The sequence below is a fragment of the Panicum hallii genome, chromosome 5 (genome assembly GCF_002211085.1).
Source record: "Panicum hallii strain FIL2 chromosome 5, PHallii_v3.1, whole genome shotgun sequence".
Lineage (NCBI taxonomy): Eukaryota > Viridiplantae > Streptophyta > Magnoliopsida > Poales > Poaceae > Panicum > Panicum hallii.
In genome coordinates this window covers 24,937,038-24,997,985 of record NC_038046.1, presented here as the reverse complement: position 1 = coordinate 24,997,985, position 60,948 = coordinate 24,937,038, and the positions used below count along the sequence as shown (strand labels likewise).

General features: G+C 48.4%; 1 protein-coding gene and 1 non-coding gene across 2 annotated transcripts; both read left to right on the top strand.

Annotated features, from left to right (window-relative positions):
• The first annotated feature begins 281 nt into the window (after window positions 1-281).
• LOC112896029 (transcription factor MYBS1-like) lies at window positions 282-1,961 on the top strand. Its single transcript, XM_025964062.1, has 2 exons — window positions 282-919; window positions 1,112-1,961. The coding sequence occupies exons 1-2, from the start codon at window positions 492-494 to the stop codon at window positions 1,554-1,556; spliced, it is 873 nt and encodes a 290-aa protein (XP_025819847.1). The 5' UTR covers window positions 282-491; the 3' UTR covers window positions 1,557-1,961.
• A 4,580-nt stretch (window positions 1,962-6,541) lies between these two features.
• LOC112896048 lies at window positions 6,542-6,648 on the top strand. Its single transcript, XR_003229338.1, has one exon. It is a non-coding gene; the product is annotated as a small nucleolar RNA R71 (small nucleolar RNA).
• Window positions 6,649-60,948: the final 54,300 nt, after the last annotated feature.

Here is a 60,948-nt window from a genome sequence, read left to right as displayed (position 1 = left end):
CATAGCAGGTATCTCACAGTAGCATTTTCACAGCAGACATCTGACAGTAGCTTTTTCACAGCTCGTAGCTGAACCAAACGCACCCTAAACACAATAAAGCCAAAGCAGCTTTCTTCAGGATATGGAACAAAGCTGTACTTTTCTTTTGTGCTCCTAAAAAGCATGAGTTTCTCCTCTGTTGTCTGAAAGAACAGAAAAGTATACCTTTCTTTTGGGCCCAAAATTCACAGGATAAAAATGATTTTGACGGCCATCTTTGCCCCTAAACCCAGCCGCAAAACGATTACTAACCACCAGTATATATCCCTACACGCAACACCACCCTTGTGGATAAGGCTCTGTGCGTGCGCTAGTTTTAATTACTAATACTAATCGTACCGCGCCGCCGGCCGCCGCCGCCGCCGCCGCAAACGTGCGCCGCTCCGCCACTACCACCGCAGCCATATCATCGCAGGAGCACGCACGCCACGCGGCGAACCAGACGTCCCACGATGACCACTCTGTCAACGACGACCGCGGCGGCGTGGACCAGGGAGGAGGACAAGGCGTTCGAGAACGCGGTTGCGGCCGCCGCGGCGCCGCCCGCCGATGGGCCGCCTGACGACGGCTGGTTCACGGCGCTCGCTGCGAGCGTGCCGGCGCGGACGGCGGAGGAGGTGCGGCGGCACTACGAGGCGCTGTTGGAGGACGTGGCCTCCATAGAGGCCGGCCGCGTCCCGCTCCCGCGCTACGCCGGGGAGGAGTCCTCCGCCGCCACGCCTGACAGCGCCGCCGGTGCTGCGTCCACGCCGAAGGACGGCGGCGGCGGAGGGGGCCACCGGCGCGAGGAGCGGAAGAGCGTCGTCGACGTGGGGAAGAGCTGCTCCAAGGCGGAGCAGGAGCGGCGCAAGGGCATCCCGTGGACGGAGGAAGAGCACAGGTTCGTAGAGAATCTCTTGGAGTTCTTGAATTCGAAGCTTTCATCTTTTATTTCATCTCTGGATATGGAAGCACAGAGCAGACTCAAAGATTCGCACAGAATGATTCCAATCGTAACTAGCACATGGTGATGCTGGTGACGTTCTTTCGTTCATAGTTGCTAATCTGGAGTGGTAATGATACGGTGGCGCAGGTTATTCTTGCTGGGGCTGGACAAGTTTGGCAAGGGCGACTGGCGGAGCATCTCGCGCAACTTCGTCATCTCGCGGACGCCGACGCAGGTGGCGAGCCACGCGCAGAAGTACTTCATCCGCCTCAACTCCATGAACCGCGACCGGCGCCGCTCCAGCATCCACGACATCACCAGCGTCACCGCGGGCGAGGTCGCGGCGGCCGGCGCCCCGATCACGGGCGGCCCCGCCGCCGCGGGCGCGATGCCGATGGGGCCCGCGGGCATGAAGCACCACCACCCGGGGCCGCCGATGGGCATGTACGGGCACGCGCCCATGGGCCACCCCGTCGCCGGCCACATGGTGGCGCCCGCGGCCGTCGGCACGCCCGTCATGTTCCCGCCGGGTCACTCGCCCTACGTCGTGCCGGTGGGCTACCCGGCGCCACCGGCCAAGATGCACCAATGATCCCTTAGCTGCATGATCTCGATGCGCTTCTTCTTGCTCATGCGTTTGCACATCTGCAAAGCTGCAATTGTTTGCCTTTGTTCTTTCTTGATTTTTGTTGATCTTGTGTAGCTAAAGCAATCCACCCATCCTTCCTGGTCTCCCATTGATGTAACATAGATGACTTGAGTGAGTGCAGGGCAGGCAGGCGAATAATAAGTATCTGCTGACTGTTGCAAGAGCTACTTATAATCACACCCATGGAGGCTCCAGAAACGTGTAATTAACTGCAGCCTTCCAGGGTGCATTGATCTATCATTTGTGCAGAGTTGCAACTGGGGATTGATGGATTCCATTTTGCGGATGTAAATTGGTTGCATATATCTCATTTATGCATAAAGATATTGATCGCCACATTACATTTACTTTTTTCCCCTTCTTGAGCATCCCAAGTTCCCTTCAGCAGACACTGTTTTCAAACAGTGTTGAGTTTGAGATTGAACTTGTGTTGTTTCAGTTTCACTGATGATATGGTTTGACATTCAGTTGAGATGGATTAAATGTTCCTTATCTTTTCTGAAACCTTCTTCTTATCATTCTGGAGTAGAAGGCATACTATGATAAATATATGTGTGTCTGTGTTGAAGTTCACCAAAAATAATGGCAGTGTTCTAACGAGGTAATTCAACTGACCGAATTGAAAAATTTGTGTTTTTTTTTATTGCGAATACATCAGTACATCTAGTTATGAAACCACAATGTGGACCCCATGATCGAGTTGACATGGCAGTTGACGTACTTTCTTGATCATCTTAAGTTCGTCTCAGGGATCATGAGCCAAAGTTTTTTCAGTTGTTTTACAAGGTGGATGCTATGGGAGGGAGGGAAGTGTTCTGGCAGCACTGAGAATTTGGTGTCATACTATAAATTGCGATCTATTACATAGTTGCTTTTGAAGCTGCAGAGCAGGTGATGCTCCGGGATGCAGAGGCCTCCTGAATTAACAACCATGTCTATAGAATTAACGTTGATTATTGTAGCATCCAAAATGAATAAAGGGCAAAATATGTTTTCTATGCAGGAATACGTAAAGTTGATAGCTAAAATTAATTTTTTTATCCGCTGGTCGGATGGACGAACGGACACTGTGGTTGCATAGAGATCATCGAGTACTTTTCATTTATCTATTTATATATTGTGTTTGGAGTAGAGATCAAGAAGTTACACTTTTTTAGTTATTAACGGGTCCACGCTACAATTTCTGTGTGCTACAGTACCCCACGCTACAGTACCCGCCCCTCTCTTTTTCCCAAACCCTAAACCCATAGGGAGAGGAAGAGGAGAAATTAGGGCACGTCGTCGTCGATCCTCGTCGTTTCTCTCCCAAAACCGGTTTGGGTTCCTTTCCTCTTTCAGTTTTCCCCCATCTCGATAGGTTTTCCTCGTTGTTCATGGTGGTGCAACCTTATATGGTGTAGTGTGGCGAGGTTGGATGCAAGGAAGAAGGGGAAACAGAGCGTAATTGCCGTAGGTATCACCGCCTTTGCCTTTGCCCTTGTTGTTCTCAAGGGGAAACCATAGGTGAGACATGCCTTGCTGTAGAACATATTTTCCTTCTAATTTTAGAAGTTTTTAGCACATGAGGGTAGCGGTATTAGTCGCCTTTTGGACTAGGGGTAAGGTTTTGCCTTGGTCGCTATTCTTAGCACGCCAGCAATCTGCGCAGTAGCTGTTCGTGGCAGTTTTTTGTGTTCTTAATGATCTCAAAAAAATATTAAACCTTTCTTGGAGTTGAGGAAGAATTAGAGATCTTTCCATGGCCATAAAGAACACCTCAATCGGATTTAATATGAGGGAGAAATTAAAGTTGGAATCTGACTGTTTTTCAGACACATAATTTTGTGCAGAGTCTGTTAAATTAAAGTTTAGGAAAAGCTAATGACACGATTGGAATTTTCTGTATATGTTAAGAGTTCTACAGAATTTTACAAGCTTTCCAGATTGATAAAGTTCATATTTATCCGAATTTTTGAGCTTCAGTTATGACTGTTTTAGTAGGACTGTTGTGCAGAATCAGTCAGATTGTCAGATTAAGATTTACCTCAAAATTACCCAATGTTGATGATTTTTCCTCTACTTTTGGATAACTAGAAAGTTGTAGGTTCTGTAGGTACTTTTCAAATGGCAAAAGATCGGAATTTTTATCCATCAGGATTAAAGGGTTGTTGATCAGAAAATTGCTGTTACCCATTACCTGTCATTGTGCCATGTCTCGAGGCTTAGATGATCTCCTTGAGACTGAGTAGGTTTGGCATGAGTACTCTGCCCTTGTTACCTTAATCATCTATGGAGCTTCTTAGCTCTTCCTTGTCTTGAGCTGTTGAGAGTTAGAACGGTCGATAGAGCAATACCTACCTTCTTTTTGTTCAACAATCCATATGGAGGTTTTCTTTTGAATTTTGAAAACAAGACCAGGTTCCTCGAATGAATCTCTCGGATCTCTCAAGGGTGTATGAAGCCTTACCTGGGCAATCTTTGCCTCCTCATATCTAGAGCTTTTGTAGAGCTCAAGGTATGGAATGGATGAAGCATACCTACATTTCATATATTGCCAAGATAAAGAGTGGATCCATGGAGAAACAAATTATAAACCAAGATCAAGATATGAACGTGTGTGGATGGATGAGGGTATGATTACTCTTTTTTTTTTGTGTGATCCCTCTCTCCTTTATATATATAATTTTTTTTTGGACATAGCTATCCCGTTATTCTTTTCTCTTTTTTTGGGTGATGCTTCTTAGCACGTCTTTCTTTTTCTTTGGGGTAGCCATATCTCTTTTTTTTAGGGATACTTGGAGAGAGATCACGTAACACATAGAATATTTATTTGGTGGATGAATGGACATGCTAATTCCCGGTGTATGAATTTTGCAATGGGTGCGGAGTGTGCGTGATCTTGATCAAGAGGATATGAAAAGCATCTCACTAGGGTCATAATAATTTGGCAAAGCTCAATGAAATAGCAAGTAGCATTTGTGTAGAGGTTTTTTATTCAAAGTCTATAGCATATGGCTCTGGTAGGACTTGTAGCATCATTGAGGAACATGTCTTTCCTTTTTATTTTGAAAACAAAGACTCCAGATATCATGTCTTAGTAAAGAGGAGATTATAAAGCTCTATCTTCCATATCTATGCTCGCAACAACCAAAATTTGGATGAAGCATGTGCAACCCACGAGAATTTCAGGTTCATGGCAAAGGTTTAAACAGCCAACAAACTCAAACTCAGGGAACACTATGCATAGGACTTAGGCAAAACAGATGAGCAAGAGTATAACAATTATTCATCCTTTCAATATTAGGAAGACTAGAGCATTCATTACCGCACATATGGAAGGGAAAGTTAAGTGGAAGAAAATATTTTTGTTGTTTTTATGGCTTTTATATTTTTATTGAAAGCGGTAAAGATAAAGTTCACTTGGTGGAGAACCTCCCCCAAGCTAGCTCTTGGTTTAAGGTCCGATGAGCAGGACCCTCTCCATACCTGTTTAACTCGAGGTCTAGTCGTCCATACCTGGAGAGGTCGAGGATGATGACATCTTCTTCTTTCAGCACACCTTCTTGTTCTTCTTTGTTGTCATAGGTGGTGTGGGAGATGGATCCGCGAGCGTGAGGCTGTGTATCTCCCAGTCTTCAGACCGTTCCAGCTCTGCCCATACCCCATCCTTCATGATCCCCATGCATCAGGTACATCTGTTCTCTTCTATTTTGAAACCTGAACTTCATGGTTCTCTCCCCAATGCGGAGAATGATTTTTCCTGTTCCAACATCTATCCTAGCCTTGGCATCTCTTAGGGACGGTCGCTCGAGAATGAGCGATATTCCCAAGTCACCCTCCATGTCAAGGACTACAAAGTCCGCGAGGATGAATGAATGCTTGACTCGTACCAGGAGATTCTCCACCATCCCCTCGGGGTATCATACTGTTGAGTCAGCCAACTGCACACACATGAAGGAAGGGGAAAGAGCTGGGTAACATAACTTTTCAGATGTTACCTTGGGCATGATGTTGACGCTTGCCCCAAGGTCGCAAAGGGCTTGCTCGAAGTGGCAGTCAAATATCAAGCAACTGATCATTGGGGTTCCGGGATCCTCCTTTATTGTTACTGCTAGTTTACCCCATAAATTTTTCCTTGGGTGCGTGAGCCTTTCTAAATAATTAGTAGAAGATGCACCATGTGATGTCTTATCCCATCTTGTGGTCACCGCTTTAATGCTCTCCAGGGAGGCTTCAGGTTGCCCCGAGATCTTCCCTGTTTCAGCAGAAGGGACAACAACTGCGAATTGAGCTAGTTGAGTTTCAAGCATTTTGTTGAAGCTCAGCTGGTTCTTGATTGCAGAGAAGATGCCATCTATCTTTGCTTGAATGGTCTCCAAGGATTTGTCGCTGGTAGCAAGCTTCTTTTGTAATGATTCGTTGATTTTTGCTTGGCCTAGGATAAGATCCCTCAACGAAGGTTGGTTTGGATTAAATGAACTTGAATTACCATTACCTCCTTGGTAGTAGGGGCGCAACTGATTCCACCCCTGACCTCCTTGTGGACGAAACCTGTTGTTGTTGTTTTTCATATACATGACGTCTTCATGGATTTCGGGGCAGTCGTTCCCCGTATGTCCGATGCTCCCGCAGACCTTGCACGTCATGCAAGCGTCTAAGGTTTGAAGTGCTTGTGTTGGAGCCTTATCTTGGGGACGTTCTTCTATCTTCTTAAGGAGGAGGTCTAGCTTAGCAGCCAGCAAGTTCGTCTCCTTGACAGTGTGCATGCCCCGCTGGCGTGGTTGTATACGTTCATCATTCCAACCTTGGTTGGACACCATCTTCTCGATTAAAGTTTTGGCCCTATCAATGGTTAGCGAGAAGAAAGCACCACCTGCAGCAGCGTCGATGTTGTCGCGGGCTATTGGAGTCAGCCCATTATAGAATTCTGAAGAATGAGCCAATCGTCCATCCCGTGGTGAGGACATGCTAGGTTGTACTCCTATAGCCGTTCCCATGCTTCAATTATCAACTCATTTGATGCTTGCAGAAATCCAGAAATTATTTCTCGAAGAGCATTGGTTTTGCCCATGGGAAAGAAATTGGCGAGGAATGCCTTGGTATAGTTATCCTAGGTGTCTACTGCACTTCTGTTGGTGTAGAACCACTGCTTTGCCTTCCCCAGAAGGGAAAATGGAACCAGACGGAGTCGGATTGCATCTTGGGTGACTCCCTTGATGACAAAAGTACTGCAGAGTTTCAGGAATTATTGGAGATGTGCGCTGGCATCCTGGTTGGCCTTACCATAGAATAGGATGGCCTGCACCATTGTAATGAGACCCGTCTTGATCTTGAAATTTTCAGCTCCAATGTTAATGGATGGCTCGACTAGGACATTATCAGCAGAAGGAGCAGAGAATTCACGGAGCGTCTTCTGGGCTTGGCGTTGGAAGTTGATGGAGCAATAATGACTATTTCGATGGTCGAGAGTGATAACTGAGGAAGCACGGCACGAGGCTGAACTCTTCTCAAAAGTGAGTTCGGATCCTAAGTGAAATTTTGCGGCAGATTGAAACCAGTCATACACTACCCTGTCTTCACACAAAGGAGAAAACAAAGCGAAGTTAGCCTTTTAAACAATGAACACAAATTAAGAATTTAATCAACAACTTTATCTATTCTTTTAACCAGTGCCTTCCCCGGCAATGACGCCAAAAATGCTTGTTGGCGTTTCGTAGTGTCATCATCAGGACGGTTAATTATTGGTGACGATGCTAGGAAACACCGTGTGGTATTTCTCACGTCATAAATAAATCCGCAAGTGCACGGAATACCATTGTAGTATTTTACCCGTGAGTAATCTCGGGTTTCGTATTTATATTTCTGCAGGGAAGGCTGTGGTTATGGAATAGGTAAGTTGATGATAAATTCTTACTTGGACATTCAATTGTATAAACAGGGGTAAGATAATATATGGATAATGAGGTAGTGTGACGCACAAGTTACTCAAGGTCAAACTCAAGCAAAGACATTAGGCAGGGAGAAAGGAAGAATAAAGCTGCCTTAGGACTTATGTAATTCTATCTAAACATATAGCTCATACTATACACTCATACATACAGATGAATATCCTCAGCTCTTGGCTCCCAGGCACTACCAGGAGAACAGCACAAGACTGGCAGAGGAGCCACCAGTCCATTCGGCTACTTTATGTACCTCCTACCGCAACTACCCGAACGGGGAGGATTATGCTGGACGGACAGGGCTGTCACCACCTGCCGCCTACCTCAACTAACAATGGGATAGAGCTGCATCCGGCAATACTAAATAACCTAGACACCACGTCTACGTTAAAGAGCGATACTCTAGTATCCCGCACGGAGCCCCCACCCTCCGGATGGACAGACATAAAACTAGAGCAAACATACGAATACCAGAACCGTTGTCGTGGCACTAGATTTACTTGTCTAATCATGCAAGGCATAAGGTACAAGTATAAACTAGTCATATCATACATGTCTAACACCACAGAAGAGAGGAAGAGCAAAACCCATACCGAACACTCCTAGGCAACCTCGGGAACCCGAAGAAGAGCTACTTCACCTAAACTCCACTATCCTAAGGACTAAAAAAGAGAGGAACTTGAGAGAGAGCAACTTGAGGTGTGTCTTTATTTGGAGCCCCTCCCCTCATATTTATAGCTGTGACCATAAGGTGCTCTTGCTGTGCAAATAGCTCCTATCACCTAGAACTGACCTTGGGAGCCAATGGGGAGGTGACACATTGAAGAGATAAGTCAGTGGAGCTAGTTCTGGTTCGGCCGAACCAGGTCTGGCTCCAACTAGGCTCGGCTTCATCTGGGCGATTGACATGTGGGCCCCGATCACTCCTGAGCGTGGCTTGGGTCTATCTTAAGTCGGTTGCCTGCTCTTGTGGGCCCTTAGATCCATATGAGGCTGAACAGTGCGTTCTGATTGGTCAATAGTTTTTGCCTTAGATTGAAGGGTGTGTTTTCCCTCCATTACTACTCAATTCCTGCATAGCACTAATTTCCAATGGACATGTGGAAATGGCATTATTCTTAGATAAATATGCTGGTGAGGAAAGCTAGTTCTCCCAATTTTCTGATCAAATTGAATGTCAAAATTGGTCTGCAACGAGGGTCAACAATTCTGACTAGTCGGGCTTCATCAACAACCATCACGGCATCATCAACAACCATCACGGCTTCATGAACAATCATCCACGAATCAAGCTATGTCACTTATACCTTTCCCGACTTGTTCTCCACAAGATCGGCTATTTATCTGTATATACCTTTCCCGACTTGTTCTCCACAAGATCGGCTATTTATCTGTATACATCTCTCGATGGGCATGGAACCCTCCAGAGCTGCACTGCGTCGACTACTTATCTGTGTACATCTCTCGATGGGCAATGAAACCCTCCAGAGCTACACTTCGCCATCTACTTTTTTTTTGCAACGCGCATTCTCTTTGTCGGAACATCGACTACTTATTTCTGCTTGTTGTCCCCTCTTTTTGGTCGCTAATCTGCTCGGATAGTTTTCCGCCTTAATCCGTGAAGCCTCGAGTCTTCGATCTTGACCTAAGCATCATACATAGTATGAGCGAAGGCTAGAACGGGGATCAGGTGTTTAAACGTAATAGGCGGACTACTCAGGAGATTCATATGACCTAAAAAAGAGCTCGACACTGCAAATTTATTTTTACACCGAATAAATTTTGGTATCTTCGCATTACACCAAATAAATTATGGTATCTTCGTATTGTGCTACATAATATGTATATCTACTATTTCAGGTCAAGCTTCATTGACAACTCTATAGGACGCTCAGCATACCTTGACGTGACTCCATTAGCTCCCAGGCTCGAGGGCTGGGCGCCAGTCACTACTCGACGTGGCTCCTTCGGCTCTCCTGGCTCATAAGCTCGGGGGCTGGACACTGCAAAATTACTCCCCGATTTAAGAGGCTTTTAAGGATTTATCTCGGGAAGATAATTGTTTAACCATTAATTTAGAGATTTTGTTCCGAAATAAGGAGTTTTTAAAATTTTTAACCCAGAGATCTTATCTAGCCATTAATTTAGGAATATGATTTTGTTTTGAGAGGCAATTTAGGATAATTTTTGGGGAAGTTATTTGATTAACCATTTTTTTAGAGATTTTATCCCGAAAAAAGGGTTTTTCGAATTTTGAACCAATTGTTTCCTCTTTTTACCATCATTGCAAATATTTAAAATACACTGCAATGTATGCCACATTCATTTGAATTATTTTTTTTTAAAATTTTTAGGATTTGGATTCAAGGCTCCGGGGCTACGGGGTACGTGTCATCAATGGCTTATTTTTTAAATTCTTTGAAAAATAAGGAAAAAATATTCATGACTAATTTGACCCTCAGCTTGATTCTTCGATTCAACTTAAGGCTCGGGGGCTACTGCATATGGGGTACGATTTTCATCGCACCCCATATAAAAGAAGACTTAAAACTACTCAGGGCATGAGCACCTCATAGCCTCGAAGTAGCTACGAAAGTACTCGGAAGATACTTTCAAGATGGAGTTTCACAGGAACTCGAAGACACCTTCTGAAGTACTCGGAAGCCTGCAGAACTCGGCTACGAAGAGCTCGGGGGCTTGTTAGACCCTATGGTAGAACCACCTGAATTAACTCGACTCAAGTGCACTAACCATCATCCTTAAAGATGAACCGGCTACCATTTTCAAACTGATTAATCCAATAGTCTGTTAGGTAGATCCCGATGCAACCACTTAATATTTCGATCGAAACAAAGCATACACATAACTCGCACAAAGGCAAGTCCAGAGATTACAACATTCCATGGATTTTATATTCACAAGTCGGACATCAACTATTACAAGTCGAAATCACCACTCGAGTACTTTTAAGATCAACATAAAACTTTATTCAGAGTTTAACAGCAACGGAAAGAAAACATGGTTATCTAGCATCGATCTGGATACCACGATGAAGCCCATACGTGGCATCACTCGGCAGAGTCATTGTTGGCCGGGGACGGATCCCACTCCACGGTCCAACCAGTCGGCAAAGTACTCAGCCAAGCCAAACCAGCTACCATATCTCCAAAAGACATACTTGAAAATATTGCCACAAGCAAGGCTGAGTATAATAATACTCAGCAAGGCTTACCCAACTAGTGGTATGTAAATACTGACTACTAAGCATGCATGGCTCTAAGGTTCTAGGGTTTTCTTTTTGCTGAAAAGCAACAAAGAGTAAGTCCTTAATTTCATATTTTAGCTTTTATAATTCTAGTTCATTTAACTAGTCTAGGTGATCATCTATCTCTAATCAAACATGGTGGAAAACATTTAATCATCCAACAAGTTTCATCATAGTCTTAGTTCCTCTTGTTACTCTATGTGGCAGAAGTATCAAGCAGTCTCAATTAGCGCGAGAAACAGACGATTTGAATCGAATTTCCTAAGCTTGCAAGGGAAACCTAAACACACGTAACGTGGTTACTCATGGAGTCACACATGCAACTTTCCTCTTTATTTCCGTTTTATGGATCAGTGCCACCGACCTCAAGTACAAGAGGTAAACGAACCACGGATGATGCAGGGCCATGACCCCTCTTGCACTCACCATTGGGCCCATGGGACAGCGTCAAGACGGTGGAACCTGTCCACGCACCGGTTCAATCGGGTACTTAAGCTTACTGATTACCATATTTTCGGCATGTGGTTAGTATTTTCAAATGCTTAACCACCACTACCACACACTGCGGCCTTAGCATTTTTCTCTACTCGGATGAGGCCTCAACCATGAGTGCTTTACCACAGCCCCGCCCGTCGACCTTATAGTTGCAGCATGTGGTAAAACATTCAACTCCTATAGTTCTTGCGAGTTGCAGGAAACCATTTGACTTTTACTGTACCTATTAGTAGAGCAACTACTCGACTTCCTGTTCTAGTAGTCATTACAAAGGTGCCTAGGATCATGCAGCTAGGGTTCCAATCAACTCCTATGGACTTAAATGCATAGGTAAAAAAGAACAACAGTTGCATAACTTAAATACTAGAATCATGCACGGGGCTTGCCTTCTTGTGTAAAACTAGTCGGGGCTTGCTCCGAACGTCGGTTTGGGTCTTCAGCGATTGCTGTTGGATTAACCTAAGCTTCGTGCTACTCACTCTCAGACTTGGGCACCAGATTGTAGATCCTGTCGGTGAGAGTCGAATCTATATGAATGCACATGTATGAATGGTTTTACTGGTACAAGAATGCATTATAAAGTAGTCAAAACTTAACTTAAGTAGTCGAAGCTGTCATCGATTTAGTGTAGTCAAAGTTGTAGTCGTACTAGACCGAGGTGCGACTGAAGCAGTCAGATGTGCAGCGGAGGTAGTCAAAGATACAGTGTAGTTGAACTATAGCCATAGCAGATGATGGTACAGTTCAAGCAGTCGAAGATGTAGACGAAGGAATAGTAGATGTTGTCGAAGCAGTCGGCAATGTAGTCAAAGAAGCCGTATGGTAGTCGATGTAGTCGATGAGGGAGCCATAGTAGTCAGAGTTGTGGCCCTGGCACATAGAAATGCAGATGAAGTAGTCGGTGATGCAGCCATAATAGTCGGATTAGTAGTTCTGGTAGTCGAAAATGCAGTTGGAGATGGAGTAGTCGGAGGTGTTTTGAATGCCACAGTTTTAGGCCACTAAATTTCCTAATCACCACCAACTTTTGTAAGGGTTCAGATAAACAGAACTTGAGTTATGAAATTTTTCATAACCAGCCAACCGTTTGTATCAGGCCTATCAAGTTCCACATCTTCCTGTACTATCTTTTCGAATCATGGGAGAATTGTGAAGCCTTTGCAGATAATAAACCACCATCTTTCAGATGGTTGGGGCAACACGTGGAAATCCTGATGGGTTCGGAGCTAGCAGTAGCAAGTCGCCGCCACCGCCACCTAGTCTGGTGGAAGTGATGGCCACTCAAACCGAATTGCTCCGACAACTTGTTCAAGGGCAGCAAATGATTCATCAATTCCTGCAGTAGCAACACCATCAACGGAGATATCAAGAGCTCAATGAGGTAATAAAGGAGGCAAGGGATGTTTACTCGGACTGCCTAATGCCACTAGCACGAATTTCAATGGAACTTAAGGATCCCCAAGTAAAGTGTTGGACTCTCAAGCATGACACCAGCGATGTAGACATGTGAATGGGAAATTACATGCACGGAATTCATTCCACGTGGTAGAAGGCAAACCAGCAGTACTACTAACACGAACACAGTCATAAGAGTAAGAACTCGCTCACCTATCCGAGAAAAGATGGACCGTACCAGATGCACCACACCCAAGAAAAGCTCAGTAGGTATGCCAGTAAGGACATCCTCAGGTAACAAACAGCCTAATCGTCCGAGCAAAACGAATCATTGCTTTAATTATGGGAGTTCTAGCCACTTTGCACGAGAATGCCCCCAGCCTAGGCAGCCAAAATCGGGGCAAGGTTCTAGTTAGAACAATAAGAATAAGGGAAAAGGACAGACTGTTCAAGTTCAGCAGGGAAGGATCAATTTCTCTACACTTGCTGATTTTCCAGAGGGTGCACCAGTGACGTCGGTTGATTGGAGCAAAAATATTCTCCAAGATTGATCTTCGTTCGGGCTATCATCAAATCAAGATTCGACCATGTGATATTCCCAAGACCGCTTTCTCCACTCGATATGGACTATATGAGTACTTAGTCATGTCTTTTGGTCTCAGAAATGCTCCTGCCTACTTCAGGTATCTCATGAATTCAGTTTTTATGCCGGAGCTTGACAAGTTTGTCGTGGTTTTCATCGACGACATTCTTATTTATTCCAAGGATGAGGAGGACCATGCTAAACATTTGCATATTGTTCTCCAACACCTCAGAGACCATCAGTTATATGCTAAGCTCTCCAAACGTGAATTCTGGTTGGATAGTTGAAATTTTTGGGCCATACTATCTCCAATAATGGTATCTCAGTTGACCCCAGTAAAGTTCAAGAGGTGATGGATTGGAAACCTCCCACGTCCGTGCATCAAATTCGTAGTTTTCTTGGTTTAGCTGATTATTATCGCCACTTCATTTCGGATTTCTCCAGAATTGCTAAACCTATGACCGAACAGTTGAAGAAAGGAGTAAAATTTGTGTGGGATGAAGATTCTGAAAAAGCGGTCCACACTCTTCGTGGGCACTTGACTACAGCCCTAGTCTTAGCTCAACCTGATAATACCAAACCATTTGACGTTTACTGTGATGCTTCTGGTACGGATTTGGGTTGTGTACTTATGCAAGACAATTGGGTTATTTCCTATGCTTCACGAGCACTTCGGCCCCATGAAAAGAATTACCCAACCCATGATCTTGAGTTGACAGCTGTCATTCACGCTCTCAAGATTTGGAGGCACTACCTTATTGGCACCCATTGCAATATTTATACCGATCGTAAGAGTCTCAAATTTATATTCACACAAGCTGACCTGAATATGAGACAAAGACGATGGTTGGAATTAATCAAAGATTATGATCTTGAGGTGCACTACCATCAAAGCAAAGCTAATGTAGTAGCGGATGCACTCAGCTGCAAAACTCATTGCAATTGCCTATCTGCCACATCATACAATGAGACGTTATGCTTTGAAATGCGGAAACTTAGGTTGGAAATGATTCCCCAAGGAACCTTGAATCACATCGCTATTGAACACAATCTTCATGACTGTATCATCATGGCAAAATTACATGATGAGGGTGTTAAGATCATCAAGCAGAAACTATCTCAAGGAGAGGAGAGGTACAAATTCTTTCATCAGGATCACAAGGGAATTTTATGGTTTGGAAGTTGCATTGTTGTTCCAAAAAATCACGAACTCTGAAAGCAGATTTTTGATGAAGCACATCTTTCCAAATTCTCTATTCATCCAGGTAGTAGCAAAATGTATCAGGATCTCAAGCAAAATTTTTGATGGACCAGGATGAAGAGGGAAATTGCCCATTATGTTACCGAGTGTGACACTTGTCAGCGAGTGAAATCTAGCCACTTAAAAGTAGCTGGTACACTTCAAACTCTGCCAATACCATCCTGGAAATGGGAAGATATCAGTCCATTGTTGGTTTGCCCAATACATCTCAGAAACATGATTCTATATGGGTTATTGTTGATAGACTTACAAAGACCGCTCATTTTATTCCAGTACACACCACTTTTAATGCCAAAAGATACGCTAAGATATATCTGGATTGAATTGTTTGTCTACACGGTGTACCAAAGACAATCATTTCTGATCGCGGCACTCAGTTCATAGCATGCTTTTGGGAGCAATTGCAAGAATCCCTTGGTACCAAATTAATCCAAAACTTTGCTTATCGTCCTCAGACCGACGGTCAAACTGAAAGAGTAAATCAAATTCTCGAAGACATGCTTAGAGCTTGTGTCATTCATTATGACAAGAATTGGGATAAATGTTTACCTTTAGCAGAGTTCTCCTATAACAACAGCTATCAAGCAAGCCTGAAGATGGCACCATTCGAGGCATTGTATGGACGAAGGTGTCGAACTCCTTTGAGTTGGTCATAAACTGGAGAGCGCAAAATCATTGGACCAGACTTGGTAGTAGAGGCAGAAGAAAAGGTGAAAGTTATCCAAGGAAATCTCAAAGCAGCCCAATCTAGGCAAAAGAGCTATTTTGACAAGAGGAGAAAACCCTTGAAATTCGACGTTGGTGATCATGTCTACCTTCGGATTTCACCAACCAAGGGTGTACAACGATTTGGAGTAAAAGGAAAGTTAGCCCCTCGTTATGTTAGTCAGTATGAAATCATTGAAGAATGTGGACCTGTTGCCTATAGGTAGCGACTTCCTTCACAGCTTGCAGCCATCCATGATATTTTTCATGTCTCTCAAATAAAGAAATATGTCAGAGTTTCTACCGAAATCGTCAAACAACAAGAAATCATGATTGAACCAGACCTCTCTTATGTTGAGCAACCCATCAAAATCCTTGACCAGAAGGAAAGAAGTACCCGAAGGGCGGTGATTAAAATGTACAAAATTCAGTGGAACCATCACACTGAAGAAGAAGCCACCTGGGAAACTGTAAGTTATCTCAATCAAAAGTTTCCTGGTTTTCTTAGTTCAATCAAAGGTACACACTTTCCGCACTTAGTTTTTATCCGAATCTCGGGACGAGATTCTTGTTAAGGGGGGTTGGCTGTGACACCCTAGGTGTCCAAAAGACTAAGCAAAGATCTAAACCATGAAATCAGTCACAAAAGATCAAGAGAAGAATGAAACAACCTATGAAATCTACCTTTCAAGCAAATGAATTGGTGTTTGTGTATTTTATGCATAAACCTTTGAACTCTTGCAAACAAACCCATGTAACTTTCAAAGTTGATCACAACTGACCCTAAAAATTTAATGGCAAATCTGTATTAACAAGAGCAACAAAAGTCTAGTTGAACTCAAAGGCTAACAATGCAAAAATTCACATGAAATGACGTGCCACTTAAATACTTGTTTTCGGAAGTTCAAAATGACTTTTTATCCTTTGCTCAAATGGACATAGTCATAAAATAGAAAATGTTTGTCTTGAAAAGTTGAACAAAAATGGTATTAAAATATTTTTTATTTGACCTTGGGAAGCTTGAGTTTTAGCCCCCTTTTCACCTAAGCCCCCGTTGTTTTTATTTTCTGCACATCAGTCCCATCATCTTCCGCGGCCAAGTGGGTCTGCCAGCGCATCAAAAATCTTTCGCGGACCCACAAAATCTCATGCTACCCTCTCAGGAAGCCTTCACGCAGCGGCATTCCTCTGCCGTGGGCGCTACTGGCGCCACGGCGAGCCCCCACCGGTGCCAGCAAGGCTGCTGCGCCCCCAGTTTCGCCCCTGGTCGAGCCTTCCCTGACGGCTCGAGCCCAGGCCACTACCCCTCCTCTCGCGCCTATAAAAGCCCCACCAGCGGCCCCTAAACTCATCACCCACTTGGCCGGGCGGCCTTAGCTACACTGTGGAGCGTCGGCCAGCTAGCCTACCGACGATGGGATAGGGCAGGGGAGGAGAGAGGAGAGTGAAGATGATGGAACTGATGTGTAGAAAACAAAAATAGCAGGGCTTGGGTGAAAAAGGGGCTAAAACTCAAGCTTCCCAAGGTCAAATAAAAAATATTTGAATACCATTTTTGTTAAACTTTTCAAGAAAAACTTTTTCTCTTCTATGACTATGTCCATTTGAGCAAAGCATAAAAAGTTGAAAACACTATTGATAGATTGGTAGCTAAAATAGGAAGGAAATGCTATCCACGCTTCGAACTTCCGAAACCATGTATTTAAATGGCATGTCATTTCATGTGAATTTTTGCACTATTAGCCTTTGAGTTCAACTAGACTTTTGTTGCTCTTTTTAAGACAGATTTGCCATTAAATTTTTATGGTCAATTGTGATCAACTTTAAAAGTTACAAGGGTTTGTTTGCAAGAGTTCAAAAGTTTATGCATAAAATACACAAACACCAATTCATTTGCTTGAAAGGTAGATTTGATAGGTTGTTTTACTTCTCTTGCTTTTTTTTGACTGATTTCATGGTTTGGATCTTTGCTTAGTCTTTTGGACACCTAGGGTGTCACAGACCCAGGGCCATGTGATTGCGCACATGGCATAGAATATTCTGGAATAAGGGATGGGGTATGTCCCATATCTTATATCTATTGTAACTACTCGCATGCGAGTAGGACTAGTCGGAACACAAGAAAACTACCCGAGTAGTACTCGGATAGGACTCCTAAGCTAGTATCAGTTTAGGATTCCATGTAACCCTATCCCCCAAGAGTATATAAGGGCAGGCAGGGACCCCTCGAAAGGACAACCATCACGCCAATAACCAATCCAAGGCAATAAAAACCACCATATAGGACGTAGGGTATTACGCACATCGCGGCCCGAACCTGTCTAAACCTTGTGTTGCTTGCACCTTCGAGTTCCTGATCTCGGTGACACCTTGCCTACAAGTCTACTACCTTAGGGTATACCTAGTTAGGCTTGCCGGTAAAACACCGACAGTATGTTTCCTTTCTCCCTCCTAGGGAAGGCAAAACAATGGTTCTACAAGGACAAGGAAGCTGTCAACATGTGGAACAAATGTTCCGCAGCGTTCCTCACAAAATTCTTCCTGCTGGGCAAAACTAACGCCTTGTGTGGGAAAATTTGAAGTTTCCAGCAGACAGGGATGGAGTCAATCCCTGAAGCTTGGGAGAGGCTGCAAGAGTACATCCTCGCCTGTCCTCATCATGTGATGCACGAGTGGCTCATCCTCCAAAGCTTCTAAAATGGGTTGACTCCTACCTCAAGAGCTCACATCAATACTGCTGCTGGAGGAGCCTTCCTTGACCTCACCATCGCCAAAGCCACAACGTTGGTCGAGAAGATGGTCTCCAACCAAGGTGGAGCGAAGAACATCTCCAACCTCGAACCAAGGGTAGGCACACTATCAAGGAGATGGACATGCTTACTGCAAAGATGGACCTCCTTCTGAAACGCCTAGATGAGAGGGCAAAATTCAAGGAGCACATGAACAACTATGCTCAAGCCATAGACGCACCGTTCGCATGCGTAGTCTACGGAAATGGTGGACACTCGGGGAATGACTGCCCTGAGACCCGAGAAGATGTTGCATTCGTAAACAACAACAATAACAGGAACCGTCCACAAGGAGGCCAGGGGTGGAACCAGTCGCGCCCACCATATCAAGGAGGTAATAATTACAGCTCCAATTTCAATTCAAACCAACCCTCCTTAAAAGGTCTTGTTCTTGGCCAAGCCAAAATAGACAAATCTTTAAACAAAAAGCTTTTGGCCAATGATAAAACTTTAGAAAGTATAAACATAAAAATTGAAACTTTATCTTCTGCTCTTAAAAACCAACTAAGTTTTAATAAAACGATCAAAACTCATCTTGCCCAAGTTGCTGCTACCATTCCTCTTTTCAAGAAAGTAAATGCGCTGATCACGAGGGGTGGTAGGTCCACGCATGATCCACCATATCCTAACCAAGCAGGAAAGGCAAAAGAACCACACGAGTCCAAAGGGCCGTCAAGCCAAGAAGACACCAGGGAGCCCGAGTAGGAAACGACTCCACAAGAGTTCGTTGATACGAGGTTCTTGTTGTTTCCTACACGCAACCGAAAAACGGAAATGGACGACCAGTTCGCTCGTTTTTTTGAGATGATCCAGAAGATACATGTTAACGTCCCTTTGTTGGACGTGATGCATGTACCAACGTACCGCACGATACATCAAGGATATGATCAACAACAAGTGCCCACTGCCCACCATGGAGCTTGACAAGCTCACACAAGAGTGTAGCGCAGCTATACTCAACCAACCTCCGGAAAAGAAAGAGAATCCAAGGTGCCCAACGATCACTTGTTCAATCGGCACACAACACTTCAGCCATGCCTTATGTGACCTTGGGGCCAGTGTCAGCGTGATGCCCAAGGTCATCTTCGAGAAACTGAACTTCACTCGTCTCACACCGACACTGATTCATCTTCAGCCGGCCAACTCCTCGGTTCGCTATCCAGAGGGGATTGCAGGCGACGTTCCGTTGGGAGTCTGGAGCAACTTCATCCCTATCAACTTCGTGGTGCTCAACATGGAAATATCCAAGGAAACACCGCTCATCCCTAGGCGGCCATACTTGAGCACTATCGTAGCCCAAATCTATGATGGAGCCGGAGAAATCAGCTTCAACATCAACGGCAAGGAAGAAAAGTTCCCATTCTAGCCCAGAAAATAGCAATGCTCCATGATCAAGATTAAGTACGGGCCGAATACACAAGGCATAAAATAAATTGAAGTAACACCTACCAAGATGGACAACCTCTTCACCTTCATGAAGGAATTCATGAAAGAAAAAGAAAAGATGGATAAGAGGCCAGGGTAGTGGAAGAATCAAAAAGCTAAACCTCACAAGAAGCCACAAACCCTGAAGTCCGCCCAATAACCACCGGCCACATCATTAAAAACCAAGGAAACCAAAAAGGTATGGAAAGTGAAAGAAGTACCACCATCCGGCTCCGCTTCTCCCGGGCCAGATGCTCTGCCAACAAAATAAAGCATGCTGGAGAAAAGTCTCATCTGTCGAACTTAAAATGATGAGCCCTTGCCAAAGGTAAATTGATATTTATCTCATATTTGATTTTCCAAAATTTGCTTTTTAACTCCATTTGAATTTTCTCACTGCATGTTTGAATTTTCAAAACCTCTCTTGCATGCTAGAATTTTTGTAGCCATTTTCTGCTTTTACAAAAATCCTAAAAAATATTTCTGAGCATGAAAATCCTTTGAAAAATATTTTGGAACATCTTTTCGAAGCAAAGTCTGCCCGAGCACCAAAACATAAAAGCAAGTGATCGTTGGAGGGGCAGTGGGCCCCAGCTGTCAGCCAGGGGAGCCACCTAGGGCAGCTACTAGCCGTTGTGCCCGGCGCCTCCTCTGGTGTTTCGTACTCGTTCCCTTTAAATAGAGGCCGAGGGGTGGGTGTTGAGCTCTCATCCAACACTTCACTCACTCCCTCTCACACTCTTTGCTCTCAGGATTTCATTGAATTTTTTCTCAAGTTTGGATTCAAGAAATCTCTCTCTCATTTCTTTGCTGCAAGAATACTCACACAATTAGAGGAACAACTTTCGGGTAAGAGTTTCCATTCGCTTTCACTAACATAACCTGTTTCGAGTTGTTCTTATTCGTTCTTGTTTTTTGAGCTTCAACTATGAAGGGCATGGGTTGAAAGATTTTCGGTGCTTTGAAGAAGATGAAGGGTACGAGCTCATCCCGTTCTGGGGGAGGCTCAAGCTGTCACCACACTCCCGAACTGACGCGGAGCCCAAGCATGATGGACTATGAAGAAGAACAAGAAGTGCAAGACGAAGTGCAAGCTGAATCGCAAGCCGAGGACATGGAGACAGATGACAATGACGCACCCTACCTCGACGTGCGAGACAACCATGAGAGGCAAGCCTACACCATCCTCAATAGTCGGGACTTTGGTCACACCAAAGCCTTTGACCTGGACCTCCTCGGGTAGATAGGTATGGATGTAGACTTTGCTCGGGTTTGGCATGCGGTTGGATGGGATAGTTTTGTGCCCGTTGAGGAGAATGGTTCTCGTCTCCTCACCATCCAATTTCTTTGCACGATTCGGGAGGTGGATGACAGTGTTTCTTTCCGACTCTTTGGAAATGAGTTTTATCTTACTTGGAAAAATTTGAGTCACCACCTTGGTTTTGGCACGCGCTTGCCGAATTTTCTTGAACAAGCTTGCCGCGGTTTTAATCGCCATGAGTTTTGCGGTTTGATTTTAGGTCAAGTTGTCCATGGTAAGTTTGCACCTCGGTGTAATGATATTCAAAATGTGACTCTTCATTTGATGCACAAGTGGTTGGCCATCACTACCTTTGCAAGAGATGATGTTAAGCCCGTGCGCAACGATGAGTTGATGATCCTATACGCCATGGTCAACAAGATCAAAATCTCCCCCGTAAAGGCTATAGTTAAGCAATGGCTCAGGCATTTCAAGATGACAGGACCTATTGAGTGCATTTCTTTGGTTACTCGTATCGCTTCGAATATTGGGATCTTAGACGGGAATGCCATTTCTTTCATTGAGGATCCCCATTCTCTCATCAATGAATCTTATTTGATTTATGGTCACACACTCAAGAAAGGCCCGAATGACTCTTTGATTTTCTTCTCCCCGGACTATGCAATTGAGGTCCCATTACCAAATGCGAGGTACCATTTTTATAACTGCCAGTTGCTAGCCGGTGCCTCTTGTCCCACAAGAGGTGGCCCGCAGTTATAGTGTTTCTGGTTTACCTGGTAGGATGACATAGAGCAGGGCTAGAAGAAAAGTGGCACCGACTCCACCATCATATCCACATGAGGCAGGTGGATCATCGTGGCATAGTGCAAGCACCGACGAATGGGGACGGCAAGCCCCAGGGCACCGATCCACTAGCTCCAGGTCCAGTGGGGTCTCACACCTCGCACGATGTACAGCCTCTGTCGGTGTTTCACCGGCTGCCCACCGAAGGGTATACACAAGGTGGTAAGTTTAGGTGAGGAGACGCCGAGATCAGGAATTTGAAGGTGCAAGGAACACAAGATTTAGACAGGTTCGGGCCGCGAGGTGCGTAATACCCTACGTCCTGTACGGTGGTTTGTATTCCCTTGGGTGTTTATGTTGTGTTTTGAATGGGTCCCTGCCCCCCCTTATATACCTGGGAGGTTAGAGTTACAAGAATCCTAGTCCAATACTAGATAGGGAATCGTAACCAAATACAACTCGAGTAGATTCCTTCTGTACCGACTAGCTTTATCTCCTATTCATACGGAACAAATAAGAGATAAATGAGATAAATAAGAGATAAGACAGGCTTTATCTCTTAAGCCTGTTTAAACTACATGATGTACACAGTCCCGTGGCCCCGGGTTTGACAAGCCCCCGAGCTCTTCATAGCTAAGTACTGCAAGCTTCTCGAGTACTTTTAAAGTAGTCTTCGGCTTCTTTTGAAGCTCCGTTTTGAAGTCCTTCTTCGAGTACTTACTTGGCTGCATCGAAGCTATGAGGTGCTCATGCCCCGAACTATTTCTTTGGTATGGCGTGCGATTGAAAAATCGCACTCCATATGGAGTAGCCCCCAAGCCTTAGGTTGAATCGGAGAATCAGGCTGAGGGTCGCATTAGTCTTGAATCTTCCTTCCTTACTTTTTCAAATAAACTCGAAAAAATAAGTAGTCGATGCCACATATCCCGCAGCCTCCGAGCCTTGAATCCAAATCTCTCAAGTTTGGAAATAAGGATCCAAAAATCATGGCATGCAGTGAAAAAACGTCCATATGGTAAAGAACTGATGTGATGGTACAAATGATGGAAGTTAGATCTGGAATTCGAAAAACCCCTTTTTTCGGGACAATTAACCCTGAAAAAATGATTAATCGAATATTTTATCTAAACAATCCATCAAATGACCCCTCAACTTCTGAATATTCCCTGAAACGACTCTTCAGCTTCAAAGCAGGAAAACTATACCCAGCCGCTGGTTATTTAACCCCGCGGTAACGCCGAGTAAAAACTGCGCTTTCAATCTGCAATCCACCAAGAACCACCAAAATCCCCCAAATAGAGCCGCACTCAACCTTCATCCTCTTGGAGAATCCCAACCCACCCAAATCCCCCCGCCCCTCTCCCCGCAGCCCCCGAGCAACTCGTGGCGAGCGGATCTAGAGATGGCGCCCAAAAGATCGGAGAAGGATGGGAAGAAGAAGGAGGCACAGCCGCCATCCGGGGAGTGGACACACAGTAAGTGCTCCCTCAACGACCTCAGTAAGCTTGTTTCCGAGGGATTGCTCCAAGACAAGAATCTTGTCAATTGGCGCCCTTCATTTCACGAACCTTTTCCCATGGAAAATGTAGACGAAATCGTCACATTTTACCATTTTGCTGAACGGGGTTTGGCCCTCCCCTCTTGCTCTTTTTTCCATGGCCTTCTTTACTACTACGGGCTTGGGCTCCATCATCTCTACCCAAATTCCATTTACCATATCTCAATCTTTATCCATTTCTGTGAAGCCTTCCTCGGAATCAAACCCCATTGGATCTTTTCCGCTTTCTTTTTCGAGTAAAACCACAACCCACATCCAAGAACCCATCTGTTGTAGGGGGCGCTGGCATCCAACTTAGACAACAGGCCAGCGACAAGTACCTTTCATACAAATTCCACTCCAACATTCCCGGGTGGAAAAATCATTGGTTTTATATCGAAAATCATGCCCCCCAACTCCGAGAAAAATCAAATAGACCACCTGTTGTAAGGCCGGAGTGGAATATCGAACTTCCCAGGGGGGACATGGATCAAGTAGAAGAGTTGCTAGACACCATAGCGGCTCATAAAGAGATAGGAGTGACCGGCACATCCGTGATGTTCTCCTTCTTCAAGCGCCGAGTCCAGCCAATTCAGCAACGCCATATACTTGGATTCGAGTACAGGGCGCTGAAGATCCGTCTCGCATGTGCGCAGAGGAGCTGACGGACGAAGCTGCACTCACCCAGGTCAAGCGGGTGCTACTGGATGTGGACGTGGTCCCCTACGTCCCGCAGCTGTTTGCATCACAAAATCCTCCGAAACCGGTAAGTATTCGACTACTTTATGTTGAAAACAAATTATGTTCTGCCACTGCTAACTGAAAACCTTCTGTAGGGGCACATAGAGTTGTACCGAAGCTACCCTCCGCAACCCGACATCCCTCGACCGGACCACCTCCTCCCAGCACCGCAGCCGAAGCCAAGAGCGCTCGAGTAGCTGAGGCTCTGCCCGGCAGTGAGTCCACTGAAGGCGGAAGCCCCCTGGCGGAAAGGGAAGCTGAGGGGGAGTCGAGAAGAGGCAACTCCCCTGGACCGTCCATGGAGTTGACCAATACTCTGCCTTCGGTCCCGTAGGGTCACCGGGTTGTGCGCAAATGAAAAGCACAAGAAGTCGAGTCTTCCAGGTATGAATATGTTGCCTTGTTGTCATACATCAATATTGTTGCATGCTGACATTTTCCGTTTGCAGTCCACCCGCTTCACCTCCCGGGCCTGGGCGCCAAGAAATGGGAACGATTCCAGCAGCTTCGGCAGCAGGCGGTTACCATTGCCGTGGCGGGCACCACGCCGCCAGCTGGTGTCACCCCGCCGCCAGCAACAAGTACCATGGCTGAGACACCACGGGTCATGAGGGTGAAGAAGGCTGTCATGAAGAGGTCTTCACTGTAAGTGTACATCTTGTGGCATAATGAATATCCTATCATTTTTGACTTGTAATGATATAACTAACTCTGCTTCATTAGGTCTGCGAGCGCCGTGAAGCATGAGCCGAGACCGGCCATAGCTGCCCCAGCCCCCGAGCCATCAGCCCTGGACGGGCCCTCGCCCAAGGAACCAGCCCCCGAGGCAGACACGACGCTGCCCGACCTGCCGCCATCCCCCGAGCCCCAACAAGCCGAAGCCAGGGCTGGTGGTGAGGAACAAGTCGAGGCCCCTGATGCCGCTCCTGCAGATGGCATAGGTAAGTGTCTGACCGCCCACGTCTAGCTGCTTAGCCCCAGGCAATATGTACTTAGTGCATCTTAACTTGCAGGTGCCCAGCAACCACCTTCTGAAGAAGCCGCATGGACCTGAAGGGGTCCTGGCGACCTGCTGATGGCCGGGCCTGGGTACCAGAATGTCGTCACCATCGATCTGGTGGATGATCCAATGCTGACGGCCAGCAACATAAAGACCTTCAAGAAGGCCTACAAGGAGTTGTACGATTTTGCCATGGTAAGACATGATTGCTCTTCTGCTTGTATACGTTGTCGAGTTGTTTGTCCTAATCTCCCCCTTTATGCAGAACGTGATCACGCACTCATAGAAGAAGTCAGAGAAGTTGAAAGCAGTCGTGCGTGGTCACCAGGAGCTTGCTGCCAAGGAGAAGCGCATATCCGAAGAGCTGACGAAGAACATCTATCTCCAGAGAGAGCTCGACAAGCTGAAACAAGAGCGGACTCGAGAGTTGTGGCTCCTCAAGAATGACCTCCGCAACCTCGAGAAGGCCCACTCAAGCTCTAGGAGCAGCTCAAAGAGCAGAAGAAAGCGCACCAAGGTAGGCCCCTTTCATCTCTCGAGTACTTTCCCTTAACAATTTTCTTTGGACTCTAAAAACATCTTCACCGCAGAGCTTAGGAAAATCTTAACATACAAAGAAGAGATACTTACTGACGTGAAGAATGTACTGTATCACCATACAGATGACGTCGAAAAGCTACAGAAGGTATTCGCCGACACTAAACAACAGTTCGCCGATTGCCTTCGGCAGGTCAAGACGCTTGGCGAGAAGGATGAGCGGCAGCAAAAGGAGCTGGAGGACCTCAGGAGGGCCGCCCAGGAGCTTGTGGATATGGTGAACGCTCCTGAAGAAGGCAAAACAAGCGAGCAAACCTTGCTAGAGTGACTTCTTGGAGCACTGCAGAAGGTCGCCAGTTTCCTCACCGAAGCCCCGACTGCGTGTGTTAGCCATGCACTTGCCTTTGTAAAGTCCTTTTGGCCAGAAGCTCAGCTAGAGATGTTCGCGCAGGGAGTGGCAGTGGAGTGTACTGAAGAACAATTCAATGAGTACCTCCAAGAAGCCCAACCTGTAGCGGAACAAATAGTAAAAAGTGTACTGTAGGATTAGAATGTAAAAACAAGTACTTGTTGCCTTATATATATATGTTTATGTGATGTCTCTACTTGTATGTCCCTTAGCTGAACTGTCATCCAGGTTTAAGGGCGAAGTAGTAGACGCTACCCTGGGTGCAACGACCCTGAAAGTAGTCATAGTGGCTCCGAGTGGAAACCCATCCAACAAGTTATACATAACCCAATCGAGCAGGCCCAACCGGTTAGGAAAGAACGCAAGCATCGTCGCGAGACTACCGTGCTTATGGCAGAAAATGAAACTACCCCGAGTGCACCGACTCTGGGTATAGTGGAGGTCGCTCCTTTTATGAGCGCATCCAACAAGTTAAGTATGAACCAATCGAACGGATCGAACTTGTTGGGAATGAATGCGAGCATCGTCACGAGACTGCCGTGCTTATGGCAAAAAATGAAACTATCCTGAGTGCAACGACTCTGGATGTAGTCGATAAAACAAGAACGTGGCCATAGCCTCCATCACAACTCATGGCAAGAAGTCGATTTATAAAGTATGAACGTGGCCGGAGCCTCCGTCTGTTAACAGAAAATTTACATTCCGAATTTTGTGACACATAGCCTCCAAATTGATTCGGAAGAAAAGGTGCCGCCTAGGCGCCCGGAGAACAGCTAGCCCCGCACGCCTCTTCATGGGTAGAACTTGTGCAGGTTTTGAACGTTCCAAGAATTTGGGACATCTTGGCCCTTGGGGTATTGTAGTCGATATGACTCCGGTCTTGTAACCTGCTTGACGAGGAAAGGACCTTCCCACCTTGAGTTGAGCTTGTGTAAGTCGGACTCGTCTTGGATGCGGCATAGGACCAGATCTCCTATATTGAACGACCGCTCCCTCACGTTGCGATCGTGATATCGCCGGTTCCCCTAGAGATATCGGGCTGACTAAACAAGAGCGGTGCAGCGAGCCTCTTCGATAGAATCGAGCTCTAACTGCCTTGCCTCGTCTGCCTCGCCTTCATTGTACATTTCAACCCTTGGGGATTTCCACATGATGTCGGCCGGCAAGATAGCTTCAGAACCATATACAAGGAAGAAAGGTGTTTGTCCTGTGGCTTTGGACGGCTGAGTCCGGAGCCCTCAGACAACATGTGGCAATTCGTGTATCCACTTGCCTCCTTTCTTGCTATTTTCATCATCGAGTCTTTTCTTGAGGCCATCAATTATCATGCCGTTCGCACTCTTGACTTGACCATTGGCCCTTGGGTGTGCAACAGAGACATATTTAATCTCGATGCACGCATTCTCACAGAACTCCCAGAACTGCTTGGCCGTGAAGTTTGATCCCAAGTCCGTGATGATGGTATTCGGGAAGCCGAAGCAATGCAAGATATCAGAGATGAAATCAATAACTCAATCTGGTGTGAGCTTGGCTATCGGCTTGTACTCGATCCACTTGATAAACTTGTCGATAGCCACCAACACATGGGTGAAGCCTCTTGGCGCCGTTGTGAAGGGCCCAATCATATCGAGGCTCCAGCAAGCAAACGGCCAGGATGGCGGTATGGTGATGAGACTGTGAGCTGGGATGTGAGACTGCTTGCCGAAGAATTGGCAGTTTTGACATCTCCGCACAACGTCCTCGGCATCGGACACCGCAGTGGGCCACCAGAAACCAGCTCTTTATGCTTTCCCCACCAGCGTTCTTGAAGCTGCGTGGTTGCTGCAAACACCCTCATGTATCTCCCGCAGTATGTCATAGCCGTCTTCTTTCGTGACGCACTTCATGAGAATGCCTGATCGGGCGCCACGCCGGTAGAGCTTGCTGTCGACTAGGACGAAACCCTTGATTCTGCGCATGACACGAGCTGCCTCTGTGCTCCTTGCGTCTATTCCATCCGGTAGCCTTTGATCCCGGATGAAATTGATATAAGCCTCTCTCCAGTCCTCGCCAAGCATCATAACCTCCCGATCAGGTTGATGAGAGCCTGCATCGGTGGTTACCTGAGGTGAAGACTTGATGGATGGTTGCTTTAACTCTTGGACAAAGACTCCCGCTGGAACCTGTGCACGAGTAGATCCCAACTTGGATAAAATATCTGCGCCCACATTATGCTCTCGTAACACATGATGAACCTCCAGACCGAAAAACTTGTTTTCTAGCTTGCGAACTTCTTGTACATAAGTGTCCATCATCTCCTTGTTGCAGTCCTACTCTTTGTTGACTTGCTGAACCACAAGAAGTGAATCGCCATATACGAGTAGTCGCTTGATGCCCAGTGATATCGCCAAACGTAGCCCGTGAAGCAAGGCTTCATACTCGGCTTCGTTATTTGACACCTCCCAAAGGATCTGGAGAACATACTCCAGCTGGTCGCCCCGTGGAGAAATAAACAGGACTCCAGCGCCGCCTCTGTCGAGCTTAAGAGACCCATCGAAGTACATGGTCCAATGCTCTGGCTTGTTGACTGGAGTCGGGATTTGATTCTCTCTCCACTCAGCCATAAAATCGACTAGAGCTTGAGACTTAATTGCAGTGCGTGGCTTGAAGTTAATAGACAAAGCCCCCAGTTCTACTGCCCACTTTGATATACGCCCCGTGGCATCTTGATTATGGAGAATATCCGCCAACGGAAAATCCGTAATCACGGTGATCTTGTACTCGTCGAAGTAGTGGCGCAATTTTCTGGATGAAATCAAAATTTCATATAAAAGTTTCTGGATTGCTGGGTATCGTACCTTGGATTCGAAGAGTACCTCGCTGATGAAATATACGGGCCTCTACACTTCAAATGCATGGCCTTCTTCGCCTCACTCGACTACAATAGCGCTGCTGACAACATGAGTTGTTGCTGCAATGTAGAGTAGTAGATCTTCTCCCGGTAATGGTGCTGTAAGGATCGGAGGGGACTGAAGGTGATGATTCAGGTCTTGCAAAGCTCGCTCGGCCTCCTTTGTCCATTGGAACTTGTCTTGGTGCTTCAGGAGCTTGAAGAAGGGTAGCCCTCTCTCCCCGAGCCGGGAGATGAACCTGTTCAGGGCTGCCATACAGCCTATTTGCTTCTGCACATCTTCGATTATGATCGGAGCCTCCATATTAGTGATGGCTGAAATCTTCACAGGGTTGGCTTCAATTTCCCAGTTGCTGACGATGAACCCGAGCAATTTCCCTGATGGTACTCCGAAAATGCATTTAGTTGGGTTGAGCTTCCACCAAAACTTTCGTAGGCTACTGAACATCTCTTCCAAGTCTACAATCAGGGCATCGGGATTCCTGATCTTGATGACCACGTCATCGATGTAGGCTTCAATGTTTTGATGCAGCTGATCGGCAAAGCACATCTGAATGGCGCGTTGATAGGTTGCTCCTGCATTTTTCAAACCAAAGGACATAGTTTTGTAGGCGTAAGTCCTGAACGGGGTGATGAACGCAGTCTTGATTTGATCCTCCTCCTTGAGCGCAATCTAGTGCTACCCTGAATAACAATCAAGGAAGTAGAGGAGTACACAACCCGCCGTCGAGTCGACAACTTGATCAATGCGCGGTAGCCCGAAGTGATCCTTTGGGCAATGCTTGTTGAGATCGGTGTAGTCAACACACATTCTCCATTCATTATTCTTTTTTTACAAGAACATGATTAACTACCCACTCTGGATGAATCACTTCTTTAATGAAACCAGCCGCGAGGATTTTAGCTATTTCTCGTTTAATGGCCTCACGCTTGTCGTGAGCAAATCTTCGAAGGCGTTGCTTTTTGGGCACAGCCTTTGGGTGTACATTCAGACTATGCTCGATCAGCTCCCTGAGCACCCCTGGCATATCCGCTGGTTTCCACACGAATATGTCTCGGTTAGCTCGAAGGAAGCTGACGAGCATGAGTTCCTATTTTTCCTCTAAGCCCGCACCGATGACGGCGGTCTGAGATGAGTCACCCTCCTGGAGCTGGATCGACTTGAGGGCCACATAACCAGTCGACTGGATGCTCGACTTGCTGGCCTTTCTTGAAGGGATCTCCAACCCGGCTTGAGAGAGCTGCTGCGCGGCTGCGAGTACTTCTCCTGAAGCATCTGGCACACGTGTAGTCGAAGCATATTGGATTGCCTCCTGGTTGCAATCATATGACTTCTTCAAGTCGCCTTGGAGAGTGAGTACCCCCCTCTGTCGTGGCATCTTAAGAAGCAGATAAACATAATGCAGCACTGCCATGAATTTGGCGAGTGCCAAACAACCCAGTATAGCATGGTAAGAAGATTCGAAGTTAGCAACTTCAAACTTAATGAACTCGGTGCGGTAATTCTCCCTCGTGACGAAAGCGACTGGAAGAACCACCGTGCCAAGTGGGTGCGCCGCATTACCTGGAACAATGCCGTAAAATGGAGACTTGCTTGGAACCATCATGTCCATGAAGTCCAGACCCATTTTCCTCAGAGTGCTGGCGAACATGGGGTTGAGACCACTCCCGCCGTTGATGAGCACTTTGGTGAGCCTGACTTCTGCCACCATCAGGTCCAGAACCAGGGGGAACTTACCGGGTTCCGAAAAGCTTGTCCACTGATCGTTGCGGGAGAATGAGATGGACACCTCCGACCAGCGGAGTGGTCGTGGTGCAGCCGGCTCGACGGACATGATCTCCCAAAGAAGCAGTTTTTGTTCCCGCCTGGAACCGAAGTCTCCATCCCCCCGAAAATGACGTGGACGATCTTCGAAGCATCCTGGAACTTCGGGTTGTGCCCTTGGTCCCCTTGGTCGTAGTCTTCGGGTTCTTTGTCCATGGGCTTCTTGTCCTTCTTGCCACCGCTGGAATTGCTGAAAGTTCTCCGGAGGTGGTAACAATCAATTGCCGCATGATTGGCACCTGGATGCCACGGGCATTTCTTCTGCAGGAGCTTCTCGAACTTCTCCTGCGTCGTCGACTTCTTGCCTCACGAGGGACGATCCACAGCCGCGATGAGATCATCTGGCTTGCGCTTTTGGGGTGGACCTGAATAGTCCTGCTGGCTTTTGTCGTTGCAGTTGTCATGAGGACGCCTCAGATTGCCATCTTGGCGCCTCGGGAACCGCTCCTGCATCTTCTCCTCCTATTCGGACCAGTTGTGCATCATGTCACACAGCCCCGCAATAGTCTTTGACCTATTCCGCCTGAAGTCTCTGTAGATGCCTGGATCGGTGATGCTGTTGTAGAAGCAGTCGATGATGTCCTCCTCCGAGATATTCGCGATGGTGGCACGGACATGGAAGAAATGGCGTGTGTAGGATCGTAGGAGCTCATTACGTTCTTGTTTCCACTGAGCAAGATCGTGATGAGTACCTCACGAGCGATTGCCCCCTGGAAGTTGTCGATGGAGACCTTCTTGAGCCGCTCCCAGGAGTTGATCGAGTTGTTGCTAAGGCTCTCCAACCACGTGAGCAGCGCGGGGTCCAAAGCCATCAGGAAGTAGATGTCACACCCGATTTATAAGAACATAAATTGAGCAATCATATATGCGCCAGGATCAAGTCACGCATATATACAACAGAATCATCAAGATATCACAACATGTATCTCGAAATAAAAGCGTATAAATTATAAATGAATATCTTTATTACAACTGAATCAAGAATCAGTTCAAGGAATGCGGAAGCGTAAAATAAATACATGAAGAACAGGGCGCCACAGGGACGTCGGCTGGGAGACAAACGCCTAGAAATCGTCGAGTCCACTGATGTAGTCCTCCACATCGCCTGGTACTGAGCAGCAGTCGAAGATATCCCAAAGAGAACAGAAGAGTAGAGAAGGCAAGTGTGAGTACACAACTTGTACTCAACAAGTATAACACGAATGATGAGGCTCTAAGGTTAGCTGACTCAACTGCGTTAGCTTTTAATCTTGGCAAATTTTATTAAAACTATTTACTACAAGTGGATGAATTACCATGACCCACGTTACATAATAATTAATCAAAATTAATCATGAGACTACTGAAAATCAAGCCAAACCACCAAAGGTAAACCACACTAATCAGACGGAGGATCTGGGCTGCTCATGACCGTGAGCATGGCTAGTATACCAGTTTTACACTCTCGAGAGGTTGCACAACTTTACCCACAAGTCACGAGCTACGCTAGTTGTTCATCACACTTCCTTAGGTGAGATGACTAGCAAGCACACTACGAGACCGTTACAAAGGACACGTTGGTAAGGTGTAACCGCTAAGGATTTTGTATCAGCGACTATGGAGCAAGTCTCGAGGGGGTACAAGCACACAGCACAGACCAAGCCTCGTAGCGCGAGGGCCATAGAAGCTTACCACCCCTCTTGCGCCGCAGGTAAGTTACTCCCAAACCAAAATGACCTAATTAGAAGTCAAGACCGTCCCATTCCAGTCTTGTGGTTGCGCGGTTATCCCAGGTTGTCGCTCTATGAACTGGTCCTTATGGAGAGTGACCAACCAAGCACTAAGCACCGTGCTGGCCCTCTAAGCCATGTTTCTAACAAAAACATATTTTAACGAGACGTGAGCCGCTCAAGCACACAGCACAGAGGGCCACTGTCAGAATTAAGTTGCATATAACCATTAATCAAATTTAATTAAAAAGGACCGAGCTGTGTGAGAGCGCAGCACCTAGCACAACTAACCAAAATGCAACCCAAGGTATTTATAATAAGGATAATAGGTGGCTAGGAAGTCCTTATAGGCATACAGAATTAGAATGCAGTATGAAATTGTATTTAAAAGTGATAGGATGTTCATGTTACACTTGCCTTCCTCAAAGTTCTCCTGCTGCTGCTCAAACTGCTCTGCAGAAAGGGGCTCCTGGTACTCGTCCAAAGGCTCAGCGTCTACTGACGATCGCAACGCCAAAATATGGTCCAGCACATACACATACATGCAACTAAGGACAAAAGATAAGAAACAGTACAACATTACATGAAAATAGCACACAAAACTATGGTAGAACTGTTCTACACGTTACAACGATTGCGTGAGCGCGAGAATCACCTAAAACGGAGCTGAGACGCTAAATCTAGGGCCAAAACAAGGTCCAGGGACCTTTCTGCGAGAAATCAGAACTTCGAGGGACGTCCTGGGCAAAAACTAGGGACCTAAATGTAATTAAAGGGTAGATCCAGGGTCTAACTCGTGAAAACATAGGGCATGGACGGCGGACTCAATTTCCAGAAAGCTCAGGGGGCTCCGGCGCTAAAAACAGGACCTAGATGGAATTTCTTTTGAACGGCGCCGGACTGCGGATTGATTTCGGGAAAACCCAGGGGCTCTTTAACAAAATAGCCAGGCCGAAGGGGTATCTTCTAATCTGAATGGTTGGATCTAGATCTGATGACTCGGACATGTTTCAGTTCGGATGGTCCGACCTGCACGGCGAGGGTCCGGACGGTCCGATCTGGATCGGACCGGTCCGATCTAACAAGAACGCGGCCGGCGGCAGGGAGGTCGCCGGGGATTGGTTTCCGCGGCGGCGCATCGCTGGAGCTGGGCGATCTCAGTGCTTCGGGGATCAAAACAACTCGAGCTTGGGTCAAGGAGGATCAGCGCAACATGGGTGAACCGCCTAGGGCAAAGGCGGGGCTCGAGAAGGCTCGGGGAGAAAGAATCGACGGCGGGGCGGATCTGCACGATGGCGCATCACCGGCGCGCGCGTTCCGGTGTAAGAGGGGGCTAAAGGTCTACGACATCTAGCGCAAAAGGACCAAGGTGACATGCTGAGGCTCACCGAGGGCCTGAACGGATTGGAGGAGCGGCGCAAGCTGGTCGGCGACGAGGGCCGAGCGGTGGAAACAGCGGCGCTCGCGGGGAGAGCTGCTGCAGGGGTCTTCCGGGCTTCTGATCTCAACGGATCGGCTCAGGGTGTACCTGCGGAGGAGCCACGGGGGTCAGGGGGGTCCGGGGATTACCGACAGCGAGGAATCATGAGGGCGGAGCATCTCACCGGCGGCGGCTTCGGTTTCAATTCCGGCACGGGCTGGGCTCGGGGTCGAGGCAGAAGCTTCGAAAAGCTTCCTGGTGGCGAGGCGGAGCTACTGCGGGCCTTGGCCGGAGCTGAGATGCACCGGAGCAACGGGTCCGCGGCGGAGCAAGAGGTGCGGTGCGGCGGAGCAGGCGGCAGGGGTGCTAGGGGTTCAACGGCGCCCGGGGGTTTAGGGTTAGGGTTCCCAAGGGTTCGGGTGCCTCTATTTGTAGGGTGGCGGAACGGACTCGGCGTGCGGGCCGGACGCGGGGCTCACCGGGATTCTCGGGGGGCCGGTGTGCGGGGAAGAAGAAAGAGGAGAGAAGAGGGAGGCACTGACGGGTGGGGCCAGAGAGCTAGAAAGAGAGGGGAGGAGGCACGGCTCGGGCTGGCCGATGGAGACGGACTGGCGGCCGATGTGGAGGCGGGGATCGGCCGATGGAAAGCGGAGATCGGCCGATGTGGAGGCGGGGATCGGCCGATGGGAAGCGGAGATCGGCCAATGTGGAGTGAGCTGGGCCTCGGCGCAGGTGGAGCTAGGCGGCCAATGTGGGCTGGCTGATTTCTTTTTCCTAATGTCCTTCTCTTTCCTTTTCAATCTAACTCCCTTCTACTTGAATTCAAATGAGATTCGAATTCAAACTTAACCATTCAAATAAAACAAAAGAGATGCACTAGCATGCATGCACAAACATGTTGACCCTAAAATAAATTTTAATTACTTGTGGTATAAAATTAATTTAAATGCAAGATAAATCAAAGAAAACCTTAGAAACTTTATTTACGCCAAAATAAATTCATTAAAAATTAGGAAATTTACATTAGGGTGTTACAGTAGACGACCTTGATGATGTTGGAGCCCCCTGCTACCTCAATAGCGGTGGAGTAGCAATGTAGCCATTGCTGAGGAGCTTGCTTACAATCATACTTGGTAATGCCGATCGGCTTGAAGCTCTCAGGATACTTGTAGCTGCTGAATCGTGCGGAGAAAGCTGGGAAATGGTCGTTGCAATCAGTACCTTCCGTCTCGACCTCTTCGCGCACTTTTCGCCTGGAATCGATCACGGAACGCACATCGCGACCTTCATTGATATGCTGGCGCAGGTCTTCTGGAGGAGGCCGATGATTGGCCTGTCGCAGGTTACCTCCTCAAGGTGGCTGCTGCCTCCCACCAGGAGCCTGACTCCCGCGAGCATTGTTTTTGTTGCTGCGCGGAGGTCGAGGATGGCCACCTGCCATTCGGTTGTGAGCCTGGCTTCGGCTTTCGCCCATGCGCTCCTCCCTGAGAGTAGACGCCGGGTTTTGCTGATCAAGCTGGATCCAGGCCTTCTGCACATAGCGAAGTGCTTGACGCACATTCGGATCGTTACTGCGCTCGAGTATGGCCGTAACCCTGGCGATATTGGCCACTGGAGTCCTGAAGCCCCACTCGCTTACGGCAGCGAATTCGGCGTCAAGTTCGCGATGCATGGATCGCATGCGCTCATTGACCCTCCTTCGACGAGCCGCACGAGCCCTGTTCCGGGTCCTCCGTGCCTCACAATCGGCGTCATTTTCGTCGCCGGTGTTGGCTGTGGCTTCGTCTTCGGAGACCACATCAAGCTTGTCGATGGACAGATCACCATCGTCCTCGCCTTCTTCCACCATCAGCACCTGGCAGGAGATGAGCTCCTCAGAGCCTTCGTCGACTAGTTCAGTCGACTCCACCACGGTGGCTAGCGGCTTGCCCTCCTGGAGAACTGGAAAGATGCCATCGAGTTCGCCAGTGGATCTTCGACGCGCGCCCCTACCTGGCGTGCCAGCTGTCAGTGTTTCACCGGCTGCCCACCGAAGGGTATACCCATGGTGGTAAGTTTATGTGAGGAGACGCCGAGATCAGGAACTCGAAGGTGCAAGGAACACAAGATTTAGACAGGTTCGGGCCGCGAGGTGCGTAATACCCTATGTCCTGTATGGTGGTTTGTATTCCCTTGGGTGTTTATGTTGTGTTTTGAATGGGTCCCTACTCCCCCCTTATATACCCGGGAGGTCAAGGTTACAAGAATCCTAGTCCAATACTAGATAAGGAATCGTAACCGAATACAACTCGAGTAGATTCCTTCTGTACCGACTAGCTTTATCTCCTATTCATACGGAATAAATAAGAGATAAATGAGATAAATAAGAGAAAAGATAGGCTTTTATCTCTTAAGCCTGTTTAAACTATATTATGTACACAGTCCCGTGGCCCCGGGTCTGACAGCCTCGACCCGAGACTTCAGCTCTGCTACCCAGTAGCTAGGCGAGCTTAGGGTCCAGGCCAACAACATCGAGGAGCCGCTGAACCAGCACATCCAAACCAACCAAGCATGGCAGTGACACACTGGTGAGAGGATCCATGCCATGGAGTAGAGGCAGCTGCAGCAGCAGGAGGAGTGGAGGGCTTACTTTCGTTGGAGGGGTGCAACCTCGACCAGCATCAGTGAGCCTGAAGAGCTTGGGGGAGGACCCCCACCAGAGGTATCTTGTATTTTATTTTCTTTACCACTTTCAAACCTTATGCATGAAACAAAATAAAAATCTGCAAAATCAAAAACAAAATAAGAATTTGCAAAACTAAGAAAAGACCAAAAATAAAAATATTTACTTGCTTTCTTATGTGTAGTAAGTATGTGTAGTTTTCCTTGTTGAGATGATGAATAGTTGCTCTGTTAATTTCCTTCGTATGCCTAGTTACAGCGTAGTGCTCTACCTAAGTTTTGAGTTTATTGGCTAAAATGATCAAACCTTAAGCTTGAAACTTCTGGGTAGCAAAAGCTTGATCCAAATCTAGGTTGTTGGGAGCTATGATATGGTTGAAATAGAGCTGCTATGATCTCCTCCTAAGTGATGCTTGATATCTGGACTATTTATTTTTTTGAAAATACAAAAACAAATAAAGTTCCTCAATGATACGACAATTCTAATCCAAAGCCAGATATTGATCCAAATTGAAAACCTTCCACATATGCAACTTATTATATCATTGAGCTTTGTCAAATTGTTGTGACCCTTTGTGAGAAACTTTTCATACTCCCATGATCAAGATCACGTACACGTCTCCACCACATGCTAAGCTTCTACACTGGAAGATAGCACGCACTACATCCATCCATCCATAAAATAAAACTCTATGTTATCTCATGACCACTCTCTCCAAAGTTATCAAAAGGATATGGGCTATGCAAAAAGAAATAAAAAGGACATGCTCAAGGAAGCATGATGAAAAAAAAGAGTTGGACACATGAAGGTCCAAAAGTATTTAGAGATAGAGAGAGAAAGATAGCCCATATCCAAGAAAAAGAATAAAGGAGAGATGGTCCATGAAAAAGAGTTCATACACCATCCACAAAAAATATCCACACACATGCATATCTTGATCAAGGTTTATGACTTGTTTCTCCTTTGGATCCGGTTTTTGACTTACCAAAATATGAGAAACAAGTATGGCTTCAAGTTTCCCATACCTACAGCCCCACCAAAACAAGCCTTTAGGAGTTGGATGACAAAGAAAGGCACAACAAGAGCCTTGGTGAGGAATCAAACATAATGAGCGATCCGAGAGATCTATCGAGAAACTTTAAAATTTCTTTTGAAAAATTTACAAAACCTCCAGATTGATGGTTGAACAAAGGAATGAGAAAAAAATGGTACTCTACAAAAACCGACTCTCAACCACCAAAGATGAGGTGAAGCTATATGCCCCACAGGAGTAAGGTAAAAGAGTAAGATCAATGCCAACTTATTCAAAATCATGGTAAGGACACCTAGTTATGCCTATGGTATAAGTTGGAAATGCAATGTTGCAGCAACTCCTGATCAACAACCTAAGTCTAAAACTTCACTCGGGACGAGCAAAGGGCTAGCTTGGGGGAGTTGTTGACGGTCCATAAATGCCAAATTCAACCGCCAACCATACTTATGAATAAAGAAAAATTATACACCTTACTCACATATTTGTATCACTAACCTAGTTCCACGGTTGTTTTGGATAATAAGCCTTTTCAGGGATACAAGTCTGGAATAAGAAGAAAACACGCAGAAGACGCAATAGAAATGCACAGAAGATCATCGCCCAGCGTCACAAAGAGGGCCCACCTAACAGAGCAAACTCCCTTATCAAGGGGAGAATCAATAAGGATCACCACCAGAACCCACATGCCAGCCAGTCAGAGGAAGGTGGTGCCGGGGAGGCACCACCCAGGTTCGACCGAACCTGGACGCCTTCCCGGCTGCCAGATCTTTGGCGGGAGGATCGTACTTATGTTCTCAAAGGCGGTGGCTGATGTTTCCATACTTAGAGATGGCGGGAACCGACCTCTCAAGCTATAAAAGGATGCCTTCCCCCCCCCCACCCACAATTGATACACACCACACTTGGAACCTCTTTCCTTGTCTACTCTTTTGACGTGTAATCCTTAGGATGGTGGAGCTAGGCTAGTTATCTTCTTTAGCAAACCACAAGTCATCCTTGGGTTCCTGGAGCAACCCTCGACCTCTGGTATCACTTTGTATTCGACTTGTTAGGAATATATCTATAATTTATAATTTAGAGTATCTTCATGGTTGTTATGCTATCTTGGTAGTATGTCATACCATGTTGTATGCCTTCTCAAGGTATGCAATTCATATGCTTCGCACATGGAGGTTAAACACCGAATAATAAGAATAAGTTAAACCTATCCTTAGCCCCCGAGCGTTGATAAAAAAGGCTCGTGATATGAGGAATAGGTGACAAGAGATCGGCTGGAAAAAGATTGCACTAATCAGACTGGACATTCATTGGGAACGTTTGAGAGTAGTATAGAGAGGAAGTCACGATTAACCCGAATAATAAACAAAAATAGCGATCCTGACTAAGTGGTAACTACTCGTATAGAAGTAGAACTAGTCGGAACAGAACGAAACTTACTCGGGTAGGACTCCTAAGCTCATATTTGGCTATGACTTCTATGTAACCCTATCCCCCCAGACTATATAAGGGTGGGCAGGGACCCCTCCAAATAATACATCATCTAAGAAAATACAAACCATCACATAGGACGTAGGGTATTATGCTCTCGGCGGCCCAAACCTGTCTAAAGTTTCGTGTTCCTTGCACATTCGAGTTCCTGATCTCGGTGACATCCCACCTACAATCTACAACCTCGGGGGTATCCCTCGGTGGGCTTGGGGGTTAAACACCGACAGTTGATGCATTAGGTAGGGATACTCGTCCACGATCCACCGGAGAACTCGATGGCAGTAATCATCAATCGGGTGAGTCACTCCAAATATTATTAGTAGATCAATCTAGTTTTTGTGCGGCGAATCACAAATTTTTTTCTTCTCTGTTCCTAATCCGCACGGCATGGATCAATCCTGATTGAGCACCGTCGGACGCTACATGTGTCGTCTGTGATTTCTATTGCGCATGGTTCAAGGCGAACGGGGCGCAGCCGGAGCAATACCGGTGGAGCTCGCGGCGAGGGTAGAAGTGGCCGGCGCTAGTCCATGGACAAACGGCGTCGTCAGGAGCCAGCGCACGCAGCACCCAGGAGGGGTGCACGTGTCTGGCCGGCACAGCCCGCAGGCGCACAGCCTAGCACGGCCCAGGCGGGGGTGCGTGGAGCAGGCCGGCAGCTGCCTCGGCTGCAGGCTCAGCCATCTGCTCCCACGGTCCACAAGGCCCACACGGGCGTCTGCTGCCTGGCTCATGAATCAAAGCAACCTCCGCGTGTGAAGCCAAGTTGAATAAATAGCGCATGCTCGAGATGCAGCAGAGCATTGGCACACCACTCATGCCTGTTGAAAATTCAACTTGCTGCTACACGCACACGAGGGCTACTATGAAGCTTCACGAATCAAGATTCTTCGCTCAAAAGTACACAAAAAATGTACGTGAGCACTACTACACCAACGCCCGTCCGCATCGACTCACTAATGACTATTTCAACTACTTATCTCGACTAGAAAACTAGTTGGAAGCTGACTCCACACTATCAATAACTAGTCGAAATCGACTCCGACTAGTCAGATTTCATCAACAAACCGTCGCGGCTCCATCAACAAACACTACGGCTTCATCAGCAATCAGCCATGAATCAAGCTAAGTCATATTTTATTATTTTTCTAAATATCCTTTATATCTCTAGATATTAATCATGCGCCTCCGTGGCCACATCATAATTGCGTTCCTGATTACTCATGCAGCTCCAGGCTTGTAGTCGGGACTACGCCTGACGGGTGTATAATATGCGCTCCACAATCGTTCTCTTTTTTTTGGCAAAGCGCCGACTGCTCTAGTTTTCTCTTAACGGTTGCTAAAATACCCAGGTAACGCATGCTTTAATCTGTGAAACCTCGACTCTTTTGTACGCCTATGTTCCTACGCGTGCATGCGGCCATGCTCCCTGCGCTATGGGCTACGGCTATCACGGATTAGGTGCTTAAACGTAATAGGCTACCTACCCGAGGAAATTATGTGACCTAGCAAGAGCAAAACGCAAGAAAATTTACATGCATTTTACAATGCTGGATTTTGCTCCCAATGCAATATCATGTATATCAGTTACAATATACTTTTATATTTACCTTGCAGGGACCAGACCTGGACCATGCTGCCGAGCGAGGTATGCTCTCGAGAGTTACCTTACTTGGCCATCATTTCGGCGGCTCGTATGGCTTCCATACTTGAGGCTGTGCGCAAGAAACAACTCGGCGTATCACTATGCAGAAAGTGAAGAGTTCTTATCGGGATAAGATTTGTTTTGAGTGGTAATTTTGGGTTACATTGGGAAAGTTATTTTCTTAACCATTTTTTAGGGATGCTATCCCGAAAAAAGGGGTTTTCAAATTTCTGAACCAATTTACTCATTTTAACCATCAACTCAAATTCTTAGTTTTTTACACAATCCATACCACGACTCTTTGAATCCTTTTTTCCAAACCTTGAGATTTTGATTCAAGACTCGAGGGCTGCAGGACACGTGTCATCGATGGCTTATTTTTCAAACTTTTGGAAGATAAGAGCAGAAGATTCAAGATAAATTTGACCCTTAGCCTGATTCTTTGATTCAACCTAAGGCTCAGGGCTACTCCACATGGAGTGTGAGTTCAATCGCACCCCATATAAAAGAAGACTTGAAAACTACTCGGGGGCATGAGCACCTCACAACCTCGATGCAGCCAAGGAAGTACTCGGAAGACACCTTCAAGACGGAGTTTGGAAGAACTCGAAGATGCCTTCGGAAGTACTCGGAAGCCTGCTGTACTCGACTACGAAGAGCTCGGGGGCTTTTCAGACCCAGAGCCACGGGACTGTACACATGGCGTATATATTCTAGGATTAGAGATGGGACATGGCCCATGCCCTACACCAGTTGTAACTATTCATACAGGAGTAGAACTAGTTAGAACAGAAGCAAACTACTCGAGTAGTACTCGGGTAGGATTCCTAACCTCGTATTTGGCTACAACTTCCATAAAACTCTGTCCCCCCAGACTATATAAGGGCGGGCAGAGATCCCCTCCAAACAATACATCATCTAAGGCAATACAAACTACCACACAGGATGTAGGGTATTAAGCATACTGCGGACCGAACCTATCTAAAGTTTCGTGTTCCTTACACCTTCAAGTTCCTGATCTCGGTGATATCCCACCTACAAACTACCACCTCAGGGGTATCCCTCGGTGGGCTTAGAGGTTAAACACCGACACTTCTCAAGTTATGCAATTCATATTCTTAGACTAGAAATCCATGCTAAAGCAAAAGTTTGGTGTGCCCTTTGGGCTTGCTCTAGTTCATTACTTGTCCATCCGAAGGGTGGGAGACCCGGGGGGACCAGAGCAGGTTCCATATACACGAGCGTGGTGCTCGGGTATCACGGGATCCATCGAATATTACCATATCCCATGGTGTTGTAGGGGTAGGCAGCAGGTGGTGATAACACTATCCGTCCGCCACGTTAAGGCGTGGTTTGTGCACTCCCCCATGTTCGGTTATAGTGTAGGAGTCTAAAATACTACTTCACCTTGCTGCCAGACTAGTGCTGGGTAGTCTTCCCGTTTGCTGGAGGCTTAAGTCTAGTCCTAACCATGTCTTTTGTATAACCTTTGCTAACTTAGATAAATTCCTTTAGGGACTTGTTTGTATGCCTATGCTCCCACTAACCTTTGGTTTATTCGTTATCCTTTATCTTGAGATTCGCTTGTGTGTATGTGTCACATTACCCTTATTTATATCATTTATCATGACTTACCTGTGACATTCAGGCATTTAGGATTCAAACACACTAGATTCTAGTCTAAAGTGTGTATGTTTGAGTTTGTGTATATGTGCTAAAATTTGAATGCAAAGGGAAAAGGGTATTTGTGTAATTATAAGAAATGTAGGTCCTTTAGTGTTAAATGGGTGAATATGGGAGGTAAAAATCAAAACATATGAAGGTTATTTTGCAAATACTCAAGAACTTACTTTTAAACCGCAAATAGAGGTGAAACTACCCCTAGGATGCAAGTGTAGTGTAGATTTTAAATAGGAGTTCTTTAAAGTTTAAAACTTTTGCCAAGTTTTAAAGTAGATTCAAAACCTCAGCTCTTTTGCCACTGAACCTTAAAGAAAAGTTGTGGATCTTGTTGAACTCTACACTTTTGCTTTTGGGTACATTTTCATTTGAGCTATGGTTTGAAAGTTATCTAGGCTTTACAGTGGAGTCCCTGTGCTTTTGGAGAATTACACATTAGTCCCCATCGTCTACCTCCAGCTCCCTCCTCCTCTGTCTTTCTCTACGCTACCCCGCCGCCCTCGCCGAGCCATGTGCCGAGCCTTAACTACCCCGCGCCGCCCCTCTGCGCGCCACGTGCTGCTTCCACACCCCGCCCGCCGATCACTCGACCGCACTGGCCTCTCCTCGCCTTGCCACGCCGCTCTGCCACCCGCCCGAGCTGCTCTCCGCCGCCGCTCACCGTCTTTGCAGAACGACCGGTGCCACCTCCTGTTCCTGGCAGCCCCCACGCTTTGCTCCCCGGCCGGTCGCCGTCGTGGTTCTCCCCGCTGTCTTCTTCCGCACGCGCCACACTGCTCCACCTCTGCCCAAGCTCCGCCCGCGGCCGCCACCCACGCCGTCGGCCGCCAGCACTAGCTCTCGCTCTCGCTGTGCCCTCTCCTTGACTTGAAGTGCATCCTTGAGCTCCCAGTGCCCTCCCTCTCGTATTTCCGCACCCACATTTCCACTGCTTTTCCTCTTCCCGAGCACTCCACCTCGCCGGACCTCCGCCGCAGCTTCTGCTCGCCGTCAACAGCCGCCGCTGCCGCCTGCCATCCCTGATCCAGTGCTCCTAGAGCACCGCCGCGACCCACTAGAGCTCCCCAGCCTGCCCAATTTCGCTCTCGTGCACCGGAACGACTGGACCACTATGCCGGTGAGCTCGAGCTTCCGCCGCCACTCAGCCTCGCCGTCGTCCCATCGATCCACCGCCTCTTAGCCCCGGCCAAGCACACTATCACCACCACATCATCGCGTGGAAGCTCTCTGGCCACTTCCCTGCCGCCCTTCGGCACTCCAGCCACCGGAACACCATCGACATCCCTCGGACCTCCGCCACCCGCCCCTGTTCGCCGTCGATACGCCGCCTCGGCCCCTCTCTTCCCCAACACCGGCCACCCCCGTGACCGCCGTGAGTCCTTGAACTTTTTCCCCCACTTGCCCCTCGCCGCCGGTGATCCCCCTCGCCGGAATTTGGTCGGCACCGATTGAGTTTCCTGTGTAGCCCGGCCAAGGATGAATTCCGTGCACTACAACAAGGGAGTATGACGGTGGAAGAATATACCCACCGGTTCATAGAATTGGCCAGGTATGCGCCGGAAGAGGTGAACGATGACGACAAAAAGCAAGACATGTTCAAGAAGGGGCTAAGCCCAGAGCTCCGGACCTTGCTTACTCCCCAGATCTATCCGGACTTCAACACTCTGATGAACAAGGCCATTCTCACAGAAAGGGCCAAGGCCGAAGAAAGAAAGGAGAACAAACGCAAATTCCTAGAGAGTAAGGCCCGCCAACAGGACTGAAACCAAAGGCCGAGGAACTCCAGCTACACTGCACCAAGATCTCAGGCCCCGATGCAGTACAGGACTCAGTCTCAGGTGACAGGATCACAGGCCCCGCCCAGGAGTCAGAATACCACGAGGACCCCGCAGAGCAATGCAAGCCAGGCCGCCCCTGACAACAACAATGTTAGGGCCTGTTTCAACTGCCGTGAAATAGGGCATTACATCGCCAATTGCCCTTATGCCAAGAATAAGCCGGCCACATCAGCCTTCTCCAACACAGTGAATGGACCCAGACCAGCTCTGACCGGTGCCAACCGAGTGCCTGTCCGCAACAACGACAACAGCCAGCAGACAAAGCAGCCCCAGCAATCATTTGGACGAGCCCGCGTCAACCACATCGACGCGCAGGAGGCTCAAGAAGCCCAAGGCGTAGTGCTCGGTGAGTACCTAGTCAACTCGGCTCTGGCGACAGTGTTAATTGATTCTGGAGCATCACACTCGTTTATATCCTCGAGCTATGTGGAGAAACACAAAATACCTACAGTACTACTAAAAACACCCCTATTAACCCGGACGCCTGGAGGCGACATCAATTGTCAATTAGGTTGTCCACGGGTAAGGATCAATTTAAGTGGGGTAGACTTTCTAGCAGATTTGGTAGTACTTAAGCCTGGGGGAATAGACGTAATCCTTGGAATGGACTGGTTAAGCCGACACAATGGTCTCATAGGCTGTACTGACAAAGTGGTACACCTAACAAACCCTGAAGGGGTACAAGTGATCTGCCATACCCGGGATAGTAATTTTGACCCAATGGTGTTTAGCATGGAAGCCCAGCCCTTAGAAGGAGTCCCGGTAGTGAACGAATACCCAGATGTTTTTCCTGAGGAACTTCCCGGTATGCCACCGGACAGGGATATAGAATTCATCATCGACCTTAACCCTGGAACCTCCCCCATAGCCAAGAGACCCTATAGGATGGCAGCCTCGGAATTGACGGAATTAAAGAAGCAACTAGAAGAACTACAACGGATTGGCTTTATTAGACCAAGCTCGTCGCCATGGGGAGCCCCGGTTCTGTTTGTCAAAAAGAAAGATGGGAGTATGAGGATGTGTGTAGATTACCGGGCACTGAATGAAGTCACCATTAAGAATAAGTACCCCCTCCCCAGAATTGATGACCTGTTCGATCAGCTAAAAGGAGCCAAGTACTTTTCCAAGATCGATTTAAGGTCAGGATATTTTCAGCTCAAGATTAGGGAAAGTGACATCCCTAAGACAGCTTTTGTCACCCGCTACGGACAGTTTGAGTTCACTGTAATGTCCTTCGGACTAACCAATGCCCCTGCCTATTTTATGAACCTCATGAACAAAGTATTTATGGACGAGTTGGATAAGTTTGTCGTAGTCTTTATCGACGACATACTTATCTACTCCAAGAGTATTCAGGAACATGAGCAACATCTGCGGGTAGTATTGGAAAAGCTGAGGGCACATAGGTTATATGCCAAGTTCAGCAAATGCGAATTCTGGCTGGAGAGAGTAGCTTTCCTTGGTCACATTCTGACCGCGGAAGGTGTGGCAGTAGACCCAGAGAAGGTTGAAGCCGTTTCCAACTGGCAACAACCAACTAACGTTAGTGAAATCAGGAGCTTCCTTGGATTAGCTGGGTACTATCGGAGATTTATTGAGGGATTCTCTAAGATAGCCCGACCCATGACGGAACTTCTTAAGAAGGAGAAGAAGTTCGCCTGGACGGAATCTTGTGAAAGAAGTTTCCAAGAATTGAAGCAAAGATTGACAACCGCCCCAGTGCTGACCCTACCGGACATTCATCGGGACTTTGTCATTTACTGTGACGCATCCCGACAAGGATTAGGGTGTGTGCTGATGCAAGACGGGAAAGTCGTTGCTTATGCCTCCCGCCAACTCAGGACTCACGAGCAGAATTATCCGACCCATGACTTGGAATTAGCAGCCGTAGTGCATGCCCTCAAAATTTGGAGGCATTACTTGATTGGGAATAAGTGTGAGATTTACACTGACCATAAGAGTCTGAAGTATATTTTCACCCAGTCAGATTTGAACCTAAGACAAAGAAGGTGGTTAGAGCTAGTCAAGGACTATAATTTGGAAATCCATTACCACCCCGGAAAAGCGAATGTGGTGGCCGATGCCCTGAGCCGGAAGACTTATGGACCCAAGGATGATAACCTGCGCGAGGAAATGGCACGATTAAATGTGCACATTGTTCCTCAAGGTTCGAGCCATGTGCTGAGCGTTCAATCAACCCTAGTGGATAAAATTAGAGAGGCTCAAAGCTCGGATCAAGAGTTAATGAAGATCTGCAAACAAACTGGAGAAAACAAAGCGCCGGGCTTCAGAGTAGATGATAAGGGAACGTTGTGGTACGAGAATAGGATTTGTGTGCCCCAGGAAGGAGATTTCCGGCAGATAATCATGGACGAAGCCCATAACTCGGCCTACTCCATCCACCCAGGATCCACTAAGATGTATATGGACATAAGACAAAAATATTGGTGGAATGGAATGAAAGCGGATATTGCGCGATTTGTGGCGCAGTGTGATACTTGCCAAAGGATCAAGGCCGAACATCAAAAGCCGGCAGGATTATTGCAACCCCTACCCATTCCAGTTTGGAAATGGGATGAGATAGGCATGGACTTTGTAGTGGGACTGCCCAGAACACAGAAAGGACACGATTCCATATGGGTAATAGTGGATCGACTCACTAAGTCGGCTCATTTCATACCTGTACGAACCACTTACGGTGGAGAAAAGCTGGCAAAGCTTTATGTGGAGAATATAGTAAAGTTACATGGAGTGCCTAGCAGAATTATCTCAGATAGAGGGACCCAATTTACGTCTAGGTTTTGGAAAAGCTTGCATAAAGCTATGGGTACTAAGCTAGACTTTAGCTCCGCATACCACCCATAGACGGATGGCCAAACCGAAAGGGTGAACCAGATTATGGAAGATATGCTGAGAGCATGTGTCCTGACCTATGGAAATGATTGGGAGCAAAGTCTACCTTACGCAGAATTTTCGTACAATAATAGTTACCAAACCAGCTTGGGCATGTCGCCATTCGAAGCCCTCTATGGAAGGAAGTGCAAAACCCCTTTGATGTGGTCAGAAGTTGGAGAACGTACCCTAGTTGGACCCGCACTCATAAAAGAGGCAGAGGAAAAAGTAGCGGAAATCCGCGAGAAATTGAGAGCGGCTCAATCCCGACAAAAGAGCTACGCAGACAAGAGAAGGCGAGAAATAAGTTTCAACCCAGGGGATTTTGTTTATCTCAAGGTCTCGCCTATCCGAGGAACGCGGAGATTTCAGGTACAGGGAAAATTGGCCCCTCGGTACATTGGACCGTATCGAGTTCTGAAGAAAGTCGGAGCAGTAGCATACCGACTGGAGTTACCAGAAGAAATGTCAGATATACACCCAGTATTTCATGTCTCGCAATTAAGAAGGTGTTTAAGAGTACCCGAGGGAGAACACGTGCCGGTAGAAACAATAGACCTGCAACCGGATCTGCGGTACCAGGAAGTGCCGGTCAAAATTCTGGACACCGTCACCAGAAGGACAAGAAACTCCGAAGTACGGATATGCAGAGTTCAGTGGAGCAGACACGGAGAAGAGGAAGCCACCTGGGAACGAGAGGAGGCTCTAAAGAAGGAATTTCCCCATCTGTTTAGAAGCCAGCCGAATCTCGAGGACGAGATTCATTTAAGTGGGGTAGGTTTGTAACGCCCTAAGAATTTCAAGCCTAAGCTACGCGTTAAAGGTTCCGATTAAAAACGGATTCACCGTAACACCCTGACCCCTTTGCCACACGTGCGCGTTACGTCCCCCGCCCTGTGCCACACAACGCACGGCTTTCCCCACGCGCACCGCCTCGACCCTCGCCATCGTGTCACGACGACCACGCGCGACCGCTTCCCACAATTTGCGCCGGCACAAGACCTTTCTCGCGCGGCGCGCGAATCCCGCACGCGTGGCCGACCGGCCGCGACCGCTGCCGCAATTAGCGCCGGCGCTCCTCGTACAGCACGCGAAAATCCGCGTGCGCATGGCCGACCGGCCGCGGTCACCGCCGCGACCGGCGCCGACGCCCCCTCCTCTCTCTCTCCCTCTCCTTTTCTTTCCCTCTCTCCTTTCCTTTCCTCTCTCACATTTTTTTCTTTTCCCAATCTCTTTTCTCTTCTCCTTTTTCCTTTCTTCTTTTTTTTCCTTCTTTCTTTTCCCCTCCTCTCTTCTCCTTCTTTCCTGTTTTCTCCTGCTGTGCGCCCGCACGTCGGCCGGCCGCACGCCCGCGCTACCCCGGCCGTGCCGCGTGCACGCGCCCGCCGCGTAGACGAACGCCGTGTCGCGCCGTCCGTGCGACGCGCCGCGCCCCTGACCCGCGCCACACCGCCCCGCACGTGCACGCAGCCGCGCCGCCCGACGTTCACCGCGCCGCCCGTCGCTGCGCTGCCCCGGCCCCGTACCCGCGCGTGCACCACGTGCCGCGCCGCCCGCCGTGCCGCCCGTCGCTGGCGCACGCGCGCGGCCGCACGGCCGCCGTGGCGCACACACCGTCGCCCCGCCCCGCCGCTGTGCCGCCTCGCCCACCGTACCTCCCCTGTGCCCGCACACCGCCGCCCGGCCCCCCCCCCACGTGCACGGCTGTGCACGGCCGCGCCCCCGCCGCAAGCCACGGGCGCCATTAATGGCCGCCCGTGGAGCCGCCCCGCCGGCCACCGCCTCCCCGTGCCGCTCGGCCGCCTATAAGTAGTCCGGCCGCGGCCTCTCACCCCCCCACAAGCCTCCACCGCCGCCCCTGCCTCTCCCCCGCGCCCCACCGCTGCCCCGCCGAGCTCCCGAGCCGCCGCCGCTTGCCCACGCCGGCCCGCCGCCTCGCGCAGCCCCCGCCCGAGGTGAGCCCCAAAAAGGGACCCCCTCTTCCTCCTCTCCCTTTTCCCCCACACGCCCGAGCCGATTAGGCCCTAGGGCCGCCGGATTTGGGGCCGGCCGAGCCCTCCCCATCCCTCCTCTGTTTCACGTGGTGAGGGGAGGAAGAAGAAGGGCAGTTTTGCCCAAAACCCCCCCCCTTCTCCTCTATTTAGTTAAAAGCCCCTCCACCCTTTGACACCTTTGCGAAAAGAACCTATTCCTTTTGCTATTTCCAAAACTAGACCCCCCCCATGATATAAATTTAATTTCAAGTAGATCCCTCGCACTTTTTGTTATGCCTTTTATGTTTCCAAGATTTACAAATAGGCCCTTCTGTTTCTAGAAAGTTTACGAGCAAGCCCCTGGACCCCTGTTTAAGCCCTGAAACCACCTTTAGCGCGTCATTTTATGTGCGAAACGACCTCCGATTGACCCGAAACTTTACCACTCCGCTTCTAGTATAGTTTTAGCCCTGCCATTAAGAAACCACCCAAAAATATTACCCCTACCTCCGTAGCTAAATTATTTCCGATTCAAGCTCAACGATAAAAGCTTTTAATTCTTGTGCTTGATTGCGTGTCTGTTTGTTTGCGTCGTAGGACACGGAGTGAACGAGGAAGGTCCCGACTGTGACCAAGCGAACGAGGACCAGTACTGCGACCCCGAGCCCGAGGGGCAGTGCTTCGATCAGGACCTCTCGCAAGAGTTTGACGATGGCAAGTTCAATTCCGCCCTTTGATGCATGTTTCTGTCCTAGTTTTTATAAACACAACCCAGTGGCCTGTTTTATAAAATTGCATGGTTTTGCGTGCTGAAAACATAGTAGGATAGCCACCCTTGTTTGAGATAACCCTACCTTGACCACCTGATTTTATAAAGAAAATGTGTGTGTGTGTGGGAAGGGATACAATGTGGTTTTGAAAGACGAGTCAGACGGGATGGATGGCATTTCTGTGTGAATTGCCGTTGGTGTGCTCGTACCTGTGTGGTTGAGTGAGGAAGGGAGATATCCATCCTGTCACCCCTAAGGACCGAGTTGATGTGACATCTCACCTAGCTTCTTGTCGTGCGAACCACTTGACCGTTGTATGGGCAACGGCTTAGCATAAATCCCACTAGTTAGCCTGATGGCCATCAGGAGAGCTGAGAGCAACGGGTGATCAAGGAGACGGGATAAGCTCTGTGTGACTTATGCCCCGGTTAAACCTCGGAGATAGGTCGAATGACCCCTTGATGGATCCCGTGATGGCTAGTCAGGTCTAGTTAAGGTGGGTAATGGCTTTGATGGGATCTGCACCGGCACTAAGGTGTTCGTGCTGTGGTACCCCACCTGTGGATAAAGTTGCACACCTCTGCAGAGTTAAAACCTATTCGAATAGCCGTGCCCACGGTATTGGGCAAGTTATGGTGTGGTCACATAACTAGTGATTCTCTCTGGGAATGAATGGACTGGCGTGAGTTGTTTGGAAAGTGTCCGGCAGTTGTGCCGTGTGCTACGGCGGACGAGGAGTCCGGTAGCAGTTTAAAACTTGGATCCTGTGTGGATCAAAATCGTGTGCTCCTTGGTATTAGAAAACTCGTTTTGGAAATCATTTTTAAACGAACCCTTGCATACAGTTGAGTTTTCACAAATGAACCATAACCTATCCTTGGATTGTCCTGTGCATATGATTACTGTTATACCCCCTCCATGGGTGTGATTGGACTTGCTGAGTACGTTTGTACTCACCCCTCTCTTACTTTTACAGTGGAAGACCCAGACTACATCCCCGAAGACAACGAGTAGGGTTTCGTCCTGCACCCAGTCTTGCCTGTGGCTGAGGCCACCGTTGGATTCCGCATGGCGCAAGACTCTGATGACCCTTTGTTCGTAGCTAGTGTAGTTGTGTGGGTTCTGGTTGTAATCCTCGCGATAGTGGCGCTTCACTGCCCATTACCGCGTAGAGTTGTATGGTGATGTACCATCTGATGTAATAAAAGTGTTATCAGCCTCCTGGGACTGATAAATCAACACTTTTAAGTCTTCCCTGATGGGGGGACGCTTCAGGTGGTATCAGAGCCGTAGGCTGGCCGTAGGACGTGACCCTAGGAGCGAGACCCCTTTTCAGGCCCTAGAACTTATCCCGATTCAGAAATTTTCTGCACAAACACTCACCACTGGTTTTTGCCTTGTTCCAGATGGCTGGCAATGGATGGGCTAGCGGAGTCTGCCACGCAGAGCCCGGCCTCCCCAAGTTGCTATTGCTCAGCCTGGAACGCGTCGGGGTTATGGAACCACCGGAGTATGCCTACCGTGAGTACATCGCCGGAGGCACCCTTCGGTGCGACATAATGGTTTTTGTGGAGAAAAGCACCTGCTACCCTGATGTGGACCCTTGGTTCATCTCTACCACTGGCTTTCGCTTCCCCGACACCTATCGAAAGGCCGCCCGCAAAGCCCTGCGTCGACTGCGTGTGCTCTACAGGCACCATCTTCAGCGGACTACTATGGGGTTTTTCCCACCCGCTGAGGGACGAGGACGCACTTGGATTGCCCGAATGAGGGGCCTTGGACGAGAAGAAGAGGATCTCGAAGATACGGTTTCCCACCTGTCCATCTACCTCACTGGCTTGGATGCACTCTACCGCGAACAGGCAGCACAACTGAAGCAGCTAATCCATGGGGTTGAAAAGTTAACCCAGGAGCTGGAGGAACAACGGACAAGAGCCGCAAGCGCCGAGTATTCCTTAGCTGCCCTCCAAGCCCAAATGCAAGAATACGAGAACCGCAACGGGATAGGTGGATGGATCGAAGAAGAAGAAGAAGAACCCATGGAAACCCACTGGGATAAGGGTACTCGGACCGAAAACGAGATGGATCGGTTCCTTCCAATAAAGAAGCGCTCTATCAGGACCGAGGAAGAATCCCCATGATAGGATTAGCACCCCTAGCAAAAACCCTACCCTAGTGACCACGTATCCATGAAAACTGTACCACCTTTGTTGTAATAACAAATATCATCTACTCGCTTTTGCACCTGTACCAGGTTGTTTACCCTACTTCTGTTTCAGATGGCTGAGGAAGGATGGACCCAGGGCGATTGCCAAGCTGCACCTGGATTCCCCAGCCTCTTGATCAACACCCTGGAGGACCTTGGCGTTACGGAGCGCCCAAGGTACTACAGCCGAGAGTACGAGCACCATGGTACCCTCCGCTGCAGGGTGATCCTGGTCATCGCCAGGAGCAACCGCTACCCCGACATCCAGCCTTGGCGAGCGACCGCCACAGGATTTAGACACCAAGATACCTACCCCCTGGCCATCAGAAAAGCACTCCGTTATTTGTGCTGGATTTTTGAAGAACACCTCGCCCCCACGCCAGCGAAGTTCTTCCCGCCGGCCATCAGGACCCCAGTCTGGGAAGCACGCATGAGAAACCTGGAGCGACGACGCCACGAAGAAGGCCCCCTGTACCAAGTGGCCACTTACCTAGCCGCCCTGGACCAACTCTTTGATGAGCAAGCCAACCTTCTAAGGGAGCAGACCCATCGAGCCGAGCAAGCAGAGCTCGCGGTGAGGATACAGCAGATCCGAGCCGCCCATGCCGAGGCGAGAGCCGCAGCCGCGGTCAGTAGCGAAGCGGTCGCCCAAGAAAGCCTCAGGCAAGCCCGAGACCGGCGCATGCAAGATTGGACCCGAAGTGGGACACCAGTCCCGGCAATTGGGGAGGACCATGTTTTACTCGGGACGCCCATCATAGGATGGGGACCCCTTTTTGGAAACACACAAGCCCCACCCGGGAACCCTGAAAGCTCTGCTGCCGCCGTCGAAAGGGATGCTGCGGCGCAACCCTCGACCGATGGAAATCCAGAGGATGGCGACCAAGGATCCCTCACGCTTTCCGCCCTAGAAGAAGGCACTCCCCGCGAGTAGAATGACCGACGCCACCCTAGTAATGTGTCCCCAGCCACTCTTGTTGTGGTACCTGATCCCAGACGAAGTAGTACGATACCTAGCCTTACCTTAAGTTGTAACCCCCCCTTTTGCAGTAATAAAATGGTTGGTGCTTGTTGTTTGTGATGTTGTGTGCTGTTTTGTTGTGTGCTGATTATTTATATGAGTACCGGCAGGAGGTAGATTCTGCCTTATATATATATACGAATTAAACAACTTAAACATCACATAAACGTAACCCCGATTTACCCAATCAACAGGTGACCCCCCGGAACGTCGCGAGGGCCTCCCGTGGCCGGAACCCCGTAGCTGCTAGTGTCGGAGCACATCCCGTTGAACAAGATCTTCCCCAAGGAGAACAGGAAGTAAGCCAGAACCGAGGGGGAAGTCAAGAAGGAGAACAACTACCACCACCCCCACCTCTCGGAGACCTGGCGCAGATCATCCATAACCAGACCCTCATTCTGGAGACACTGGCGAATGCCCTCATTAACCGGCAGCCACGAGGGCAGAATATGAACGACAAGCTGACGGCCTTCCTAAGGACCAAGCCACCTACCTTCGCCGGATCCTGCAACCCGTTGGATGCTGACGACTGGTTGCGAGTAATTCAGAGGAAGCTCGAACCATTCGAATGCCAGGACCGGGATAAAGTCCTCCTGGCAGCCCACCAGCTCACCGGAACAGCATTATCTTGGTGGGAAAACTATTGTGCCGCAGCCGAAGACGCCTCTACCATCACCTGGGGAGAATTCATAAGGGAATTCCGCCGCTACCACATTCCTTCTGCCACCATGAAACGCAAGGCGGATGAATTCCGTGCACTACAACAAGGGAGTATGACGGTGGAAGAATACACCCACCGGTTCATAGAATTGGCCAGGTATGCGCCGGAAGAGGTGAACGATGACGACAAAAAGCAAGACATGTTCAAGAAGGGGCTAAGCCCAGAGCTCCGGACCTTGCTTACTCCCCAGATCTATCCGGACTTCAACACTCTGATGAACAAGGCCATTCTCACAGAAAGGGCCAAGGCCGAAGAAAGAAAGGAGAACAAACGCAAATTCCTAGAGAGTAAGGCCCGCCAACAGGACCGAAACCAAAGGCCGAGGAACTCCAGCTACACTGCACCAAGATCTCAGGCCCCGATGCAGTACAGGACTCAGTCTCAGGTGACAGGATCACAGGCCCCGCCCAGGAGTCAGAATACCACGAGGACCCCGCAGAGCAATGCAAGCCAGGCCGCCCCTGACAACAACAATGTTAGGGCCTGTTTCAACTGCCGTGAAATAGGGCATTACATCGCCAATTGCCCTTATGCCAAGAATAAGCCGGCCACATCAGCCTTCTCCAACACAGTGAATGGACCCAGACCAGCTCTGACCGGTGCCAACCGAGTGCCTGTCCGCAACAACGACAACAGCCAGCAGACAAAGCAGCCCCAGCAATCATTTGGACGAGCCCGCGTCAACCACATCGACGCGCAGGAGGCTCAAGAAGCCCAAGGCGTAGTGCTCGGTGAGTACCTAGTCAACTCGGCTCTGGCGACAGTGTTATTTGATTCTGGAGCATCACACTCGTTTATATCCTCGAGCTATGTGGAGAAACACAAAATACCTACAGTACTACTAAAAACACCCCTATTAACCCGGACGCCTGGAGGCGACATCAATTGTCAATTAGGTTGTCCACGGGTAAGGATCAATTTAAGTGGGGTAGACTTTCTAGCAGATTTGGTAGTACTTAAGCCTGGGGGAATAGACGTAATCCTTGGAATGGACTGGTTAAGCCGACACAATGGTCTCATAGGCTGTACTGACAAAGTGGTACACCTAACAAACCCTGAAGGGGTACAAGTGATCTGCCATACCCGGGATAGTAATTTTGACCCAATGGTGTTTAGCATGGAAGCCCAGCCCTTAGAAGGAGTCCCGGTAGTGAACGAATACCCAGATATTTTTCCTGAGGAACTTCCCGGTATGCCACCGGACAGGGATATAGAATTCATCATCGACCTTAACCCTGGAACCTCCCCCATAGCCAAGAGACCCTATAGGATGGCAGCCTCGGAATTGACGGAATTAAAGAAGCAACTAGAAGAACTACAACGGATTGGCTTTATTAGACCAAGCTCGTCGCCATGGGGAGCCCCAGTTCTGTTTGTCAAAAAGAAAGATGGGAGTATGAGGATGTGTGTAGATTACCGGGCACTGAATGAAGTCACCATTAAGAATAAGTACCCCCTCCCCAGAATTGATGACCTGTTCGATCAGCTAAAAGGAGCCAAGTACTTTTCCAAGATCGATTTAAGGTCAGGATATTTTCAGCTCAAGATTAGGGAAAGTGACATCCCTAAGACAGCTTTTGTCACCCGCTACGGACAGTTTGAGTTCACTGTAATGTCCTTCGGACTAACCAATGCCCCTGCCTATTTTATGAACCTCATGAACAAAGTATTTATGGACGAGTTGGATAAGTTTGTCGTAGTCTTTATCGACGACATACTTATCTACTCCAAGAGTATTCAGGAACATGAGCAACATCTGCGGGTAGTATTGGAAAAGCTGAGGGCACATAGGTTATATGCCAAGTTCAGCAAATGCGAATTCTGGCTGGAGAGAGTAGCTTTCCTTGGTCACATTCTGACCGCGGAAGGTGTGGCAGTAGACCCAGAGAAGGTTGAAGCCGTTTCCAACTGGCAACAACCAACTAACGTTAGTGAAATCAGGAGCTTCCTTGGATTAGCTGGGTACTATCGGAGATTTATTGAGGGATTCTCTAAGATAGCCCGACCCATGACGGAACTTCTTAAGAAGGAGAAGAAGTTCGCCTGGACGGAATCTTGTGAAAGAAGTTTCCAAGAATTGAAGCAAAGATTGACAACCGCCCCAGTGCTGACCCTACCGGACATTCATCGGGACTTTGTCATTTACTGTGACGCATCCCGACAAGGATTAGGGTGTGTGCTGATGCAAGACGGGAAAGTCGTTGCTTATGCCTCCCGCCAACTCAGGACTCACGAGCAGAATTATCCGACCCATGACTTGGAATTAGCAGCCGTAGTGCATGCTCTCAAAATTTGGAGGCATTACTTGATTGGGAATAAGTGTGAGATTTACACTGACCATAAGAGTCTGAAGTATATTTTCACCCAGTCAGATTTGAACCTAAGACAAAGAAGGTGGTTAGAGCTAGTCAAGGACTATAATTTGGAAATCCATTACCACCCCGGAAAAGCGAATGTGGTGGCCGATGCCCTGAGCCGGAAGACTTATGGACCCAAGGATGATAACCTGCGCGAGGAAATGGCACGATTAAATGTGCACATTGTTCCTCAAGGTTCGAGCCATGTGCTGAGCGTTCAATCAACCCTAGTGGATAAAATTAGAGAGGCTCAAAGCTCGGATCAAGAGTTAATGAAGATCTGCAAACAAACTGGAGAAAACAAAGCGCCGGGCTTCAGAGTAGATGATAAGGGAACGTTGTGGTACGAGAATAGGATTTGTGTGCCCCAGGAAGGAGATTTCCGGCAGATAATCATGGACGAAGCCCATAACTCGGCCTACTCCATCCACCCAGGATCCACTAAGATGTATATGGACATAAGACAAAAATATTGGTGGAATGGAATGAAAGCGGATATTGCGCGATTTGTGGCGCAGTGTGATACTTGCCAAAGGATCAAGGCCGAACATCAAAAGCCAGCAGGATTATTGCAACCCCTACCCATTCCAGTTTGGAAATGGGATGAGATAGGCATGGACTTTGTAGTGGGACTGCCCAGAACACAGAAAGGACACGATTCCATATGGGTAATAGTGGATCGACTCACTAAGTCGGCTCATTTCATACCTGTACGAACCACTTACGGTGGAGAAAAGCTGGCAAAGCTTTATGTGGAGAATATAGTAAAGTTACATGGAGTGCCTAGCAGAATTATCTCAGATAGAGGGACCCAATTTACGTCTAGGTTTTGGAAAAGCTTGCATAAAGCTATGGGTACTAAGCTAGACTTTAGCTCCGCATACCACCCACAGACGGATGGCCAAACCGAAAGGGTGAACCAGATTATGGAAGATATGCTGAGAGCATGTGTCCTGACCTATGGAAATGATTGGGAGCAAAGTCTACCTTACGCAGAATTTTCGTACAATAATAGTTACCAAACCAGCTTGGGCATGTCGCCATTCGAAGCCCTCTATGGAAGGAAGTGCAAAACCCCTTTGATGTGGTCAGAAGTTGGAGAACGTACCCTAGTTGGACCCGCACTCATAAAAGAGGCAGAGGAAAAAGTAGCGGAAATCCGCGAGAAATTGAGAGCGGCTCAATCCCGACAAAAGAGCTACGCAGACAAGAGAAGGCGAGAAATAAGTTTCAACCCAGGGGATTTTGTTTATCTCAAGGTCTCGCCTATCCGAGGAACGCGGAGATTTCAGGTACAGGGAAAATTGGCCCCTCGGTACATTGGACCGTATCGAGTTCTGAAGAAAGTCGGAGCAGTAGCATACCGACTGGAGTTACCAGAAGAAATGTCAGATATACACCCAGTATTTCATGTCTCGCAATTAAGAAGGTGTTTAAGAGTACCCGAGGGAGAACACGTGCCGGTAGAAACAATAGACCTGCAACCGGATCTGCGGTACCAGGAAGTGCCGGTCAAAATTCTGGACACCGTCACCAGAAGGACAAGAAACTCCGAAGTACGGATATGCAGAGTTCAGTGGAGCAGACACGGAGAAGAGGAAGCCACCTGGGAACGAGAGGAGGCTCTAAAGAAGGAATTTCCCCATCTGTTTAGAAGCCAGCCGAATCTCGAGGACGAGATTCATTTAAGTGGGGTAGGTTTGTAACGCCCTAAGAATTTCAAGCCTAAGCTACGCGTTAAAGGTTCCGATTAAAAACGGATTCACCGTAACACCCTGACCCCTTTGCCACACGTGCGCGTTACGTCCCCCGCCCTGTGCCACACAACGCACGGCTTTCCCCACGCGCACCGCCTCGACCCTCGCCATCGTGTCACGACGACCACGCGCGACCGCTTCCCACAATTTGCGCCGGCACAAGACCTTTCTCGCGCGGCGCGCGAATCCCGCACGCGTGGCCGACCGGCCGCGACCGCTGCCGCAATTAGCGCCGGCGCTCCTCGTACAGCACGCGAAAATCCGCGTGCGCATGGCCGACCGGCCGCGGTCACCGCCGCGACCGGCGCCGACGCCCCCTCCTCTCTCTCTCTCTCCCTCTCCTTTTCTTTCCCTCTCTCCTTTCCTTTCCTCTCTCACATTTTTTTTCTTTTCCCAATCTCTTTTCTCTTCTCCTTTTTCCTTTCTTCTTTTTTTTCCTTCTTTCTTTTCCCCTCCTCTCTTCTCCTTCTTTCCTGTTTTCTCCTGCTGTGCGCCCGCACGCCGGCCGGCCGCACGCCCGCGCTACCCCGGCCGTGCCGCGTGCACGCGCCCGCCCGCGTGCCCGCGTAGACGAACGCCGTGTCGCGCCGTCCGTGCGACGCGCCGCGCCCCTGACCCGCGCCACACCGCCCCGCACGTGCACGCAGCCGCGCCGCCCGACGTTCACCGCGCCGCCCGTCGCTGCGCTGCCCCGGCCCCGTACCCGCGCGTGCACCACGTGCCGCGCCGCCCGCCGTGCCGCCCGTCGCTGGCGCACGCGCGCGGCCGCACGGCCGCCGTGGCGCCCACGCCGTCGCCCCGCCCCGCCGCTGTGCCGCCTCGCCCACCGTACCTCCCCTGTGCCCGCACACCGCCGCCCGGCCCCCCCCACGTGCACGGCTGTGCACGGCCGCGCCCCCGCCGCAAGCCACGGGCGCCATTAATGGCCGCCCGTGGAGCCGCCCCGCCGGCCACCGCCTCCCCGTGCCGCTCGGCCGCCTATAAGTAGGCCGGCCGCGGCCTCTCACCCCCCCACAAGCCTCCACCGCCGCCCCTGCCTCTCCCCCGCGCCCCACCGCTGCCCCGCCGAGCTCCCGAGCCGCCGCCGCTTGCTCACGCCGGCCCGCCGCCTCGCGTAGCCCCCGCCCGAGGTGAGCCCCAAAAAGGGACCCCCTCTTCCTCCTCTCCCTTTTCCCCCACACGCCCGAGCCGATTAGGCCCTAGGGCCGCCGGATTTGGGGCCGGCCGAGCCCTCCCCATCCCTCCTCTGTTTCACGTGGTGAGGGGTGGAAGAAGAAGGGCAGTTTTGCCCAAAACCCCCCCCCCCCTTCTCCTCTATTTAGTTAAAAGCCCCTCCACCCTTTGACACCTTTGCGAAAAGAACCTATTCCTTTTGCTATTTCCAAAACTAGACCCCCCCCATGATATAAATTTAATTTCAAGTAGATCCCTCGCACTTTTTGTTATGCCTTTTATGTTTCCAAGATTTACAAATAGGCCCTTCTGTTTCTAGAAAGTTTACGAGCAAGCCCCTGGACCCCTGTTTAAGCCCTGAAACCACCTTTAGCGCGTCATTTTATGTGCGAAACGACCTCCGATTGACCCGAAACTTTACCACTCCGCTTCTAGTATAGTTTTAGCCCTGCCATTAAGAAACCACCCAAAAATATTACCCCTACCTCCATAGCTAAATTATTTCCGATTCAAGCTCAACGATAAAAGCTTTTAATTCTTGTGCTTGATTGCGTGTCTGTTTGTTTGCGTCGTAGGACACGGAGTGAACGAGGAAGGTCCCGACTGTGACCAAGCGAACGAGGACCAGTACTGCGACCCCGAGCCCGAGGGGCAGTGCTTCGATCAGGACCTCTCGCAAGAGTTTGACGATGGCAAGTTCAATTCCGCCCTTTGATGCATGTTTCTGTCCTAGTTTTTATAAACACAACCCAGTGGCCTGTTTTATAAAATTGCATGGTTTTGCGTGCTGAAAACATAGTAGGATAGCCACCCTTGTTTGAGATAACCCTACCTTGACCACCTGATTTTATAAAGAAAATGTGTGTGTGTGTGGGAAGGGATACAATGTGGTTTTGAAAGACGAGTCAGACGGGATGGATGGCATTTCTGTGTGAATTGCCGTTGGTGTGCTCGTACCTGTGTGGTTGAGCGAGGAAGGGAGATATCCATCCTGTCACCCCTAAGGACCGAGTTGATGTGACATCTCACCTAGCTTCTTGTCGTGCGAACCACTTGACCGTTGTATGGGCAACGGCTTAGCATAAATCCCACTAGTTAGCCTGATGGCCATCAGGAGAGCTGAGAGCAACGGGTGATCAAGGAGACGGGATAAGCTCTGTGTGACTTATGCCCCGGTTAAACCTCGGAGATAGGTCGAATGACCCCTTGATGGATCCCGTGATGGCTAGTCAGGTCTAGTTAAGGTGGGTAATGGCTTTGATGGGATCTGCACCGGCACTAAGGTGTTCGTGCTGTGGTACCCCACCTGTGGGTAAAGTTGCACACCTCTGCAGAGTTAAAACCTATTCGAATAGCCGTGCCCACGGTATTGGGCAAGTTATGGTGTGGTCACATAACTAGTGATTCTCTCTGGGAATGAATGGGCTGGCGTGAGTTGTTTGGAAAGTGTCCGGCAGTTGTGCCATGTGCTACGGCGGACGAGGAGTCCGGTAGCAGTTTAAAACTTGGATCCTGTGTGGATCAAAATCGTGTGCTCCTTGGTATTAGAAAACTCGTTTTGGAAATCGTTTTTAAACGAACCCTTGCATACAGTTGAGTTTTCACAAATGAACCATAACCTATCCTTGGATTGTCCTGTGCATATGATTACTGTTATACCCCCTCCATGGGTGTGATTGGACTTGCTGAGTACGTTTGTACTCACCCCTCTCTTACTTTTACAGTGGAAGACCCAGACTACATCCCCGAAGACAACGAGTAGGGTTTCGTCCTGCACCCAGTCTTGCCTGTGGCTGAGGCCACCGTTGGATTCCGCATGGTGCAAGACTCTGATGACCCTTTGTTCGTAGCTAGTGTAGTTGTGTGGGTTCTGGTTGTAATCCTCGCGATAGTGGCGCTTCACTGCCCATTACCGCGTAGAGTTGTATGGTGATGTACCATCTGATGTAATAAAAGTGTTATCAGCCTCCTGGGACTGATAAATCAACACTTTTAAGTCTTCCCTGATGGGGGGACGCTTCACTTAATCTATTAGATTGCAACTTTATTATGAAATAAAACTCTTAACTCGAGAACCAACTAATTAAAATCATTGCATATCATGTAGAGTCAACGACACTCGACGACGGAGACTACGAGCTAGTCCCGGAACAAGAGCAAGGGTTTTC

Excerpts from the sequence above, each read along its gene's own strand:
- LOC112896029 (XM_025964062.1), top strand. The coding sequence starts at position 492 with ATGACCACTCTGTCAACGACGACCGCGGCGGCGTGGACCAGGGAGGAG. Across the intron at positions 920-1,111 it reads TGGACGGAGGAAGAGCACAG|GTTATTCTTGCTGGGGCTGG; the intron begins GTTCGTAGAGAA and ends ACGGTGGCGCAG.